At 42.7% G+C, this 72,089-nt stretch overlaps 1 long non-coding RNA gene across 1 annotated transcript; it reads left to right on the top strand.

Annotated features, from left to right (window-relative positions):
* Nucleotides 1–26,741: 26,741 nt before the first annotated feature.
* LOC138208485 (uncharacterized) lies at nucleotides 26,742–69,633 on the top strand. Its single transcript, XR_011179094.1, has 3 exons — nucleotides 26,742–26,831; nucleotides 40,134–40,166; nucleotides 69,497–69,633. It is a non-coding gene; the product is annotated as an uncharacterized lncRNA (long non-coding RNA).
* Nucleotides 69,634–72,089: the final 2,456 nt, after the last annotated feature.

Raw genomic sequence — 72,089 nt, 5'->3', positions numbered from 1 at the left:
GCGGGGCCTACAGAAAAGGAATCACCAATCAGAAAAAGCTATTCAAATAAAACGCAGCCTCATAAAGCATCTTTATGACTATTAGTGCAATATACTGGGGCACAATCAAAGAAATTGACCATTTATAATTGGGTCTACTCTAAGAGGGAGAACATGGACAGTAAGAGCGTGATGATGAGGTTGGAGGAATCAAAAAAGAGAGACTGAAATTGAGGAACATAAAGTGCGTGTAAATATATTGTAAACCAATGAATACAGCAAATGATTGCGTATTAAATAGCCTGCATTGTTAGAAAGTGTCCTGACGTGACAAGCTTAGCCCTGACTAAGCATTTTGCCATTGTTACTGTCCAGGTCAAAAGCTGACCTGGCAGTCAGCTGGCTGCTTGACCTGTGTTCCAGTACAACTGACTCCACTAAGCAGAGCAGAGTGAACCGAGGAAGTGGCACTTCTCCACTTCAGACAAAAATATACATCGACTGGCCGACATAAAAAAAAAAAAATAAAGAAGCTAGCCCTAGAGTCTGTCAGTGGTGTGATCAGTCTTGTGTGTATTTGTAGCCTGCGGGAGAAATATTTCATTGGCATCGCGGACTCGACAGAATCTGAAATCAAAAGCGGCGGACCCCTGCCTTCACTTGCTCTGCCGCTGGACCATTTTCTACCCCCCTCCTTATCTTGGCTGTCTCCAGCACTGGCGGGCAGACGTGACTGTAAATGGCAACCCGCCTCCTCCCTGAAAATGAGTGCAATATCTGGAGCTCGGCTGAGCAACTTTAGCCCCCCCACCCCCATCCCATAGCATCCAGAGAGGGGAAACCCCCCTCAGTGCCAGGTCCTGCTTTATTTTTTTAATTTTTTTATCAGTTTCTCAAAGTCTGGCAGTGAGCACCAGTAGGTCTCGGTGAGGGAAAGGAATTCTACATTCTGGCTGTCAGCCTACCAAAGTAGCAGCAGCTAAGACCAAAGACCCCAACTAAAGTGCACCATTGAATATAACTCAAACTTTGAAAGGTGTAATAGATTATTTTCTTAGGGGAAAAGAAAATAAATACATGGAGGATCTCTGTGTTCCAGTGACTCGCAATATTGACATTATAGCCATGTATTCTCTATGCTACACAGTGGATTAACATTCATTTTATACTGTACATGTCATCTGAAATATGGGCAATTTGAATGCTTGTGCAGTCACCCCCACTGCTTCTCGCTCCGAGCCCTGCTTTAATTGGCTGCAGATGACTGACAGAAGCCCAGTCTGCCAAGCCCTCTTCTCATTGGTCAGTCATGTTAAGTCCCAATTGAATAGAGCAGTGATGTGGCCATCTCTGACATTCTGGTATCCAAATGCAGGCCTTTTTTTATTATTATTATTATTATTATTATTATTATTATGAAATGCTAATCCATACATGTTGCCCACTGCGGCTGTAGCTTTATGATGCAGATTTGTTACAGGAGGGGAAATGTACACAGTTTCAGTATCCCACACGAGATGTGAATCTATAACCTCGGCTGCTTTCCTTTTGCCACACTACCTATTGAGTTAATCATGTCGCTCTTCCATTGTTTGGGTCCCCTGAGTGAAAATGAATCCCAAACTGAGATTAACTGGAAAGCATCCTAAACCCAAATCCATTTTAAATTGCTGCAGCTCAGGTGGACAGATGCAGTCAAATCCATCCAATAATGTTGTCGCTGATCTTTTCTTTTTTTTTTTTTTTTATAACAGACAGAAAAAAAAAGAAAAGAAAAATGCAGCCGCTGAGCTTTTATGCAACATGTCAAGTCTTTGTGAAGTTACAGTAGAGCTACTTTCAACTATTGCGCAATGCTTCAAATTATGTAATCCTCTCATTTTTCATTGACGTTTTTTATTCTTTCAAAACATATTAATAAAACATAGGCGTGCAGTTCTTGATCTTTAAAACATTAGAAAAATATGGAGCCTTTAAACAGCTGTGAAAGTTCAACAAGGAAATAATTGAGCTGCCAGTTTTAATGTGTACTTGAAAGTTATGCAAGTTGTTCTTCAGAAGTTTTCCAGTTGTCAATTTGTTTTCTTTCTTTTTTTCTTTTTTTTTTTTTAATCTCCACCTTCACATTGATTTGCAAATATTTGGCTCCTGAATTTGTCTGGGGAACCCGTAAAGAGAGGTGGGTTAAACACCATTCTGTTGAATGAGACGAGAAAATTCATGCTCATTTAATTCCCCACTGACATCTTCATTAGTATTTCTTGGAATAGAATCAGTGGCCTTCGTCTCACGAGGCTGTAACCAAACCATGTTCATTGGGGCAAGGATGGACAGTTAGATACATAATGAGTTGTGGTGGAAGCCCACTGATCACCAGTGATGGAAAAGTTGGAACTATTTATGGGACGAGCCTCAATATTTTGTACCAGCTGGAATTGAAATACAGGCAACATACAGAGAATTGTCCCTTATCAGGCAAAAGCTCAGCAGTCATTCTGTCTTATTCACAGTTTGACAAACATTTGGCTTAACCCCCAGTCAATATGCAATTACCCATGGCCAAGTGCTTACAATAGTCCAAAGCTACAGAGAATTGAATTTGATAGCGATTCATTATTCAGTCAGCCATGCAATATTTATATCCTGATAAGAATAAATAATTTAAGCCAAGATGATCAATTATGTATAGATTTGGCATAACTAAATGCAATGTTTCTATAGCCTTTATCCACATGGAGCCTGGAGGAAAATGCAATAATTAAGAGACAGAGAGGATTTTGTTTGTGTCAAGGTTTTAAACGTCAATCAGCGAGCATTCAGTCAATGGCAACTCATTTGACTCTATAGATCCGAGCTGCTTAATCTATACAAACTATCAGTCCCTGCGCTCGCTCCCTGCATAGATTTTGCAGCTGGATCCATTCTTGAAAGTCCCACGTCCCGCGTGCACTGCATGCCACTGCAATTTAGAACTTCATTACTGCTCTATCACTGAGATTAATTATGCAGAAAATTCCCATTTTCTTCACTCCAGCCGTCAGAAGACGAGAGGTGTGACGTGCCAAATGGGTGACTGAGAGACACGTGAGTTCAGGGTTTCGCAAGAGCACAAAATGTCAAAGTGCACGCGTATGCATCGAGTGTGTTGTGAGCTATATCGATGTACTCTACTGACAAAAATGGGTAATTAAAGATTATAATTTTGACTTAAATATGACATTTTTGAATGCCATCCTTCCCAGTACTTTCAAAATAGAGGTCAACGCAAAAAATTATCAATCTTAAAAAGTATCATTTAAGTTATTTTATTTTCCAAAATCAAGCTGCTTGCTGAAAACTTATAAATCCCTAAACTGACCAAAAAAAAAAAAATGGAATCTTTAAAATATATATTTATGTATAATAAATTAACGTGGACATGGAGGTGGACTCACCAACAGCTATTTGCACACATTTCAGCTTGGCTCTCTGCTTTAATAGACACTGACAACAAGAAAGGACTGCTTTTATATTACACTGAAAAGCTCCAGCCGGTTGTATTTATGAGAACACGCAGCATTTCTTTTACAGTAGCAGGGTATCAACATTGCATTTCTTGATTGTAGTTCGGATATAGTGGCTTTGTGTACTGTGTTCAGCCAGAACTCTTTGGTCATAGATTCTGATTTTCATGTCAAGCATGTATTCCTTGTTCTATCCAATGTGTGCTTCAGTGAAAGAGTCTGTATTTGTTGAGGTCACATGAAAACATTTTCTTCTTTTTGGTTGAATTTTAAAAGTAGACACCAATTGCAATTCAATTTGCACATTTCCCTCCCTATGTCATAGCAGTGACTGTGATCCATCTTTTCCAGGATCAATACAGTTCTATAGAATTAATCAGCTGTGAGAGACTCACTGTACATTTCATTAAAGTCTGTCTCTTGGCATTGACTAAACCCTTAAAATCCTCAGTTGTCAGAATTACATATTCAAAAAGGTTTTTCTCAGAAAAAAAAATATTCTAATGCCATTAAAGTGGCTTAGATGGAACTTTATGTAGGTAAATGCAAGGTATTAGTATATGCACTTTAAGATCACAATACAGTCAGATTGGCCAGACCACGTCAGGAGGCTGGCTTGCACAGCTCTCAGCCAGGTGTAAATGTATCCATTCAGCTTTCTTAAGAATAACATCCACCCAGCCAGTTGAAAAGCCATGTAAGCCCAGCAGAAGTCGTCGGACGAGCTCAAAAAGTCTCCCCCTACAAGAAATGAGAGGGAAGTGAATGTCGGGTCTGGATTTCTGTGAGTGCGGCTGAAGATACTGCAGAGGTTTCCTCCCCTGGTGTCCCTCAGGGTGACGCAGGTAAACAAGAGTGCAGTGTTGAATTAAGACTCTCTCCTGCACACACTCAAGCATTTTCAAGTGGAACAACTCGAAACATCCTGATCGGCAGAAATAAATGAAGCTCAATAAACTAAATTGCTTTTAAGTGCAATCCATCTCAAGTCATTTTTAAGCTAATTACATCAAAATATCAGATCATGCACCAAATTATGCGGGAGGTAAAACAGAGCAGGAAGGAGGGAGTGAAAGGGAAAATATGAGAGATGGGAGTGAGAGAGCCTGGGAGGGCAAGAAAAATATGAAACAGCAAACAGGATGGCTGCCTGTGAAAAAAGGGGGTGAGGTGAAGATATATTTGATTCTATTTTTACAGGATAACTCTTTAGCTGTGTGATGACAAATGACTTTCTCTGTGTCACAGAAAACAAAGTGCCCCAGTGGGAGCCCTGTGCTATTTCATGATTTCCCTGACCCTGGCAGTGACAAAGTGAAAGTAAAGAGAGAGACTTCCAAACTGGCCGCAGACAGTCTCACAGCGTTAGAAATAAAGTAGGTTTACAGGGCGTGACAGTGCATGTTTACAGGCCACTGGCAAGTTTGGCTTCGTGTTGGTGAGAGAACAACAGAAGAGGCCCCTGATAATTGATTAAAACAGCTTGAAAAGATGATACAAGTGTCTCTTCGTCGATAACCAAGTGCATAACTACGAGACAGAATGTGTAATCAATGCCATTTGCTCCAGGAAGGAAGGACAGGTATTAATCCCGTGAGTTGTGCCTCGCATTTGACACCGTTGACTCTCAATACTAACCTCAATTTTTCAAAGGCACCTGGAAATCAATTTGTTCTTGAGATGCTCTGACCTCTTCACCCACCTTTTGATTCTCTCAAAATTCCTATTGATTAGTCCAACTTACAAGTCTGCAGCCACATTTGCTGTAGCCTTTCCTTGGATTATTGGATTTGGATTGGCTCACTTTGTTTTTCCTTTACTGAAAGCTACATTGATCAGCATTTATCGATATTAACATTGAATTAAATGACTCATCTGTAATGTGAAATTTGTTTCTGGTAACATTGTATGAGTTTGGTCTTGGGCCAAATTGGCAGAAAGCCAAAGTAAAGAGGTGACTAATGAAGAGAGGCAAATATCTTGCATCACAAAGAGAGACAAATAATGTTTTAACCACAACCATCTTTTTAGATTACAAGCTGTATAAGACAGGGCATGTTTTCTCCAATCAAAATGAAACTGTCTTCCTGTTGCTACCTGATATGCTGTTTGGTGTCAATATCCGTCCATTATTAGCTAGAACTAGGATGCAATGAGCTTAGCTTTGCATGGAGACTAGAAGTAAAAAAAAATATTTAAAAAAAAAATAAATCAAAATGTGACCAAAGTGCCAAAACTCTGAGAGCAGACTGCTTGCATCGACATTACTTTGACTTCCCATTACCTCCTAATATACACAGTAATATTACATGTCAGGATTTAAATCTTACATATTGCACCTTTTAATTCATACAAAAGTAGTAAAAAAAAAAAAAAAAAAAAAGGTCTCAGCTCGTGGTGGTTATGGGTTGGCCTCTACTTTCTTTGCATTGACTTCCTGAGGTCTCCACTCATTGGCTGGCAACCTTACAGTAATGAAAAGACTCAAGGGCATAGGAATTTGAAAAGACATGGACATTTTCCAGACAGGGTGGATCTAATGAAGGAGCTATACTACGAACTAATAGTCATGGTATCTGAGCCTCTTTTACATGAGCTTTTATCAGTTTAATTTGTCTTTTGTGAGACCCAACTCTATGAAAGGGCAGTACTCAATCACCCAACCACTCATTTACATCCACATGATGACATAGCTTCATTTATACTTTATATCATGTTTAGGAATAGGCTCACGCAGACTTTAATGTGGATTTGCAAAAGGTCTGTGTTAACCAGACCTTACTCAACTTCGGGAGGTCAACCACAAAACCCCACAATCATTTTAAACCCTATCTTCTTTTTATTAATGTATGAATCTATGAGGTTTGATATTGCACTCATGCACAATAAACCCAGGCCTAATGACTTTGATTGGTCTCATATTACCTGCAGAGCCAGTCAGATAAATGCTGGTTTTCATCCAGCGAAGGAATAAATCTGACCACAGGCTCCTCAGCTGAGGGTTTCATGTGAAAATATTAGCAGTGTTAATGCTCAGCTACTCAAACAAATGGGACTTTTTTTTTTAGTGTGTATATGAAACATTATGCTCTCACAAATCAAGATGTGTCCGAGGCAGCAGACTTTGCACACATCTATAAATTAGCAATGCGGAGACTTTTCAGGAGCGTCCCTTATTTTTTGGAAGGGTGGAGAAGGAATGCAGACATAGTCAAACAGAAAGAAAGGATAAGGTAGGGTAAACAAATGTGATTGGAGTAAACAAGATGGAAGCAGAGAGGCAAGGTGGAAGGGGTCGGAGATTTTGGAGATAAAGGGCGTAACTGAACAGTTTCTCTCAAAATGCTAAATCTGCCATTTGGAAAATCAATACCTGAGAAGATGAATTTATTGCCAGCATGAGAGTGCAACACATTAGGGCTTGCTGTTAAAATTATGAGTTGCTGAGTCACTACTGAATAATTGTATTCTCGCTCACAAGATCGCCTGCCTTTTTAGATGCTTTCGATTTGCTTTAGATTTGAAGACTTTCACTGCTCTTAAAAGGCAAAGAAAAGATGGCAAGATACATTTGAAAAGTTGATTTAGTCACCACACAGGTGTACATGCTGAAAAACAATCCTGTAAATAATATAAAGATAACTCAAGATTTTCAAACAACTGGATGTATATATTCATCTGATCTTGCTAATTGGCTCTTGATTGCTTGAGTGCAAAACAGAATAAATGCATAATTGTCTAATTATACATGATTAACTCAGATTTAGATGTGAAATGATTTTAGCGTGTTTGGGGAGATGTTTAATTTACGACACTTGGTTTGGGTTAAATGAATTAATACGAGAATTACCTTCCCGTGATTAGGTCTTGGAAAAAAAAATAAAACGCCCTTCCCCTAGCCAACCGGCAGGAAACGGGGCTGCATCTGGTGGGAAATTAGCAAGGATGTACAGTGAAGGTGGCACCTCAAACTGGGACGAAATTACAAGAGCCCGTCGGAAGCATGAATGCTGGAGAGATGCAAACTGCTGCGAGATACCATGCATTGGCTGTGACATTGGTATTTTTTCTATGTATCTGGAAAATCAGCAAAGACAAAGCCAATACAAACGTATTGTAAATGTAAACACTTAATTTTGCTGTATTTTCTCCAGTTATATTTAGTTAAAGCAACCTAAACATGAGAAATCGTGCTGCATTTGAGGCTACGTATATCGTCAAGGTAACATTACATGATAAATTTACTTACTGTAAACTTGAATTGATTCTGCTATATACATACACATTGAAGTACTACTGCATTAGCTCCACAGTGGTTCTCTTAACTTAATTTTGGAGTCCAAAATGCAAAAAATAATGGCAGTGAAATTAAATCTATTCATCTCTTATACGAGGGCTTTCTCTTGGATCGTGGCCACTTTAACTTTATAACGCTACATAAATCACCTACTGTAAAAGAAACTGACATTACATGCATAGCAAAAGTGGTGAGATGATGTAAAGTGAGTTTCTCTATGGCGCACAGAAGTGCAGATTCCATCTTTCCATTTGCCGGAACACATCTTATGTTCTTTCACACTTCTTTCTCTGCCCTTTCCAAATAATCAGTGATGCACCAGGGATCATCTGGTGTTTCGGGTCTTTCAACACCCTCGGCCAGGTGACCGAGATGCAACTGATCTGGTCCCAGCTCGTGTCAAAGAAGCGTGTTAATCCCCAGCTATCTTGATGCCTTTTCTGTGCTTTTCATCCACGTTCATCCGTCCAGTCTTCCCTAGGGGAACGGTTAATCTGAGCAGCCAACTTGCCTTGCTGATTTGGACATCAAAATTATGTCCAGACAACCATTCTTATCCCAGGGCTTTAAATACTGTCGTTTCGTCAGAGGCCGCTGGCATCTGTCCAATATACGCATGGTGCCTTAGGTTTAGGTACCAAAACTACTTGGTTAGGTTTATGAAAAGATCATGATCATGTTACTTACAAGAGACTTTTACTTTCACACAGATTTGAACACCGGCCTCCTGGGTGAAAGTTCTGTTCGTTCCATCCAACCATTCCTGGCTACCCTCCTCTGCGGACTTTGTCACTCTTTGTACTCTGTCACGTGACCTCATTCTGCCACCCAGGTGGTCATGGTGCCGAGCCCAAAGCGCACCGCAAATGGCTTTTGCCACTATTTGATGCAAGCTGGCGTGGTGATGGTACTCCTGGACAGCAGTTTGTCTTGCAAGACAGCTCTTTCTGTTATTATAAGACAAGTGTTCCGATAGTCAACTCTTTTTTTTTTTTTTTTACTCCGCAAAGTCTCTCCCCATTTTTTTTCAAAGGACTTTAGGTGATATTTCCATCTCCTGCTTTGAGAAGCATGACTTCAAGACATTTTGTAACTGATCACATAAGAACAAACCATCACTTTCTTCATACAAGAGCTCCGGGTGTTACAGTCCTCGTGACATAAATCTGACTGAGGTAATACATGTCATCATGCAGTCGGTCAGCTGGAGCCTCACCTATCTTGGCTGCCGAACACAAGGAGGTGGGTGTTATGTGTGACACGTGGTCGTCTCAGCACCACACCGGCACTGGAACATGCTAAGGTGATACGTCAGTCACACTTCTCCTCTCAGTGCTACACGAAAAACTGGTGAGCGAGCTGATCACAGCAACACTGTCGGGTGAGGGATATATCTTTGTACATTACGTGCAGGTCTGGCAAGTCCTGAACTCACAAAGAGGACATCACTGAACACAGGTGGAGCAATATTCCCCTCCACATTTCCTTGTGGGGGTCAGAGATGTGACACCTTGAGATGAGCTCTTTCATCTGAGGCATTATAACCACTCTTATCATTCGTTTTGGCCTCATGCGGTGTCATTCAGAATTCATGATACAAGCCATAGCCTTGAGTGGACCAAAAGTGCACTCCATCCCGCTCTCTAAGCCAAAGCAAGCATCAGTAGTGACTTAATTGACAATGACGTAAGAGGTCAGCTTAATGGGCTTGAGAGGCTACTTTGGAGACAGCCTTAAACAATATAAATAGGAATATATTACATAGCAAGACCATCAAAGGACTGAGAACAACAACTACATGCTTCTGTCTTCCTCAATGTTAGACAATGTTTTAATAGATAATGGCTAAAAAATCAACTCTCCCCACAAATCTTGTGTGAAAATAATATGTTGAGTCTACAACAACATTATAAGCCTCATCAAGGTAGTATATATTGGACATTAAAGCCCCCGTGTGTAATTATTTTGCATCTTTCAAGTAATTAAAAGATGCTAGCCAGTTATTACCACAACCAAATTTGTTAGCCAAGCACAGGTGCAAGTCAATAATTTGAAGGCTCTTAATTAAAACTAGTAAGGAGACCTTGAGGCAACAGAGTTGAGCTGAATCAAACAGAAATCGAGCATTACAAGCCTCACAAAACTAGTCAGCAGATTTTTACTTCGATAGCATTCGATGCCGTGGTCAAAATGTAGTAGCCTATGTGATTCCTTCATCCTGTCATTATCAGTGTCATTGGGTTGGATCTGTGGGGTTGATGTCTTTTTGATATGGAGTTGCCAAGGTTCCCTGTGGCGTTCATGGACAACAGTGGTGCACTGTTTTTATGAGTGGGTCCCCATTTTGGTTTTCTCATCTGCATGCACGAAGATGCACTTGAATTTGTCTGCGGGCTGACACAATTTCCTTTTTCTCCAAGGCTGTCAAAAAAAAAAAAAAGAAAGAAAAATGCAGCACAACATCAGCAAAAGGCAGGCAAGAAGAAAAATAAGTATTTCAACCGTTAACACTGAACCAAATATCACCCAATAATTCTTGTGAATGTTCAGAGCAGAAGTGAATCTGGGTAATTTCCACCAATTTACTTTATATAGAAGTTAAGAAAAGTAATCGTAATGTAATTGATTTTCTTGACATTTCATGTAATTGACTTGTTAATGTCGTCCTAATGAAGAGGATACCAAGTAAGTGAGATCTAGCATGGCTTTGATGAGAGACAAAGGGATGTAATGTGGCTTATATATTCAGAAAAGTCACTCCTACTGCTTCTATAATCACTGCATATTTTATTGAGTGTTTACAACTCGTGGACAGACTGCCAAACGAAAGGGAACAGGTTGCATGTCTGTTTTGCAAATGAGCCTGTACTGTCCTGATGTCGCTTGACTTTGGAAGTATTTCCCCCAAAGTAAACATGGCCCCAAACACAATTGTCTCCCCAGGGATTTGCAGCAAGTGCAACAATATCGGAGGGGAGGGTGTTGGGGGATGCCATATGAGCACAGTTTGTGGCTACAGCCATTACACTTTCAAACGGGAGTTACCTTGTTTTATGTACCAGGCTTTTTACTCGCTTACACGCAGATTTCCCCCTGAAACCATTCATTGATCATGGAAATTAAGCCCAAGCATATTTATTTGCCAGCCTGACTCCACCACTCGAGTCGGCTCAACATTTGTTTTCCCGGTTGTCACCATGTCTCCGGGGAGCTGTGTGCCACCTGTTCTGTTTCCGGAAGGAAAATGATTGTGGGGGGAAATGGGATTGGAAGTTTTTTGTTTTTTTTGCCTCCGGATTTGCAGTGAGGGTTTGGTGGCACATTAGCCTGCAGCTTCGACTCCCACTGCACCGTGAACAAGACAGCAAAAATGATTGATGAGTATAGAAATCTCTCAGGGGTTTTTTCCTGGAAAAGTCTAAGCTTTTTTTTTTTTGCAATTAAGAAGAACTGAAACTTTTGCATTTTGTTTTACACAAATTATTATTTATTTGCATAGCACACATTTTGCCCGTTTTATTACAATGCAATGACATTACCGTAGTTTTTAAATATGAACCGTATAATGTAAATCAATAGAAAGACAGGAAGAGATTAATAGGTTTCATACATATTGTTTTTTCAATCAAAATTACATTCAAGCTTTCAGCTCAGTGCACAGTATCTCAGTAGTTAGTGCCGTTGCCTTCCACCACTAAAGTCTGGGCCATGTGTTGTTCTTTGTACTCTTTGCATTTTCTCACTTTCCTCCCACGGTCCACAGACACGCAGGTCAGGACTGCAGACTCGACACCAGCAATATGAGGGAGTGTTTGTGCCTGTCAGAGGCCAGAATTTGTGGCATGCACCCGGGGGTTAATTCGGGATTTGTGAGGAGGAGAAGCGCTTGTCCAGTGAGGTCAGGGCTGACAGACCAGGCCGCAGACGAGAGAAACAGGGAGTGTTTCCTCAGCAGAAAGTAGTTCCAGTGAAAACACATTGTCTTCTGTGGATTGTAGCTTTTAACAACGTTTAAATCTAACGTCACGTGGAGTGAGGTTTCATTCGAAAGAATCGGGGACAAAAGGTAACATAATAAGAGTGTGCAGCATAAATAAATGAATTTAAACTCCACTGAGGACACAGCTAAAGAACAGCTGCGTTTATGCTGCACCACATGATGTAGAAGTCTAGATGAAGGAAATAATGGGAGCAGCACTTGTGATGCACTTGCTGCCTGTGTGTCGACCTTTTGCCCTGCGAGGGCGCCTCTAACCTATTCAGTGTTCTGCCTCCTTTTCCCCTGACAATCTTTAGTGCACAGTGAATATTTTGCAAGCAGCTCTTATGTTTCCACCTGTCAAACCAGAAAAAAAACATTTTTGCATGTCTCGCGAGGACCTTATAAAATATTTTCTATATCAAGCAAATTGCAAAAGTAGCTATTTCCTTCCCCTTTTTCTGTACTCTTCGGGTAAGGTCATACTTGATTGCACTACTTTTCGAGAAATGAGGCCCCTCGTCGAGTCTTTCCCGCGGCTGTACGAGGCAAGGCAAGGGCACACAATAGATACAGAACTTTCTCGTAACACCCACAGAAGAACATGAAGATGAAAAAGAAGTGTTATTCTTTTTATTTCCTTTCTGCCAAACATTCTCGTCCTTTAGCTTTATGGGAGCAGGCCCAGGTCTGAGGGGGCAGCTTCACTTTCCAACCTGTGTTATGTTAACCTTCAAAGGAGTCGTGAGAAACAGAAAGGGATATCGAGAGAGATTCAAGTCAAATAAATGGGAATGGGGAGCAGGGAAACTCCAGGGAAACATGGTGATGAAAAGAGGAAATGACACACAGGGAGAAAGAGACGAAGAAAAGGAGAGTGGAGCAGAGAAAAGAGCATGGCCTTCTGTAATGAGCCCTGGTTAAGAAGCTGCACTATATTATCTGTCGGGTTTCATTTTGTATCGCTGCCTCCATGCATTTTCCCTTTCAGTCCCTCCGCTGTAATCATGTTGTCTTGTAGAATTTTGAGAAAGTAATGAAAAAAACATTAGAAATGTTTTCCGTCTCCTGCAGGCGACTCTTTTCACTTTCCATTTCAGACTTCAGGAGTCGAAATGCACAGTGTTTCCATTCACAGACTGGCTCTGCAGTCTCTCCTCCATCACATGCTTTGAGTGTACAAGACTCCACAACACTTTGCACATCCTTGATCGAGGTGCAAATAGGCTTGGCTCCACTGTAAGCACTTAGCAGGGTGCTCTTCTTGTTACTGGTCTCACTGTGGAATCACTTCAAAATGATGTCCCTGACAAGGCAGCAATAATTATAGATGATCATTTAAATAATGAATAATGCCATGGAGATTGTTCTCTCTCATTGAAATACATTCAGTTTTACAAAGTTCTTCTCAACCCCCCCCTCCCTCCACCTCCCCTCCTCAAACAAAAGTTTTGACAGCATGAGCTGGGATATTTCCCCCCAAACAGTCACAATGAAGTTATTCCCCAAAGAGTGCAGCAGACCAGAAACACCACAGATCTCTTAAGTTGCTGATGGCAAGACACTTTCTGACTGCTGTTCTAATTGAGTGGATGAAGGCTGATGTCTAAGAAGAACAGTGACTTTGGTATCTCTCCGGCTGCCCATTTGCGTTTGAGTTATTGAAGAAAAAAAAAAAATAGTCGTCTAATTGGCATGTTTCGCAGATACAGCCAGTCTTCAAAGACATCTAACAGAAAACGAAACATTGGTACATGTGTAACCCACATTAGTTTTACCAGCAACTAAAGGGTTAACTCAAACATGCAGTACCGACGTTCACCAGAGGGGCGCTGTGGTGCACGTCGGGAGATCAAAGCCTTCTCCCGGAAGAAGACCCTTTATGTCTCGAATGAAACAGCAGCGTCATGAGCTCCACCATGAAGAATCTCATTTGGTTAATATTTTTTTTCTCACTGCTTTTGAGGAGCTTTATTTATTTGACCGTTAACCAGACCGACTCCGAAGGAAGAAGTTTCTTTAAGTCTGAGAAGAATCTCCGGTGAGTGACGGATGCATCGCTAAGAGTTAGCCGTTGGTGTAGAGCTACAAAGGAGGACAGTTGTTTAGTTGGGCTAAAGATACCTATCAGGAGAGAAGAGAAAAAAAAACCAGTCGGAGATAAATATTAAATTGTTGTTGAATATTATTTTACGTGGTTGATATCTGTGATTGTGGAGCTACATGTGACCGACGGGGCTAGTTAAGCGCTAGCTAAGCGCTGAGGGTTAATGCGTTGGGACCTGTTGAACCGAGCGGGAACGATGACGTCATGTTCTTGTTTTCGCGCCAGAAGTTAAACGGTCAGATTGAGAACAGCTGTTGAGTGTGTTGCTTAGTAACGGTGGACGTTTAAATAATGTCTGTTAGGTATAAGTGATAGATGTCACTGAGACATGAGGACATGTGTGTGTGAAATATGTTGCTATGTTAATATTGACCATAGTGAATATTATATATATATATATTTATATATGTGTGTAATACTATTTTACTGATCATTTACTGTTACACCAACAATAGAGTTTATAAATTATAGTACTGACATTGTATTCAATTCTGCTGCATGCAGATTGTTTTTTTTTGTTTGTATGGATCTGTGATGGAGACAGCGATCCCCAGAAACCTCCACAGAGCGCTGGAGCTGAGTGACCCTGTGACCCCTGATCATCTTCTCCGTGGGTGAAGCTGCATTTGGGCTTCTTGGATTCTCCTGCCGGAGCACCGACGAGCAAGAAGATTCAGATAAGAGTTGGGCTGAGAGCCTCCAGACATACACGACCCGGGTAGTAGACTGAAAGACAAGAGACTGAAACTGACTGACTGTAGGAGAAATACCGGTATTGGGGTTATTATTTGAATTTGTTATTTTTCTTTTATGTTGTTCCCTTGATTTTCTGTGTGTTAATAACTATAATAAATTGCAGTTCAGTTCCTTGTTTTAAACTGCAAACATTTGCCGTGTTTCATTCACTCCCAGAGCAACCTAAAGACAGTCCTAAACTAAAACACAGGAAATCTACTGTGTTACTTATATAGATATTACATTTGGCGAGCCAGCCAGGAGTGTTTTAGACACGGCTCATGTCAATAGATTAATAATTCAGTGTTGATTAAGTTTTGATAAATTTCTATTTTTTGAAGTGGAATTACATCCTACGCTAGTATTTTAAGTTACATAAATTGCCCCAGAAAAAAAAAAATGGGTGTTGAACAAAAATATGGTATTCATGCCAGAAGGTCTGTCTGTGTGTCAGGTATCAACAGTGCTGATACAGATAATGACATCATTGCCTCTCTGGGCACATTTGGTGCTGTAGAAAGGGTGGTGAGGGTGCAGAGTATAGAAGAGCAGGGTGATCACACTGCCATTGTGGAGTTTGAGTTGGAAGCTGCCAGAGCTATACTTGAGACTGATTTCCCCTTTGAGATACAGAACGTGAGGGACCCAACTGTGAAATGGCAGGTGGACAGTATTAGAGTACTTAGCCAGCTTCCTAACTATGAACCAGACGCCGATGTTGAATTTTCAAATTCAAGTGATAATAGTGACTCTGACAACAGTATCCACTCTAACTAGGTAGGTAGGTAGGTAGGTATATACTTTATTAATCCCCGAGGGGAAGTTTTTTCGCCACAGCAGCATACATACAGAAGCAATAATAGAACAATAGAATAAAATAATAGAATAGAATATATAATAGAAAAGCAATAAAATAAAATAGCAGTAAATAGTAGTAAAAAATATAAATATAAAATATAAAATGCACAGCATATACAGTATATATACAGTACATTAAATATCTATATATATTATATACAACAAACCAATAAACACAGTCAACATATATATATATATATATGTATATATATATATACATATAGTACAGTATATATCTATATATATAATATACACATATTATACAAGCAACCAAGAAACACAGTCATCAGTGTTATTGTACTGTGATGGATTTTGCCAGAGGTGAGTTATTGTAAAGTCTTATGGCAGTGGGCAGGAATGATCTCCTGTATCTGTCCTTGTGACAGCGGAGCTGGAGGAATCTTTTAGAGAAAGTGCTCCGCTGTCCCTGCAGCAGGTGGTTGAGAGGGTGGACAGGATTATCCAAGATGGACAATAGTTTGTTCAGCGTCCTCCTCTCCACCACCTTTTCCAGACTATCTAGTTTGTAGCCGATGATGGAGCCGGCCTTCTTAACCAGTTTGTTAAGTCTGTTGGTGTCACCGGCTCCAATGCTGCTCCCCCAGCAGACCCCAGCGAAGTACAGTGCACTGGCCACAACAGACTGGTAAAACATCTCCAGCATCATGCTGCACACATTGAAGGATCGAAGTTTCCTCAAGAAAAAGAGTCGACTCATCACCTTCTTGTAGACAGCATTGATGTTGGTCTTCCATTTCAGTCTGTTGTCGATGGACACACCCAGGTACTTGTACTCCTCAACCATGTCCACCTCCTCTCCCAGAACTCTCAGCGGTTGTGGAGCCGTCGCCTTCCTCCTGAAGTCGACCACCATCTCTCTGGTCTTGGCCACGTTCAGGAGCAGGTGATTTCTACCCGCCCACTCCACAAAGTCCTCCACTACTGCCCTGTACTCCTCCTCCCGTCCATCCCTTATACATCCTACCACTGCAGAGTCATCAGAGAACTTCTGCAGATGGCAGGACTCTGAGTTGTACTGGAAGTCAGTTGTGTATAAGGTGAACAGAAAGGGGGACAGAACAGTTCCCTGAGGAGCTCCAGTACCACTGACCACCGTATCAGACAGCACACTGCCCAGACGGACAAACTGTGGTCTGCCTGTCAGGTAGTCATTGATCCAGGAGACGGTGGACGCGTCCACCCCCACCACCCGCAGCTTCTCACTCAGCAGCAGTGGTTGGATGGTGTTGAATGCACTGGAGAAATCAAAGAAGGTGATTCTCACAGATTCACCGGTTCCATCCAGGTGAGACTGAGCTCGTTGCAGCAGGTAGATGATGGCATCGTCTACTCCCACACGAGGCTGGTACGCAAATTACAGAGGGTCCAGAGAAGATTTCACCAGCGGCCTGAGGTGTGCCAAGACCAGCCTCTCCAGCACCTTCATCACATGAGATGTGAGGGCAACCGGTCGGTAGTCGTTGAGGCCAGATGGAGACTTCTTCTTGGGGACAGGAACCAGACAGGACGTCTTCCACAGCACCGGGACCTCCTCCTGCTTCAGGCTCAGGTTGAAGAGGTGTTGTAGGACCTCAGCCAGCTGGGCGGCGCAGGTCTTCAGGACCACGGGGCTGATGCCGTCAGGTCCTGCAGCCTTGCGCTGGTGGATTCTCTCCAGCTGTCTCCTAACCTGGCCAGTCGTCACAGAGAGGGGGGTGAGGGGTGTGGGGGGGTCGATGGAGGAAGAGCCCTTTGAGATTGAGGGCTCTATGCAGTTCACCAGGGGGCGCAGAGGGGGGAGGGAGGGAGGCAGCAGAGGTGTTTGGGAGGTGTGAGGTGTGGAGGAGACAGATGAGAGTGGTGAACTAAACCTGTTGAAGAAACAGTTTAGTTCATTTGACCTCTTCAGGGAGCCCCCTGGTTGTCTCTCTCGCCCCTTGAAGCCAGTAATCTCCTTCATACCGGTCCACACCTCCCTCACGTTGTTCTGCTGGAGTTTGGCCTCCAGCTTCCTCCTGTAGGAGTCATTGCACTCCCTGAGCTTCTCCTTCAGGTGGCGCTGCACTCTCCTGAGCTCCTCCCTGTCCCCAGACCTGAAGGCTGCTTTCTTCTTATTAAGAAGAACTTTCAGGTCACTGGTGATCCACGGTTTATTGTTGGGGAAGCATTTTACAGTCCGGGATGGTATGGTGGTGTGTTCACAGAATTTAATGTATTCTGTGATACAGTCCGTCACGCTGTTGATGTCCTCCCCATGTGGTCCAAACAGCACATTCCAGTCCGTGGACCCAAAGCAGTCCTGCAGGGCATCTTTGGCCTCCTGTGTCCACCTCCTCACAGTCCTGATGGTCACAGGCTGCCTCTGCACCAGGGGGACATACCTGGGAGTCAGCAGGACCAGGTTGTGGTCTGATCTACCAAGGGGGGGAAGGGCAGTAGCACTGTATGCATCCATGGCATTAGCATACAGTAAGTCCAGAGTTTTATTGTTCCGTGTGGGGCAGTTAATATACTGGTGCAAAGTTGGCAGTTCTTTATCCAGACTGGTTAAAGTCTCCAGTAACTGCCAAAAATGCACCGGGATGTTTAGTCTGTAGTTTAGCCACAGTGGAGTAGATGGTGTCCACTGCTGCCTCTGCGTCGGCTGATGGAGGAATGTAAACAACGATAACAATGGCGGACGTGAACTCCCTTGGTAAATAATAGGGGCGCATCCCCACAGCTAGCAGTTCAATGTCCGGGCTACAGAAACGTTCCTTCACACACACGTGGTCGGGATTGCACCACCTCTCGTTCACATAGACTGCAATCCCTCCACCTTTCTTCTTGCCGCTCTGCATAACGTCTCTGTCCGCCCGAACAGTCCTGAAGCCGGGTACGGCCGCGCTGTGGTCCGGGAGATGTGAGTGCAGCCACGTCTCGGTGAAACACATGATGCTGCACTCCCGGTACTCTCTCTGGGTCTTTACCAGCGCGCCGAGCTTGTCCATCTTGTTGGCCAACGACCTCACGTTCCCCATTAAGATCGCCGGTACCGATGGTTTGTATTTCCTCCGTTCCGCCTTTAGCTTAGCTCCAGCTCTGCAACCCCGCCGTTTTCTCCGAAGTTCAACGGGGATCTCAGGCCTCGCTCCGGGCAGCAGCAGTAGAGGGCTACTCAGCGCGATCAGCTGATCACGCGAGTAAACAATAACAGAGTCCTCAGCCAGAAACGTGGAAAAATTACGGTCCATTACGGTCCGTTAGCTTAACACGAGAGAAAGAAAAAAAACAACAACTCCAAAGAGAGGAGAAAGGCTTAAAAAATACTAATAATACTAATAACAAGGGGAGGGGAGCTGCTGCAACAGGCTGCCGCTAGCGCGGCGCCATCTTGCATCACTATAGCACTACACCCCTGATACGCAAACCCAGTAAGAAATGTGATCTGAAAGAGCCCCTTCCACTTGAGTTTGATGGAAAATCCAACAAGAACCGAAGACATGGTTCAGCTAAAATGCAACCAACTTCAGCTCAAGGTTTCACACTCAGTGAAGTGACAAATCCACCTGAAGTGCAACGCATTGTGGTGGAACATGTTATTAAAACTGAAACCTCCACACCTCAGAACCAGTCAAAATGGCTGCGCTCATTCTCAGGGCGAACACCTAAGCCGGCCGGTGAAGCAGATTTTGATACATGGTGCCTTCATGTGGATTTGATGTTTCAGGATGGCAGCTCAATCAATGTGCAACGAAGGCAAATACTGGAGAGTCTCCTCCCGCCAGCCTCAGATGTTGTGAAGCAGCTTGGTTTCTCAGCCCATCCCAGAGATTATGTTAAGTTGTTGGATTCTGCTTATGGCCTGGTGGAGGACCGTGAGGAAATATTTGCTAAGTTTCTGAACACCAATCAGAACCCAGGTGAGAAAGCATCTGAGTACCTGCAGAGGCTGCAGGTGTTACTAAGCACTGCTGTGAAGAGAAATGGAGTAAAGAGGTCTGACGCAAACCGTCACCTACTAAAACAGTTCAGACGTGGCTGTTGGGATCACACCCTTGTCCTACAACTAGAACTCAAAACTGACAAACCACCTGACTTTGCAGAGCTGTTACTGCAGCTCAGAACAGAAGAGGATAGAAGAGCCACCAAACTGGATAGAATGCACCGCCATTTTGGAACCTCCAAAGCCAAGGTTATGGCAAGTGTGCACTCTATGTCTGACATCTCTCCATATAGTGATCCCCATGCAAGTGTATTGCAGGCATACATTTCTGAGACTGAGAATCTGAGGAAACAGGTGTCTGAGCTACAGATGCAGCTCAACACGAAAAAGTCTGAAAAGAAAATGAAGCATCATAATAAGGCAGCTGAAACGAACAACGATTCACCCACAGCCAGAACCGAGGTTCAAGTCCATCAGGTGACACCTCAGTCCATCCCTAAATCACAACCAAAAGCTTGGTTTTGTTTCAGGTGTGGTGAAGACGGGCACATAGCAAAAACATGTGAAAACCCCATTAACAAAGCAGCTGTCGACCAAAAGTACAGAGAGCTTAAAGCCAAACAGGAAGAATGGAAGGCCAAGCAGGGTCTACCTTTAAACTGGACCGGGTTCCAGCAGTGGGACATGCTGGAACCACGATTTTAGATGATGGTCCCATGAGTAAGGAGAAACACAGAGGAGTCAAATGTCAACAGAGTGATTCCTCTAGAAATCAGCTTCCAGGTGGTTTAGTAGGCTCTAAATCTGTAGCTGATGTTACGATTGAAAATATTCAGTGCAGTTGCCTCATTGACACTGGTTCGCAGGTCACAACATTCTCAAAATCCTTTCATGATAGCCACTTATCTTCCCATCCGATTCTCCCTCTGGGTAACTTATTGGAAGTGGAGGGAGCTGCTGGCCAAATTGTTCCATACCTTGGCTATATTGAAGTTGACATACTCTTCCCCCAGAGTTTTACAGGACAGCCAGTAAAGGTTGGCACCTTAGCACTCATCGTTCCTGATCACAGAGCTAATGCAGAAGTTCCTGTTCTAATTGGTACAAATGCCCTTGACACCCTGTATGAAGGTTTTGAAGGTGAGCCACAAATCCCAGAGAATTGTGCTTATGCTTCCCTCATAAGACACTTGCATAGCATTTACAAAGACAAGACACGGGACAATGGTAAAGTTGGGAGAGTCAAACTACAATGCAAGAGGAGCAAAGTCATACCAGCTGGTCAGAGAATGGCAGTGACAGGATACACGAGAAATGTTCCAACTGCTCCTGGAGCTCCCCTCATGGTGGAACCTCCCACCTCCTCTAATCTACCAAATGGTTTGGCCTTTTGCAGCTACATTATGTCAAGCCCACGTCAGACTTCATTCAAAGTCCCCATACTGCTTAAAAATGAGACCACACATGACATCAAGTTGCCAGCCCATCTTGGCCTAGCAGAGCTCTCAGTCCCCTTTTCCATCTCCCCATCAGTCCCCCCAATGGGTGAGCCTCAAATGGAACGAAAGGCTTCACAACAGCCAAGCACCAAAGCTGAATGTTATGGTGTATCTCAAGTGAGTTCCGCAGGCCCCATTAATTTTGATTTCTCGGATTCCGCTTTATCAGAGCGATGGAAAGACAGAATCACCAGAAAGCTGAATTCCCTCCCCGAAGTCTTCGCTATGGGAGATCTTGATCACGGACATACAACTGCTGTCAAGCATAAGATACGCTTGTCCGATCCAACTCCCTTCAAGCAGAGGGCGAGGCCCATCCACCCTTCGGACTATGAAGCTGTGCGTCTGCACCTTAAAGAACTGTATGATGCAAGCATCATCAGAGAGTCAGAGAGTCCATTCGCTTCACCGATAGTCGTGGTAAAAAAAAAAAAAAGGTCAGATCCGCCTGTGTGTGGACTACAGGAAGTTAAATATACAGACTATCAAGGATGCTTATGCTTTGCCAAACATTGAGGAGACTTTTGCAGTTCTGACTGGATCCAAGTGGTTTTCAGTCATGGACTTGAAATCAGGTTACTATCAGGTCGAGGTACAAGAAGAGGATAAGCACAAGACAGCCTTTGTTACGCCCATGGGATTTTGGGAATTTAACAGAATGCCACAAGGAGTGACCAATGCACCAAGCACTTTTCAGAGGGTCATGGAGAAATGTATGGGCTCACTGAATCTAACAGAAGTCGTTGTTTTCCTCGATGACCTTATTGTGTTCTCTGACACCCTTGAGGAACATGAGGAGCGGCTCATGCGAGTTTTGAACAGGCTTAAAGAATTTGGTCTGAAGTTGTCACCTGAAAAGTGCCATTTTTTAAAAAAATCAGTAAGATACCTGGGACATATTGTCTCAGAGGATGGTGTAAAAACGGACCCTGAAAAGATAGCTGCATTGACCACTTGGCCTAGACCAACCAACATCAGCGAGCTGAAGTCATTTTTAGGGTTCACTGGGTACTACAGGAGGTTTGTGAAGGACTATTCTAAAATCTCCAAGCCTCTAAACGATCTGACTGCAGGTTACATACCTGCAAAGAAGTCCAAAAACCAAAAGTCTGTTTCCAGCACTGCCCTGAAACAGCCATTTGGCGGAAGGTGGACCCTATCATGTGAAGAGGCTTTCAAAATGCTCATTGAAAAGCTGACAACTGCACCTGTGTTAGGTTTCGCAAATCCCAAGAAACCATACATCTTACACACTGATGCCAGTTTACTTGGACTTGGTGCAGCTCTGTATCAAGAGCAAGATGGTCAAATTAAAGTAATCGCTTATGCCAGTAGAGGATTGTCAAACTGTGAACGAAGATATCCCACTCATAAGCTCGAGTTTCTCGCTCTCAAGTGGGCTGTCTCTGAGAAGTTCTTTGATTACCTCTATGGAGTTGAGTTCACCATCATGACAGACAATAACCCATTGACTTATGTGCTGACATCTGCCAAGCTTGATGCTGCAGGACACCGGTGGCTTGCTACACTATCAAATTTCAACTTCAGCATTCAGTACAGAGCCGGGAAAAGGAATCAAGATGCGGATGGGCTATCCAGACGCCCACACGAATCACCCGAGGTGGATCATAGTGCAGCTGCTGAGGATGAAAGAGTGAGGCAGTTCATTTCTAAGTTTGTGACAGAGGGTGACCCAGGAAAGGAAGGAGGGACAACTTTCCCTGAGGAAGCTGTCAAAGCCATATGTCAGAGACACCACTTTGACAAAACTCCTGAAACGGAAAGAGAAAACATCCTTGTGCCAGTTGCAGTTGAGAGTCTTGCCATGGATGTGGATGCGATCCCTGCAGAGTTCCTTCAAGCTGACCTGCCCCCTGGAGCAAGCACTCTTCCCAGGATGTCACTGCAGGAATGGGCTGTAGAACAGAGAAATGATTCAGCGATCAGCAGAGTCATAGACATTGTAAATGCCAGGAGACGTCTGTCTTACCGTGTTAGGCAGAACGAGGAGAGGGAAGTGCAGCTGATTCTCAGAGTCCAAGACCAGCTCGTTCTAAATGATGGAGTCCTGTATAGGAAGCGGGTTCACCAAAGTGAGGCTTCCTTCCAGCTCGTGCTTCCCAAGAAATACAGAGAAATTGCTCTTCAAAGTCTCCATGATTCTGTGGGTCACATGGGATTTGACAGAACTATGGATCTTGTTCGCACACGCTTCTATTGGCCGAGAATGTGCACTGATGTTGATGAGAAAGTCAGGAAATGTGAGAGATGTATTCCCCGCAAGGCCAAAGCAGAGAAAACTGCTCGTCTTGTGAACATACAGACCAGTCGACCGCTGGAGCTAGTCTGTATGGATTACTTGTCCTTGGAACCTGACGGCCGCGGGACAAAGAATATATGAGTGATAACAGACCACTTCACTAAGTACGCCGTGGCAGTGCCCACATCAGACCAAAAGGCAAAGACCGTAGCCAAGGCATTGTGGAACAGTTTCTTTGTTCACTACGGTATACCTGAACGCCTGCACAGCGACCAAGGTCGTGATTTTGAGTCTGCTGTTATTAAGGACCTATGTCATTTGCTGGGGATAAAGAAAACAAGAACTACTCCTTATCACCCACGTGGAAACCCGGTCGAGCGGTTCAACCGCACTCTCCTACAGATGCTTGGTATGCTCCCAGAAGACTACAAGACCAGGTGGCGTGATTTTGTGCAGCCGTTAGTCCATGCCTATAACTGTACCAAGAGTGACACAACTCGATTTTCCCCTTATCAGCTGATGTTTGGAGGACAGCCAAACCTTCCCATTGATGTAGCATTTGGACTTTCTCTGGCAGGGCAGAAGAAAATCACACACACTGAGTACGTGAAAAAACTCAGAGAAAGCCTACAGGAGAGTTACAAACTTGCAGTCGAACACAGCGAGAAAACTGCTCATCGCAACAAGCAGCGATATGATTTGAAAGTGAGAGAATCCGTTTTGGATGTAGGAGATCATGTTCTTGTCAAGAATGTTGGGATACGAGGAAAGCATAAGATAGCCGACAGATGGAGCCGAGCTGTGCACAAAGTGGTCAAGCACATTGGGGATTCTCCTGTGTATGTCGTGGCTCCACTCACTTCTGACGGCCCAGAGAGAACGGTACACCGCGATCTACTCTTACCATGTGGATTTTTAGCATCATCGCAACAAGACAAAGTAGATCTGGGACCCAAGAGACAATTAGCAGTCAGAGCACCGCAGGAAAGTCCTGTGCCTGAAATGGGAGAAGTGGAACACCAGTATGAAAGTCATGAAGAAAGGGAGTACTACTATCCCATCCCAGTTCAAGAGGACGTCACTTACCCAACCATCACCATTGTGCATGAAATTCCAAGAATCAAACAAAGTCCCGATGATTCCTGATATATCAACTCTAAACCCTGCCGCTGAAGTATTTCAGCCCAGGACAGATGGAGATGAAAAAAGTGCTGAGGATGAGATCCCAGGTCAGAGTGGGGAACGGAGAGCGCATGAAAACTCACCTGTGAATGAACAAAATGACCCTGTTGAACACTTACCTGTTGATGAAGATCCAGGAGTTGAAGACGGAGCAGTCAGAGAAGAACCTGAACAAAAACAAGCTGTGGAAAAAGAACTGGGTGAACTAAGAGAGGAGGAGAGAAAAGTAGAGGATGAATATGATGCAGATGAGTTTGAAGTGTCTGGAGATAACGCTGTTCAAGAGGGTGGCAAACCAGAGGTCCGGAGGTCGCAAAGAGAAAGGGCAGAGCCCGAAAGACTATCATACAAGTCACTTGGAAATCCTTTGACTCTAGTGATGCACTCTATTCTACACAGTCTTGACCAAGCGTTCACGCAGGTCCTTGACTTTACCAAAGAACTTGAGTTTACACCTTCCCCAGGCATTAACCAGTTAATTCATGTTTAAGTTGCACATGCAGAGACGCATGCAGATTTAGGGGGGGAGGATGTAACCCACATTAGTTTTACCAGCAACTAAAGGGTTAACTCAAACATGCAATACCGACGTTCACCAGAGGGGCGCTGTGGTGCACGTCGGGAGATCAAAGCCTTCTCCCGGAAGAAGACCTTTATGTCTCCAATGAAACAGCAGCGTCATCATCTCCACCATGAAGAATCTCATTTGGTTAATATTTTTTTTTTCTCACTGCTTTTGAGGAGCTTCATTTATTTGACCGTTAACCAGACCGACTCCGAAGGAAGAAGTTTCTTTAAGTCTGAGAAGAATCTCCGGTGAGTGACGGATGCATCGCTAAGAGTTAGCCGTTGCTGTAGAGCTACAAAGGAGGACAGTTGTTTAGTTGGGCTAAAGATACCGATCAGGAGAGAAGAGAAAAAAAAACCAGTTGGAGATAAATATTAAATTGTTGTTGAATATTATTTTACGTGGTTGATATCTGTGATTGTGGAGCTACATGTGACCGACGGGGCTAGTTAAGCGCTAGCTAAGCGCTGAGGGTTAATGCGGCGGGACCTGTTGAACCGAGCGGGAACGATGACGTCATGTTCTTGTTTTCGCGCCAGAAGTTAAACGGTCAGATTGAGAACAGCTGTTGAGTGTGTTGCTTAGTAACGGTGGACGTTTAAATAATGTCTGTTAGGTATAAGTGATAGATGTCACTGAGACATGAGTACATGTGTGTGTGAAATATGTTGCTATGTTAATATTGACCATAGTGAATATTATATATATATATATATATTTATATATGTGTGTAATACTATTTTACTGGTCATTTACTGTTACACCAACAATAGAGTTTATAAATTATAGTACTGACATCGTATTAAATTCTGCTGCATGCAGATTGTTTTTTTTGTATGGATCTGTGATGGAGACAGCGATCCCCAGAAACCTCCACAGAGCGCTGGAGCTGAGTGACCCTGTGACCCCTGATCATCTTCTCCGTGGGTGAAGCTGCATTTGGTCTTCTTGGATTCTCCTGCCGGAGCACCGACGAGCAAAAAGATTCAGATAAGAGTTGGGCTGAGAGCCTCCAGACATACACGACCCGGGTAGTAGACTGAAAGACAAGAGACTGAAACTGACTGACTGTAGGAGAAATACCGGTATTGGGGTTATTATTTGAATTTGTTAGTTTTCTTTTATGTTGTTCCCTTGATTTTCTGTGTGTTAATAACTATAATAAATTGCAGTTCAGTTCCTTGTTTTAAACTGCAAACATTTGCCGTGTTTCATTCACTCCCAGAGCGACCTGAAGACGGTCCTAAACTTAACACAGGAAATCTACTGTGTTACTTATATAGATATTACATATGGTTAGAGAATAAATTAAGAAAACCCAATCTAAGCTTTTCCAATTGCCTGAAAGTCACAGGAGCTATAATATTATACTCGACACAATATAATATGATACAATATGATATGATACGATACGATATGTTCCGGTGCTATGCGATAAAATGGAATCAGTTCAATAACATACAGAACGATTCAACACAATACGATGTGATATGATACGATAAGATACAATACGATTTTATGGTTATTGACGGTCATACAATCAAATTTTGTTTGCCGGACATTAAAACAACATGAGGAAAATTATAGTGCAAAACATATACAAAATACTGCCAGAGAAAACCTTGCCCTGTGGTGTAGTATTGGCATTTGGGGGACTAGGGTGGCTTTGGTGGCTTGGATACTTTCAGGCTTCCTTTTCAGTCTCTTACAATATATAGAGTCCAAGTTTAAGACTTCTGATCACCCTCTGTGCTCCTTTCACCACTGTGTGCAGGTCTCTCTTGTCCGGGGCTGTGCTGCTGGACTACCACACAGTTGTGCAGTTACAGAAAAGTGTCTCTGTGGTGCTGCTGTAGACGTTTATGAGAAGCTGCCATGTTGGACGGGCTTCTTTCAACTTCCTGAGGAAGACGAGTCTCCGTTGGGCTTTCTTTACCAGGTAAGAATTTTTTCAAGACTACTTCAGATCACTCATTATGTAGACTGTGATGCTTTACATATTAATATTACACAAACGGCATGACAAGTTTGGTTGCTCGCTGAGATAATTCCTCCAAAGAGAAGCCAGACAGTTCACATCGTTTTTTTTCTTCCAGGGTCAGACTGCTCGCATACCCCAATTTTATTTTGATTCGTGCAATTCTGCCTTTTATCACTGAGCTGTTTCTACTGACACAGACAAAATGGGCCTCCCCATGGACTAATTATTTTTTGCTTTCTCATTGGCAGCATGGCTTCACTATGAGTGGAGGCTTATGGATATATAGTCATTGCACTATATGATGTTCTCTGTTTGTGTGTGGACATGCCTTTGAGTGTGCGCGTCAGTGTGCTTCTATTATGAGTCTTCTTCAGAGTCCTCTCAATGAGAGCTCTGTCTCCAGAGGGTTCCTGTCCAGCCCCACCAGAGAAACCAAATAAATAAGATGAAGACCAAAAAAAAATAAAAAACAAAAAAGATTGAGAGGAGCTGTCAGGGAAACATGAGGAGAACACGCCCAGACCTAATGAAATTGGCAACACAAACAGAGAAAGCGCTTCATGGCGATCTCGTGCCGGTGTAATGATTCCGCATCCTGGACTGTACCAATTCCAGGCAATTTCAGACAGGTGTTTACTCCGACTGAGTGGCCAGTGCCTGCGGCTGTCGACACAACAACACATTATATTTAGATTGAGGGGAGGGCGGCTGACTAGCGGGGTATTACACTGAAGTCTGTTTCAAACATTCTAGACATGATGGTTTCCAAGGAAGCTTCATCCAGGAAGATGTTTTTTGGTTTTTATTGAAAATATCACAGCTTCAAAGTGGATATGTTCCACAAAGTTCCACAATCCATGTCTTTACACTCATTTAAAAAAAAAAAAAAAAAAAAAAATACATTCATATTAGAATTTCAGTGCAAATGAATTAAAAACTTCCAGAAAAGAAAAGCATAAAATAAATGTCACAAGTAGACATAAAGATAGATTTTCTCTTCATTTCTGTCATTATTATGGATTAATATAACATATTTGACTTCAATAGGTAATATGGCACAGGAAAGCTCTTTTCCCTTACCATTTCATCCTGGACCTGCTGTCCTGATGTTTGACATATAAGGTTGAGTTGCACGACTAATCACGAATAATGAACTTCATGAACAGTTATTTCCTCATAAGCTCTCAGTGATGCCGGAGAATAAAACTAGTTGCAGTAAAATGATGTATAACGTGCTGTCACTCACTGGAGTTTCATTTTGTAATGTGGATCTCTTTTCAAACTTTGTAATCTAGAGTATGTAAAGTTATAATAGTTGAACATAATGACATGGGGTAGACTAAATGCCTAAAGACGTGAGATAAATCCACAAAGAAGCCTTAATGTGGGCAGAATTAAACACATTTGAAAAAAAAGAAAGCCCGAACCAACCAAAATTTCGATCTTTTGATCGGAACTGTTTGCTCAGACCAAAATTAATTTCATGAGTTTTCATGAATTTTAACTTTGAAATTATTGGAGCTGCCTTTAACGAATTGGCATTGACCACTGTACAATGAATACAATCTTGGAATCTCTGCAATAAGTCTGTGAACATGAAATTAAATGAAACAGAACCAGGACCTGAAAATGCAAAATTTGCTTTGTTGCCAAGTAAACGGAACCACAGGTGGCCAAAACCTGATCCAATTAAGCCATGTGCACGGATAAATGTCATCGCTCCTTGTTACTGGGTGAACTAACCCTTTAAATCTAACAGCTGTAAGATAAGCACCAGCACGTTTCCTCTTATCGGATTCAAATTCCTGTCTCAGTGGCATGCGTCTCAAGTATCCTCACAAAACCTTACATATACTCGCTGAGAGGCTGACAATAACAAAACATACATTTCACACTTGCAAACCTTCCAGTGGCGCAGGGGGTGAGGTGGACGCATTGACAAGGCACCCACTCAGGGACGAGGGCCTGATGTAGAGCGCTGTTCACCCCTCCCAACGAGTAATAAAACACTCAAGGAACGGCCTCTCGCTGCCATGGTAACAAATGCCCATATAGGTTACCCCCACAGTGTGCGGTGGAGAGATGAGATGAGCTACTGGTGTGAGGAGGGAAAGTAAAAGATGCAACCTCAGAACGAAGGTCAATTATGTTGGAAGTTATCCACGGCTTAGAGCAGGGACATTGCTGCCGTCACACAAGATAATAGCTATTACTGACAAGTTGGTAAAAGTCATGGAGTACAGCGCTGAGCTATAATTTCTTGGAGGCTATATGCCAGCGGTGTCAGCTCGCATCTTTAAGGTATTCTTCTCTGCAACGAGGTAGAAGGCGCTCTTATAGGTCAGACACAACAGGCCTCTGGAAATTTTGATAAATAGTTCTTGGCAAGTCTTTTGTGCACTGCTTTTCTCTCCAATTTGTTTATTTGCTCGGGCCTGTTGTGATGCATTACAGATCTATAGTGTTCCTAATCTTCAGCAGCACTGGCTTTGACAGCTTTTTTTTAAAGGCAGACGGAGCAGCATGCCGAAAATCTCCTCCCTTTTGCATTGTTTGGAGTCCTAAAACTTAAAACTAAGTGTGCATGCTGTTTGTTTGTGAGCACAACTGCAATTATGTGGGAATCAATCCCAGTGTGTATATCTATTTCACAGTTAATAGTGCCATAAAGTTTACATTCTGGTTTCTGCTATTTAACAGAGTCTCAGTGCCACTGCAAGACCATAAAGATTACAGCTACAGTCAATTATTTGAAGCAACGTGATCTGTGTTTAAAGAAACTACAAATAACTTCCACGCTATCACAGACAGGAGAAGTCTCGCTCATATCTTTTCTTTATCTCCGTTTTTTTTCTCCCCATCTGTTTCTCACAGATCCTCTGCCTTACTCATTCCTTTTTAACAACATCTTTTTTTTTTTTTTTCTTCAGCTCAGCCTTTTGTCTCTATTTCTTAAAAAGAAAATCTCCCCTTCACTGCCCGCTCCGTCTCTTCCCTCCCTCTGATTTGTTCCTTCCCGTCTTTCTCTTCCCTCCCTCTGAAGATGGCCTTCACACAGAGTGAAGGGGAAAACGAGCTCGGTGAGAGGGCAGGCCGACGCGGTGCAGTCAGACAAAGAAACGAGCGGCAAACTGACAGTTCACGCACGCACACACACACGCGCACGCACACACACACACACACAAACGCGCACGCACACGCACACACGCATGCCTATGGCTACATTAATTGAGGGAAGCGCAGTAGGTGTCTTAGGTAGCGCTGTCTGCTGTTGGGATGTGCTGATGCTTCAAAAATGACCACCGCTGATACTAATGCCCCTGTCTGGCATCAATCAGTAGTGCAGGTGTCATTATAGGCACACAGAGAAGGGCAAAGACTGTGACTGGTGTGAATAGACTTATTGGCAAGGCGCGGCGCTGCCGGGGACGATAAATCTCTGCTGATTTATCATCTGCAACCATAACTTGCTGGTTTTAATGTACCTGACAGATGAGCTCACTTTTTCTCCATGAGTTTGTTAAATTACCAACACAATGTCAGCACGGTAACACTTTATAGTATTGTTCTTTTTTTTTTAATCGAAAGCTTTATTCTCCCATCTGCTGTCTTTATTTTGACTTGTAAAAGAGGGACAATTTAGGGATTTATTTGTCTATTTCAAATATATATTCTGGATTAAAAAAAAAGAGATTTTATACTCTCCAGGTGTCTAAACGTATTTCCAGTAGAAGTGCTGTACAGCTGCCTGGGGAAATGCTTGATGTTGGAGTTGGACAGTGATCTTTGGTTTCTGTTCGGTTTTCCTGAAAATTAACAATAGAAAATGCAAATGAATTGTGTGCTTGTATCCACTATTACAAACATTCGGAGCAGGGGCTATTGCGATAAACAGCTGGAGTGCTAATTCTCCAGTCTGCTTCCATTAAATCACTGCAGAAGAAGAGGGCATAGCAAGATGACATGATTAAGAAAGGCACCAGTCAAACGTTGCTGTAGAAAATTACGCAAATGTGACATTTGTGCAATTAGCATTTGCTTGTTTTTATAGCTGAAGCCATGTGTTTTAGATGCTTCACAAAAGCCATTTCCCCAAACCACTGTTTTTCACCAACCTTAATTGAACCAACTGAAATGAACATTCTATGTCATGAGGAATTGTGGACTCGTCTTCTTCTGCTTTTCTGGGGTGGCAAAAGTTTAAGAAAATTAGCCCAGACGCCTCTCTCCACAGCAACATTTTCCAGCTCCTCTTGAGGGAATCCTACGGCCTCCCCTGCCCACATGTGATATGTAATCTCTCCAGAGAGTTCTGGCTCTACCCAGGGGTCTCCTACCAGTTGGACATGCCTGGTAAACCTCCAATGGAAGGACTCCCAGGGCGTATATTAATCAGATTCCTGAGCCACCTCAGTTGGCTCCTTTTCACGTGGAGGGGCAACGGCTCTACTCTGGGATGCCAAAGCTTCTTACCCCTATCTAAGGCTGAGCCCAGGCACCTCGGAGGAAATTCACTTTAGTTGCTTGTGTCTGCAATCTCATTCTTTCGGTCCCTGCCCAAAGTTCATGACCATAGGTGAGGCCGTGCGTCCCCATTATGCAAATGTTCCACCAAAACAAGTTCCCCTCCACAGTATTTTGCAGGGGCACCATTGCAACATTGCTACAAGAAATGCAAACAAGCCAAAACATGTTTACCTTATAACAGAATGATATATTCAATTCAACTTTATTTACATAGCGCCAAATCACAAAATAGGTTATTTCATGGCACTTGACACATTAAAGTCCTTACAGCAAGACTTTACAATATTATACAGAGAAACCCAACAATTCAACAATTCCCACATAAAGCTAGGAGGGGGGAAAAAAACCTCCTCTTTAAGGGAGAAAAACCTCCAACAGAGGGAAGGAAAAACTCCCTCTTAAAAAGAAGAAACCTCCGACAGAACCAGGGTCAGAGGTGGGCGGCCATCTGCCTCGACCCATATATATACATATATGAGTGCAACCAGACCATTCGCCAGGATTGGCACGGTGCAGTGGACATTGGTTTGGATATGCAAGACCATTTGAAGCCCTGATATCTCTTGAACCAAAAAACAATTACTAATGAGACCACTGACATTCCTCCAGGCACTCTGGCTCCCTGGCTTTCTCCTCCAGTCCAAAGACTCACGTGCTCAGTTGACTGGTGATTCTAAATGTGTGTGAATGTTGTCTGTCTTACTTTGTTAGCCCTGTGGTGGACAGGCGACTTGTAGGGTGTACCGCCAACCAAAATCAGCTTCGATAGGCTGTCAGAAGGACATGTTTTAAGATGGAACTTGGATACAAGATCCTTTGCAAGAACGACAGCTGAAGCTTTGTCCACATTGGGTGTTGTCCTCGGGTCTTCCGTGACCCATTTTCAAAACCATTTTGGGTCACAAAAGACCCACGGACAACAGGAAGGTTAACATACAGCTCTGCACCTCAATGAAAGGCAGAGATAAAACAAATTCACGTTAATGAGTGGTAGGAGAAACACTATAGAACTAATTGGGAAATATGCAGGCTGCCAACAGCCTCAACTTGTCTTGTGTTCATAGTAATTGCACCAAGGTATAACAGTCAGTATGAAATATAGAATAGGTTTGATTGTGTTGTGAATAGTTGCTTCAGTGCAAAGTCGAATAACATACAAAACACCTCTGATGTTCTTTTATCACTACTTTTAAGTCATCCGTGTGATGCTAACTCATTGCCTTCCAATATAATACATGCTGTGTATAAAGTCATCTTTGATACCTAAATGAGTTACACTGAATGACACATCCCGCTTAGCTACAGAGAGTCATTTCATCTGCAAAGGGACCCCTAGTCAAATCACAAAGGAAAACCTTGGAATCTAATGTGGGAGCCAAGAGAGGTAAATTATACATTCAAGTGGCATGACTTTGGCCTCAATATTCTATTTCCCCCCAATGCAAATGGCACCCAGAAGAGAGATTTTGGTGTTAAATAGGGACGGCTTAGTGAAACAAAATTAGCACAGGTCACCCACTTATGAGAGCTGTTCAGAAGGGTGGAGGGGCTGCTCCTAATAATGTGAGATGCTGCAGTTTTAGAAAGGATGCAACCATATAAACACTTTTATGACTCTATTACAGAAAGTGTAGCGAGGATGAAATTCAGCAGCCGCCTCCATCTGACCACGCTCGGATGGAAACTCAGGGGTCGCGGGTGATTGGTTGGTACATTTTTGAATTCAAACAGTTGCCATCCAGTCATGAGGAACTGCACCTTGAACTGCATAAATAGTTCAAGAGGGATGTGTTTCAGTCATAGGAATGCAGCCCCCGTTTCGATTCAGGTTCATGTTTTCCCTTTGGATATATCTTTCAGTAGCAGTGTCTAGTTGATGAGTAACCCTTGATTTGGTCGAGTGATACAAGACTGAATCATCCCCACAGTGGGTGTTGTAAGAAATGTGAGTAATGTTCAACCAATTGGACTTTTCAGGCTTGGTTGGAGTGCTAATTTCCTCACTCTGCCAGATTTCAGATGGGACCCAGCAAAAAGGATTAAATTACTTCCTGAAAAGTCAAGACTGAGAACTTCAAATGTACAGGTTCCTCCCCGCGATGTAGCTGGGGTTATTATCGTCTCATTACGGAGACAAATGACTTTCATTTGCACGACTATACCTCGAAAAACATTCAAGCAACAGACGAAATGAAAAGCTTTTTCACAGCAGTTGGCCAACGATGAGTCACTCAAACACTTTGCTGACTGTGAAAGTTGCTGGATTTCACTCCAAACATAAACACTGAGAAAGTATCAAAGGCTGAAATGCCCATTTTACAGATGTTTGTTTGCTGATTTTTAGCTCCAGTTTTGTTTTATTTATAATTCTTCTGCTTATCGAATGAGATGTAGCGTAAGCAGTCGTTTCTGCCTGCATGAAAAATCCAATAGCCCGATGCAAGATCTTTTCTTTGGACGTACCTGAAAGTGAACTACCTCAAACCAAATCACCCAGAGAAAAGAAAATCCATAAAGTCGACACGTGTGTAGGCAAATCCAAACTTTCCTCCCGACGCCGCCCTGACAGAAATGAAAGGACTCCCCCCCCCCCCCTCCTCCTTTTCCTGTTGTTTACACTGCTGCTGATTGTCTCAGATACAACTGGGTGAGAAAATCATACATATCTGCCTGCATTCTGATGAGTTGTTATCGGCCAATTATTTTCCTCCGGCTGTCAACAGAAATGAAGCTGTATTTCTGCAAGCATGGCTAACAACCCACAGGGAGGCCTGTCTGTCGGGTGTACTAGCAGTGTGTGTGTGTTTTTGGGATGGGTTGCTACATAAGCCAAACAAATCGACTGCTTCCTATTGTACGGTTCTCTCTTTTCCACTCTTTATTTCCCCCATTTTTCTGCTCATATGCCAACACTCTTTTTTTTTCTTTTTTTTTACCTTCCTGCTCCTTTTATTCCCTGAGCTCCTTCCTCGTTTTCTCTTATTACACTTGCACAGCTCTTTACATGCAGCTCTGTCTCTGTTTTTTTTTTTGGGCTCAGACTCTTCTTCTGTCTCTTGTTTTTTTTTTTTTTTTTTTTTCTCCTCTGCCTTCCCCTCATTTACGCCGGCCTCGCGATGCAACCGCTGTCTTCTGATGCCTCTTGTGCTCGTTTGAAGTTCGCCGTCTTTATTTGGCCTTTTCTCCACAACTTTGGGGTCTCTTTCGAAATTTGTGCACGCACAAAACTGCATGCATGCACCGGCTACGCACACAGACACACACACACACACACAGGCAGAGTAAACAGGAGCCGGCAACTGGCACAGTCGCAGAGTCGGTGCAAGGGAGCACAGGCATAACAGGCCAAAAACAATTAAGCACAGAGAGGAGACGGGCCCGCTAGTGAGGGACATTTACATTATTGAAAAGGACTTTGAAGGGAACGGTGGAGGCTGATGCCCAGAAAACACACACACAGGCTGCCTGTTTCGCTGCTGGACATGCCAAATAATGATCTCTCTCCTCTGTCTCTCCCCTCGGTCTCTGTTTTCTCTGTCTTCCTCTCTGCCACGTCTGTCACGTTTGCTTCCTCCTCCCTCCCCCTTCCTCTCTCCCACCTCTCCTCCCCTCCATTGGATGTGCCCTCCAGTATCATCCAAAACACAATGTAATCTTTACAAATGGCATACCTACGGAGCTGCGTGACGTGTCACCCCGGATCAGAAACAAGGCCCAAACAGGCTTGACATTCCCCTCCCTCCTCTGTCATTTCACCATGTTAAATGTCAAAGTGTGTGTGTGTGTGTGTGTGTGTGTGTGTGTTTGTGTTTGTGTTTGTGTTTATGTAAGAGTGCATAGGAATGCTCTCCGAGGGATACGAGTGTGTGCGGGTGATGCACATTTTGCATACGTGAACTTTTTTCCGGTGTTTGCTGCACCAGGCTGATGCTTCCGTCACTGCAGCAGGAACCGTGTGGCATCAGATATTCCAGCCTGGTTTCACCCAAATGTTGCTCCCAGCATCAGTCTTCACTGTGATCGTAGTCTATAGACATTGTTCTATTAAGAAACTGAAGCAAAGACCCATGACATAAAGTCAGGGGGCACTTTTGAGGGGAATCTGTGTTTGTGAAAGAGAGAGAAGGCATATATGTCTCATTGTAATTGTCATTGGTACAAGGTGTCCGATGTGCACTTATTTATATATTTTTGTGTGTTTCCATGTTGGCATAGTATACAGATGTGCCCATGATTGTTTGGGTGTTTGTCTATGCGATAAAGGTGCATCTGTGCATCAAAACACGCGCCAATTGACACTTTGGGGCCCACGTATTATGTGCGTATACATGCTTTTGCATTGGATATGCGTGCGTATGTCAGAGGGAGATTATTTGTGAAATGCAGAATTGTCTGTGTGGTGGCATTAACCTTTTCCCTTGTTTAAGAGTGCATGTTTGGGCTGAAACGGGTGTGTCCTTGGGGATAGACGAGCGAGCCACTCTGACTGGGATCGGAGGAGACGTGGGGCTCATGGAAACGATCGGCTGAAGCCAGCTCACAGCCAACCTGCCCCCTGGAGGGGAAGAATTCGGAGCGCTGTTCTTAGCAAGAGCTTGTCAGCCAAAAGCAGCTAGGGGTCCAAAAATCACAAACGATTACATAATCTTTAAGGAACGCACACAAACACACACTGGGACACGTAGCGAGCTGGTCTGGTACTGGGAAGAGCTAAAATGAAGACAGAATTTCACCAACAGGTGGTTAAAAAGGTCGAAACTGCAACTGTTGTCGAGTTTGAAAATGTCTTCCAACACTATAGAGACAGTTTACCCCGTCGGTATTTTCAGTAGGTTCACATGTTGTAATTGGGTTTTTTTTCTTTCTTTTTTTCTGTAATATACCGTTATAGAGTGCATCCCCCTCCATGCTCCTGCAACTGCCCGATTTCCCTGCGGGGATCATAAACGTATCACCTCACTTTATTTTATCTCATTCGCTAGAAGTCACACAAATAATATCTTGCGTAGTTTTAATGACATTGAAATGCCTTACAGGGACAACGGTTAGGTTGCATGCCACAAGACCGTTAGCAGTAAGTCCGATTCGATTCCTGGCCAGCCGGACATTTACTTCACATCATTCCAGTGCTTTCTTTCCCCGCAGTTCCCGTCTGCATACACTGGCAGGCACCGAGTCAGTCGTAGTCAGGAGCTATTGTCTGTCCCACCCAATTAGCACGTTTAATAACTGAGGCAGCTTTCATTCACGCAGAGCAGGTTGCCTGCTAGTCAGAAGATTGGCAGTTCAATCCTTTTGTCCACAGGCAGAAAAGTTCTTGGGCAAGACACTGAACCCCAAGTTGCTCGCGATGGCAGAGAAGCACTTTGCATAGTAGCTCAATCGCAAGTGGTGTGTGTGTGTGTGTGTGTGTGTGTGTGTGTGTGTGTGTGTGTGTGTGTGTATGTGAATAAGCGAATCATAGGCCAAAATTGTTCGGTGTTTTGTTGGTAAAAAGGTGAAATATAAATCCACACCATTTGACATTTATCTCCACCACCTCCTCCTCTATTTGCAAAAGTTGTCCCTTTGTTCATATTGTTGTTTATTCATTCAAACTTTGTGAATCTCAGGCTCTGTCAGGGGTTTTGTGTGATCTTGGGGACTTTGTGTCACGCTTACTCGGATTGTTCTAGAGCGTCACTCGCGCAGCGTCACCGCCAAACACAAATGCATGTCGTTCTGATATAACAGTTCGTGTCTGGCCTGAAATCTATTTAATTTCAACACAGAAGAGGGAGCGATTCATTCACTTCCTGCCTTGTTTGACTGCAAAGTAGTGCGGCTCGTTGGGCCTGGGCTAATTTTAGACACGAGCAGGCAGTGACCTTTCATTCAGGAAATTCTTATAGTTGCTGTTTTGGTGTATGCTTGTTTGTTTAACTGCCTGCTGAGAGAGCACCAGAATAGCAGAGTGGTGCATGGCTGGGGTAGTGAGTGCACACAAGGGAACAAAGACATTGTCTGTTTGATGATAATATACGGTATCACTTTCAAGTTCTAAAATGCAAATGCTTAATAGTTTTGCAATAACGAAAGACTAGTTTTCCTTTGACTAAACTTTTGCGAGAGGGAGAGGAGCATACGTGACTTCTCAACTGCACTGAATTATGTAATTTATGGATTTTAATCTTTACCTCAGCCTCACATGATCAAAAAGAAATGTCCTTCTTTTTTTTTTTTAATGAATTAGTACTTGTCCAACCAAAATATTTATTTCCTATTAGACCGTTAAAAATAATCACACTAATTGAACATCTTATTTGTCAGTTAGCATAATATCAATATATTGTGTTATCATGCACGGGTGATTGATTTTTCATCTCTAATTCCAATTTCATTTCTTCATGCTGATGTTCTACAGAAGTGTTAGGCAACTTTAAAGCAAATTAATTATGTTGCTGGTAACTCAATCCAATTGTAGCAGAGGCATCAGTTCAATGTTTATGTCTGAGCAAATACAAAATGTTAACTGTCAAAAAATTAATCGTTGGAGTGCCCCTTTAATTGAACATATCTCGAAGGACTTCCAGCAAACTGGATGACGTGAAATGCTCTCGATTTCAGTCCTTGTTGTTGTTCCATTAACTCCCAGCAAACTCCCCCCCCCCCCCTACATCCTCATAGGCATTCAGCTGAGGAATAATAAAAGTCGGCCTTATAATAAATTGCCTCACTGTTACAGAAACGCCAGAGTAAGGCGAGAAAAAATGGTGGGAGGGCCGAGTGGTAAATATCAAAGGAGAGCTTCGGTTTTGTTTTTTTTTCTTCATTATACATATAACAGCCGCTTGGTACGAAGCACTTAGCGAGGCTCTAACCGCTCGTGTGAAGACGTAGTGTGTGTGTGGCATGGATAATTCAACCCCAAGTGATTTCCACTGCTGCGCGCAGGTAGTTCGTGAACCCCGTCACCCCAGCCTGATCTAGTTCCTCTCCGCTGGCTGGAGAAATATCTCCTCCACGTCTTCTTGCTCCTTTTAAGCGGACATGGCAACACATATCTTAAGTTGCTATTGTGAGCACAGATGCTGCTGTTGCACGTTTATTGATTTTTTTTTTTTTTTTTTTTTTTTTCTTCTCCTCTAAATGGGTTTGGTTGTGCAGGGAGAAAGCCTTACTGTCTGTAATAAGCTCACACACAAACACACACACACACACACACACACACACACACACACACACACACACGCACGCAAACACCCTGCCAATTGTCTGCAATAAGGACCCCAGCTTTCAGGCATGAGCGTCCAAACTCTCCGTACACGCTGAGATCAAACAATGTTCTGCAAATACGACACTCCAGTCCGATGCACATAACACACAAACACACTCGCACTCATACAAGTCGTTCCAATCAGAGACTCAGCTGTCTGCCTCCCCCACAGTGGTGTTCCTGGGGAGTGGCTTGCTGAAATATCGCATTGAGTCTTGCCATTTCCCAACCTCATTTACTTTATTACAGCAAGTGTCTGCCACGAGCAGAGGGTGGGAAACAAATGGGAGAAAACCAGGGATAAAAAAAAGAAAACAATCACACACGCACATTGTGGTGGCATCATCTATGCACACAGAGACCACCGTAATCGGTCTCTAGGGGGACTAACGTGGAGGAGCAAAAGCGGAAATTAATAGAATGAGAAGGGGAATGTTTGTATGAATTTATGATGGTGGGAGGGGTGCAGGTTGCTGGGGGTCTGTTTAACCAGTAGCACGATTCAGACGGAAATGACATCGTCAGGGTTGCCACGGCAGTAGAGGCGATGACCCCCCCCCCCCCCCCAGCCTCCCTCCTTCAGTCATCCCTCACTTCATCCATCACTCTCTTACTTTGGCAATCTTCCATATGTCTTTTTTTTTTTCCCCCTTCTCTTTATCTCTCTCTCATCTTGCTGCTCTCTTTATCCCTCCACTCCGCTGTCTGTCCTCTCCCTCCTTCATGTCTCTGCTGCTATCTGGTCGAGCTCTCTATAAACATGCCAGAGACATCGCCTCCTTTCTCCTCTCCCCAAAAATTGTCGTCCGCTGTCTGAAACGGCCATGATGATTGCATTCTCACACTCCATTGTAGAAACAAAAACAAAACAAAAACGCAGGACAGAAAAAGTAGGACGGTGAGTCGGTGTACGACGTGGCCCTTTTTTTTTTTAGTTTGCCGCTGCTGTTGGGAATCTGAATTGCCTGTCAAGCAAGAGGGATTTCCAGCTCGCAGACGAGACACAATGGAGCTGTTTTGACGGGGGGGGGGATGCAAAACAGAAGACCATTCTTCACAATGCCGCACAGTCATTATGATGTCCTGACTCATTGCTTTGGCGGTCTGCGTCATATTGCAACACACACACACACACACACACACACACACACACACACACACACACACACACGCGTGCAAGATGTGGCCCACGTAAATTATAGCTTGATGGTACAAATCAAATGCAAATTGCATACACAAACAGAAGGAAACTGAGTGGATGTTAATGATATGACAGTCAAATGTGTTTTGAAATGTCGTTTGGCAAATACCAATTAAAGGGCAAAATGGAGCAACAATATGGAGAGCTCTTTGTGTACAAATGATACTGACAACATATTCTACAGTGACATATATCTTCTTTGATTTTCGTTTTTGGGAGGGAGAGGGCATTTATAATGTAAAATCATCTGAATGAAATATCCCTTTGTGTTTTGCAGGAGAGGGTTCTACAAAGTCTGCAAGGCAGCTTGGTGAGTTTCAGCACACAACACACGATATATGCGTGTCGATGCCAGTTTAGTTATCCTAATACCACATCATACGATCACGCTGGTGGTAAACATACATTTGCACTGTATTAAAAAAAAAACACGGATCAGCCAATAACAATTCTGTACTTACATGTTATTACCTCGAAGAGATATGTTTATTGAAACTGGTGTAGTTTTCTGTGAGTCCTGAGTTTGAACCAAAATGGTAATGTTATGGTGGCCCATAAACTATTGCTTTCAGCTTCAGTTTTGCTGCGATTAAAGTCTGGAAATCCTGTTTGCCCAGCAACTCTGAAGGATATACCCATCAGCGACCACTGAGAGTGGCCACTGTTGACCAAAAACAACAACAAAACCTGGTTAACTTAGTCTCTGACCTAGCCCTTCGCTCGTGTTCCTCAAGCCTGGATTAACAAACACCCCCTAACAATCTGCCAATCACAGAGATGTAATCACATATCAGTGCCATAGGTAGCTGGAGTGATTGACAGGTTTCACAGCTTAGACATCACAGCAACTGCAGTTTTGAACCACTGTCTCTGACCTCAGTGACACCCATAACACAACACACACATTTTAAACACTAACATGTTACCCAGTACGTTAAAATATTGATGTCAGGTGTGTTTTATAATAATATTCAGCACTGTTTCATATTTATTTATACTTCAAAGTGGATGTTAATGGATGTTGCCATCTTAATACAGAAAGAGGTACCGTCAAGGGAGGGAGGGTCACACATACTCACCACTCCAGCTCCAAGCCAAGAGGCATCACTGACATTTTGGGGGAAAAGGTCTTGATGACACCTTGCTGTTTCACACACACACACACACACACACACACACACACACACACACACACACACACACACACACACACACACACACATAGGCTAGCCCTGCTAACAAATGCTGAAGTGAGAGCTGTGCCAAATTTCTGTCTAACCTAAATCCCGGCATGTAAACATTTGTTTCTTAAAACGGGAAGGGCTCGCCTCCCGAATCAATCAGACAGGCGTCTGCAAACCCTTGAACCTGCCCTTTTTTTTACTGTAACTCCACTCTCCTGTAAAGCAAGCTGAACCCCGTTTCGCTCCACATTATCGCTAGTAGTCTTGACTCATCTAGGCCAACTGGCAGAATTATAAGCAGAGAGGGATATTTGGTGGGACTTTAAGAGAGCTGAAACTACAGTGCTGTATTAGTGCCACTTTCACTCACTCAGATGAAGAAACACTGCCAGTGATTAAGCTTCTTGTGAATATGTGCGTTTGCTTGTGTGTGTGTGTGTGTGTGTGTGTGTGTGTGTGTGTGTGTGTGTGTGTGTGTGTGTGTGTGAGTGCCTTGGCTCCCTCGGAAGGCTGTAACAGAGCCTTAAATTATACATATGTTCTCATTCCATTACCAGTGGCAACTACTAAAGGCTTCCCAGCATTTCCATTACCAAAATGAAGGGATGCACGCACTCACTTACTCACAAGCTCACACATATACATATACATGTATATGTATAAGTGTATATATAAGTGTGCTTGTGTTTAAGCAGGATAGTAAACTCAAACTTACCACCAAATAGTGACAATAATGAGAAAACTATAAGATGTGGTTGTTTTTTTTATATATTTGAGTGGATCTGCGACCAAACAGTTGCCAGTTCACACCCTACACGGACTGGAAAATCAGGATGGAAGAGATGAATGATTAATGCCCTGTTCTCCCCTCACAACTGCCACGGAGATGCCATTGAGAAGGGCATTTAATCCTCTCCTCCAGCGAAGTGCTCAACGGCCCAGCGGCAGTGGGCTGCACTTGTACTGTGCATCTCCCAGTTGTGAGTAGCTCAGCATTTGAGAGCAAATATTCAGTTTGATAGCAAATATTCAGTTTGATACTCCTCTCAGCTACCATGACTGATAGATCTGCTGTGGGTATCTTGAAGATGCATTTTATTTTTTTCATTCCAATTTTTTCCTGATAGATTCAAAGTCAAGTGTAACATGAATAATTTACTTAAGGGATATTATTCCATTTTGCGATGCCACACGTGACACTAACATGCATCTGTAATGGGAGATAAAGTTGTAGTCCCAGAGGGTCTGCTCCCGCAATTGCATGTCAGCACGGCATGCATAAGCCACTAACATTATTTAACCGCATTAGCAAATTATAGATCACATGGAGCACAATTGGTGATATCACCACTTACATGCATGCTTTCCCAACAAATGTATTAAACTGGGCTAGTAAACAAGCTTCACACTGTATTACAACATTCAAGCTCTTTTCTGTTCTCAGAATAAAAATAGTTCCGAGTTGCTTTGAGCAGTGTGCAGTGATTTCACTAACTGATGAGAGGCTGTGCTGATTCAAACAAGAAAACCAATCGAAAACAAGGCTCAAAATTTTTGCTTAAACTGTTAAAAAACTATTTAGTACACAGAACGCATGGCGAAAAGATGCAAAGCAACAGAATAATTGTTATACTCTACATATAAGCTTTTTACCAAATACAATGCATTTTCATTCAGACTATTTGTAATCGCTGACCTTTTGAATGGCAAGTGTATCAGCAGCAAAGTTTAAAAACACGTGTGCCGTGCAGTCCTTTCTCTTTTTCGGTTTACCGGCAACATTTTCACCGATATTTCAGACACTAGGTTGAGATACATTAGAGATTGGCCTAACGGTTCAGCTACACTCGTCTCTTCACTCCTTCCCACTCCACCTGGCTGGAAGTCAGATCTAAAACCTTCTCTGGTAAACACCGGTACCTCACTGTGGCTGCTTCTCATCAGCTTTCCGATCAGATCGGAGTGGCGGGCTCTGAGGAGAGGCGTTATCAAGACAACTGAGCGAAGAGGTCCGGTCGGCCGGCGCTGCAGTCATTTGAGCCCGGCTACGAGCTGAGACAACATCAGACAAGGATTAAATCAACAAACCAGGCTGACCCCGGGTGACCAGGCGGTGCTACTTACAACTCGGTGGAGATGGGGAGTATTTAGCCCGTTGGGGAGGAGACGCAGACAGGAGCACAAGGAGGGAAAGTGGGGCAAATGAGCGAAGCAGACAGCTCTGGAAAATGGTTCAGGAAGCAGACAGTACATCTGTGATGATTCATGGAAGCAATATGGAATAATGAATGAGTAAGAAGCATATGCCACTATTTCTTTTTTTTTTTTTCACCCGTCCCTGTTCAGCTTGTCATTTGCAATTCCAGGAAGTCTCATCTTTCCATTTCCATAGGAGGAGCTGGCCTAGAATATTTAGTAGGAGTAAATATGGCAGAGTATTCAAACACCCAGTGCTACTTTTGACTTGGTGCTCCGAGGTAGGACTGAAAATCATAGATATTATAACTGTAATGCTGCAAAACTGACCCCGTTTGACAGCATAAATTCTGCAGCCACAGTGAGACTAACTCCCATGCTGCCTTATAATTAGTGTCCGATGTGGCGTAAGCTTTTTCAGGTCGTCTTTTCGGTCATCTCAGCTGTGTGTATGTAAGGAGAATCAAGCAATGTGGATGTGCTTGAAACCTCAGGAGGAGGTTTTAAAGACTTCTGGTTTCAGACAGGCCAGCAGGGGCTTGCACGGCTTCAAGCCAGTCGTCATGTGCTCGAACATGAATCTGTCTCTTTCTCTTTCAAAAAACTAAAATCATATTATGCAGAACTTTGTGCCTTGAGGCGGTAGTTTGTTCAGCAGTTTAAAAGTTGTCTTGATGAGCTGTTTGATGAACTCCCAACTAGTCGACCTTGTTCTTTTGTGCCTCTGTGGTTCGCGAGAAAGAAAATTTAAACAGTCTGAAAAATTCACATTCCTGATGTCAAAGTATTATGTAAATGTTTTGCTTTTTAGATCTCCCTTCTCTTTCTTAAGCAGCGTGTCCGTAAGACATCTTTTGCTGCCAGAAAAGCACCGAGGGGGACATGGGAGCAACAAAACAAAAAAAAACTCAAAACAAAACAAAACAACACTCAGAGGTGCTTTTAGGCACTGGGTAAAACACAGTAATGTTTGCTTGTCGGGTTGTAGCCAGCACTATGCTACCACTGGGAAATCCACACAGAAAGTGGGACAATTCGGTGACCGGCTAAAGAGCTCCTGTTTATTATATCAGTTTACTTACTTGTGACTAAAGTGTAGAAATGTACGACATTCTTAAGCTTTAATGTGCAATAATTAAATGCATGAAGATTAACATGAGATAAATAGCGATATATGTTGAAGGTTTATCATATTATGACTGATTTGTTTCAGGATCTTTCGTATTGAATTGAATTCAGTTTTATTTAAAGTGCAGAATATCTGTGCCGCGTCAGCCCAATGCACATTAAAACATACATGTTAAAACATCTTGCAGTGGTGGCATACAAATGCATGGAGAGCAAAAGAAAGAGTAGAGGGGGAGTTCAGTGCATCATGAGAGGTCCTCAAGAAGCTTATAGAAGCATAACTAAGGGATGGTTCAAGGTCACCTGAACCAGCTAGTTTGGTCAGGAAGGGATTTGTATGATTTACAGTCAGGACAAACAGCAAAGGGAGCAATCGCATGATTTTTTTTAAATCAGATGTTTTGGTTTTGGTTTGCAGATTGCTATGTAGTTGCAAAATAATTCATTTTAATCCCAGGATTATATATATCATGTGCAATACAACTTTAAAAGTGTTGTCTCCCTTCATTCAGAGTGTTGTTCAGTTACAGGTATCTATGCAACTTTATAACATGGATAGATTGATAAATATGCTGATATAAAAGCCGGTTTCCAGCTTTTAGAAGTTGGAACTGCTTCAATGACGTTTTATTCTGCATCAGGTAAAGCATTAAAACTATGATTCCAGCTTCCACATAATTATACATCTTATGAAACTTGAGCTGGAGTTGCAATTTGTGTATTCGTAGCTTCCTTGATGTCCCAATACCATGCAAGCGCTAAAAAACCTCACAGCAGAAGCTGTTTTCATATTCAGCACAAGTTTTCCTGCACAGGTTTTGCCTCTGGGGCCAAAATCACTTCAGTCAAGTAAAATAAGCAATTTTGCGGGCGGGTTTCGGAGATTAGACCGACTCGAACCTAAGTCTCATTCGCAGGCGCGGCGATAGGAAGCGAAAACGGGTTGTTGGTTGTTTTATTCAAACATTCATGATTCAGCTGAACTACTTTATCAGATCCCTCCATAATGGCAATGTGGTTCAGGGGTGTGGGTGGATTTGAAAATAGGTTTCTGTTACAGTTCGTAAACAATCTGATAATTTACTTGGCACCATAGTGGAAGAGAGAGGGGTGGGGAGGTGGGAAGTGGAGAGCAAGAGGGGAAGAGAGGGAGACAGAGTTAGCAAAACAGAGATGCTGAAAATGGCATGAGGACACCTGCCAATTCAATGATAATTATAGTCTCAGAAAAAAAAAAAAAAAATCTCAAATCAACAGAAAATAAAAACATATTGAGCTATGGATTCCTACCCACGGTGCGGTGCTGACAATATCTCTTCCTCCTATCTGAATCTGTCACAGAGCTTATTCCTCAATTTTAGTTCTCTGGAGTGCAAGAAGAAGAAGAAGAAGAAAAAAAAAATAAACCCTCCCCTCCGCTCAATCTCATCCACCGGCAAAGCCATCACTCACACGGTCATATTTGAATTAGATGTCTAGACATACAGTTTGCCAAAGGACTGCTCTGCTTTGTCGTCGAGGGTTTCCGCGCAGCCCTTATCCTCTACTAGGATGATAGAGTTCCAGAAAGAATCCAGGGCGAGAAATAAATGCGGTTGTAAATGGATAATATCTGGAGGGGTTTCCTGGGAATGGCTGGCTGAAGGTTGTGTAAAGCCTCTCTCTCAGGGAGGGAAAGCAGTATCCACAAGATGCAACACAATCAATACGTTGCGGTGTGACATAGTGAGATTTGACAGAGCAGCAAAAACAATAACCTCACCGGATGATGAGGGATAAACCAATCCAGCTCTACTCACACTACTTGTCACATTTGGAAGTCAGTATACATATTTATGATGGTTATTCCCAGCACTGGCATTAGGCATTAGTGATGCATATGGAACTTATTGCATATTTAAATAAGAGGTAGAATGCTCTTGTGAGACATTAAGAATAGGAATTGTCCCACCTGAGGTCTCACCATCACTTGAAATTACAATGCTGACCTTGGGCATGATACATAATTAGAACTTTAGTCCTCTTGGCTGCTGCTATAACGGAAATATTCTGCTTGAGCTGTTATTACTTAATTATGTTCTGCTGTGCTGCTGCCATGCAGAAGAAGATAAAATAATAGCTGTATATTCAGTAAACCCGTTGTCCATTGATGTCGATCAACTTATTTTCAAGTCAATATTGAATTACTCTTTTAAAAAGAAACGTGCACGATTTGAATTATAATAATATTATCATAGCCATTTATACACTGGACTGTGGAGGAATATTATGTTCACCATCTCAGTTTGTCATGTTCACATGTTATTAAGCATGAAACACAGAGTACAACTGAGCAAGCGTTTCATGTGCTAAGTCAAACATGTGACCTGATGATGGTGCCAAATGAAAAGTGCAAGAGTAGCCAAAGTTGTTGCAATTTAGTTTTGCGAAGGACATGAATGTCTGGACCAAATTTCAAGGTAACCCCTTCTATAATTGTTAATTATTGAAGCGTTGTGAGATCACCAAACACCTCGTGATGCATCCTCTGGGGACAGTTGATCTGTGTGCCGAACTTTGTGGCAATCTATAGAATAGTTTTTGATATTTTACGAAACAACATTAGGTCAAAACCTACAGTAGTATATGGCTGGACTGCTCGAAGGCTTTTCATTTAAAACAAATACAGGAATTTGTGGCATTTGGCTGACCACCGGGGTACATCCTTCTCTTTATATTTTGCTTATTTTGTCTTTTAAAAGCTCAAATCTTTTAAGTCTACACTTATCTGATATTTTTGAATTCTGCTTGATGTTGTGCAGCAGTTTAGTCAACTTTTATTGCATTTAAATGTGCTATGTATACTAAAACTGATTTATAACCATATATGATCATAACTTCCTTATTTGCCACTCAGTCAGTGACAGACATTCATCTTTGTCGGGCTGGCGCTGCTATTGTGGTTCAGCCAAAAACAAAAAAATGTAACTTCCTGGTGGCGTTTCAGAGGGTCACCAAACCATGTAGGATTTTTTTTTTTTTCTGCACCGTAAATATTTTTTACAAACTTTCACGGCGAACCACCTAATAGTTGTCTACATATTTTAGTCTGGAACAAAGTGGTTGACTGGCCGACTGACTGACTGACGACACCGGCATCCCTCAGATGCTAGGGCAGCTAAAAATGGCACTTGGAGATGCTCTCCAGACAGTTATCGGTATTGGCAGGTATAACGTTATTACTTTCATAAGTTCTATATTTGCCTTCATGTTGCTGGAGTCTGTGCCAGGAGACATCGGATGCTTAGTCACCGTCCAATTTCAGCCTGTGGGCAGGGATTCTCACGTTTGTCTCTTGTTTCTCTTTCCCAGATTTCACTAATCATATGACATATTAGTTACTATGTTGACAATTTTGTCAACATTTAGTCATTATTTGAGTTCATACAAGTAGCCTAATACAAAGAAATAGTGTATGTTTAGTTTTTACTCGTTACTTTTGGACATTAACTCAACATCAGAGCAAAAATATCATTGAATAGATGCCTTTTAATTTGGCGTTACAGTCCTGAATAGCGCAACCTGCTTTTGATTTGTGCTCAGTTTGAAATAGGACGTATAATTTGCCTCTAATTATTGATATAATTATTATATGAGCATGTGCGAGCACTCCGACACCACCTCCCCTGTGCTATTTCTAAAAATCTGGCCTCAGAATCTGATCAAACAGCGTGCAGGGGGCTGATTATCACCGGCCTTCACGAAGTGAGGTCGCTCACGCCACCTCAAGAAAAACAGTTAATCCTGGCATCCGTGATCCATCGCCCCTTATTCCCACCCTCCGCACTGATTGCTCACCTACGCTTGACTCTCACCATACCCTGACAGCTCGCCCACTCAGCCGCTTCCATTTTCACTCATCTCATCTTGGCCAAAATTGAACCTCTTCCCTGATTAGTATTATTTATGCGCTCGTCTCTGCCCTGCTCTTTCACCTTTCTCACTACGAAAATAGGCCACCTTCAATCTTTCATCCAGAAGAGTGTGAAGCTCCTATTTCGTCTCTGATTATTCATAAATGTTTACAGGTTTGTGAGCACGAATACCCCGCGTGTGTGTGTGTGTGTGTGTGTGTGTGTGTGTGTGTACGGGTGGCAGTAAATTAAACAAACAGACACTGTCCTTGGATCAGCTTTCTGGGTTTCTCAAGCACCTAGCTTCGAATCAGGGAACACTACAGTTCTGTGTGTTCAATTCCCAGCTGTATAACTGGCTCCATCATACATGCTGTGCACAGAAAGACGGGGAGAGGGGAGAGGGGGAGGAGGAGGGGTCAAAAATAAAAGATGGAGAGAGGGAGTTGGAGGTTGGAGAGGAAGAGACAACACGAGATAGAAACAGAGACCTCGAAAAGGGAGGAGAGAACGAGACGATAGAGAGGATAGAGTAATGAAATTCACCACACAACAGTGCCATCTAGTGGATGCCCTTTTCATCCCTCACTTTATATTTCCTTCCTTTTTTCTCTCCCCCCCCCCCCCCCCCCCCCCCCCCCCCCGCCACCCCCATTATGTCTCATTGTGCCTTCCTTCTGCCTGCCACGCTACCTTCCAAATCTTACAACTTTCCCTGACATAATCACACACACACACACACACACACACACACACACACACACACACACACACACACATATGCACACCCACAGCATTAATATGCATGCGGGGCCAGTGACTATGCACAGATTCCTGATTTGGCATGCTAAAGCGGCAATGACTCGTAATCTTCTCTGCGTACTGTGCCCGTGTACTGCAATGATTCAGAACAAGGAAACCCACACTCAGAGACACACACACACACACACACACACACACACACACACACACACACACACACACACGGTGAAAAAGTTGCAAGCCAGGATGGAAAAAAAAAAAAAAAACACAGTTGTTTGTCCCTGCCGCCCTCTTACCCTTGTTTACTTCTATTTTCCCACACGTGACTTTTTTTTTTCTTACCACTCCATTGTCCCCCGCCTATTTTAGCACATTCCCCACCTCTCTCTGTATTTCCCTCCCTTCATCTCCCTCTTCTCCAGAGCACCACCACCCAGACTGTAAACAGCGGTGACGGATTACTAATTGTCCCGCTCTAGATGCAGGGGGGTGGGGACAGCTGCGGGTGGGTGGACTGGGACGTGGCGCTAGTGTGTGTGTGTGTGTGTGTGTGTGTGTGTGTGTGTATTTGAATCCCACTATCAGACACACACACACACACACACACACACTACAATGTAAAGTGTGTCATGTGTCTACAGAAATGATGAGATGCTATGTGACATTTTGACCTTCACACCATCAAATGTCCTTGATTGAGCGTGTGCAGTTTGATACCTTGGCCATTAGTTTTGCTTTGATAGCCTTAATTAGGCCCTCGGGGGATCGACTGCAATCTTCAAGCAATAAACGCCGTCCTGCAACATAACAATAAAGCAAGGCTTTACTGCAAAGGTGTTTTTTTCTCAAGTGTTGTTTTTTCCTAAGATATGACGAGGACTTTAATAAAACCAAACACACAGATTTAGTGCTGCTTTCTTTTGACAGACGCAGGTGGTAGTGTTACGTCCCATAGTGGCAATTTCTTTACGTCATGCTCAGGGTGGACGGTCTGGAGGGCTGAGATTGTGTTTGAAAAAAAAAAAGGCAGACAAAAAGAGGAGACTGAATATAAAAAGGAAGCAAATAAAAGAAGTTTAGCTGGGTTACTAGTTGCAGAGATTCCCTGTGGAGCTCTCCGTGACAGTAGTTGTTTTTTTTTTTTGTTTTTTTTTTAAAGGAAACACACTCGTTTGTTAAAATGCCAAGAGTTATATGAGAGGTTTGATACCACGATTATATCTGTAAACTGAATAGGAGACTAAAGCCAGGAGTTGGATAGACAACATAAGGACTGGGAAAAGATCTGGCTCTCCCCGAATGCAAGAATCTTTTTAGGGAGAATTTTGTTTTGTTTTGTTCCCAGAATGTAGTCCAACCTTTAAGAAGAACATTCTAAGGAAGAAAATAAATAAATAAATACATCTCCCCGCCCAGACTGAAAATACTAGACTAGAAAACTAGAACCTTTCATATTATTCTTTGATTTTTTTTTTTTTTTTTTTTTTTGAACAGCTCTGTTACAAAGACGTTGCATCTTTGTTCAGTCTGGCTGCCTGGAAAGTCTCTCGGTCACGACGAGGATCCAGGAACTTATATTGCCAACCAAGCTAAGATTTTGTTCTAAAAATGTTCTGAGAATAGTATGCAGACTTCTTGTAATGTTTTCAGCGATAAGGTTTTCATTTGTTGTTCTTCTTCAATAAATACATTTTTTTGTTTGTTTTAATCATGGTCACACAAAACATAAGCACCTTGATTCGTGAGGAGACAGGATATTCCATGAGTGCGCTTTTAACTAGTTAGAGGCTATTTATCTAAACCTTTTTCTTATTAGGAACGAGTAAAGTGTCATGTCTAATCTGTGCTGCTCTCACATAATCTCATTTGCAGATGGGATAACATTCAAATCCATAATCCTAATCCACCCCACAATTGAGATCAAATTGTCAGGTTAAAATTGTGGCTAAAAGTTTCTCTTGTCTCTATGAATCGACGCAGGATGAATGTCCTTTAAAAACCCGTGTTTTACTGCACCAGTTGTGATGTTGGCTGTGCAGGTTGCTGTACAGTGCAGCTGTAAAATCCATAAACACTAAAATCTTAATGCCGCACTAAAAACGGAGTTTGAGTCAGCACACGTTCACTCGCACACATCTCCTTATCTTCCCATCCACCCCCCCCTCGTCCCCTCCTCCCCTCCTTCCCCTCCGCTTCCTGCTTCCTTCCTCTCTCGATGCCAGTGGTCACATCACCCATCAGTTAAACAGACATCAGCCAATGGAGATGCTATCTGTCTATCTTGGCTTGTGGTGCAGGGTAGAACGAGTTGATTGCCCTCATGAATTATATATGCATTATTGATAAGCTCCAGTTTTGCCCACCTTCTATAAATATATATTTATAGAACGTGTCACTTTGTCTAATCGTCACCGGCTGGCCTCGGTGTCCTCAAGCTTCTGGAAGAGAGGACAGCCCAGGAATGGTGCCAAGTGTGTTTATATGCAGGTGTGCAGCTTGGATTATTTGGAAGGGACCATGTTTGCACAAAGAATCTGGTCAACGTGAATGTGATTCCTAATAAAAGTTTCTTGGATAAATATTTTCAGCAGATGAGACAAAAGGACTCCCCTGCGTAACAAAAATGGCGTGGACACATGGATGATTGATTGATTGGATGATTGATTTTGCCTGCTCAGAGCAGCCTCCATCTTCTTCTTGGCAGTTATCGAGCAGCTCGGCAAATGTCATTCATAATTAAAACATACAAAAAAGATGAGTTCAGCTACAGGAGTGCAGGAGGCAAACCGAGCAGGCCAGATCTTCTCGACGCCTTTGCAGCTACAAGGATTGATTTGCTCAAGCATCAGCTCCGCCTTTGCAAAAAATATATCTCCTGTCGGCTCGGGCTGCTCGGTGAATAATTTAAATGTGAACTTTGGCAACTTCGATCCAGTCATCTTTAGGCCACCCAGAGCGAGATCAACGCTAGATTGTTGTGTCATTCAAAGCCGATCTCTTCATTTCTGCTTCAGGCCTTCAGAAGTCGCATCAGAACAGAGCTGCAGGTGTACAATGTACAGACCTCTGGCTGCCTCCGATGTACACACAGAAACAGGAACAGGTGTATGGCTTCATCCAGAGCGAGAGCCAACGCACACCGTCTGTCCTCGACAAATGAACTTGATTTGTAAGGTTTGTTCTCGTGATTGTCCTCCGAGTTCACGTCACGGGACAAACTGTGCAGTGTACTGACTCACAGTAAAATGGGACGCACAGGCACAAAGACGAACATCTTCAAATGCGCTTTGTTAAGCAGGTGAAATACCCCCTCCTGTCGTCAGTCCATGCAAGATAGATTGAATGTATTTGTATTAGTGCATGGATTTTAATGTTGCTCCCGAGAGTTTCCTGTCAAAACAAACTACGTCAAAACCAGCCTACAAATCATGTGGCTCCTTCTATTCCAATGACAGTCCGCCGCTGCAGAAAAAAGCTCTATTGTTTAGTGTTTACCAGCAGTCCAAACTGAGACAATACGACGTGTCACCAGTAATGTGGGTATGCGCTCTGATTGGAGCGTCACGGTGACAAGTCTGTCGCTGACTGCTCCAATCAACAGCCGAGCCATCCTTTTTTCTTTTCTTTTTTTTTTCTTTTTTCAGTGCTCTGATCTCAGTAATCAAGAAAAGGAGGAATCCCAGTGCTGTCAGTTGTGATGACATTTCTTTCTGTACATGTGACAGACCCCTGGAAGTTCTACTTCTCTTTAAGTAGCTCCAAAGTACAATAGGTTCACTTTGAGGAAGAAGGAATAGCTGTAATTGCCATCATTTCCACACCAAACCCTTTCATTTTCCCCCATGTGGTCTGAGAAATTCAACTTGACACATCAAGCCCCTTTTAGACCTTCAGTTTCCATCTGCTACCCTTTACTTTGTCTCTGTCTACCCCTCTGTTATAATGTGGCCTTGTGCACAAAAAGAAGAAGGAAAAAAAAAAAATGGCCTCAACACTTCGTCGGCAAGGTTCTGCAAAAAGCAGCAGCAATTACATTTCAAGCCTTGGGGAAAGGAGAGAGGGGAAAGGAGGGGTGCTGGAAAGAGGAAGAAGTTGGAGGGGTGAGGATATCTGGGTGCGATTGGTCATGCCTTACCCTCCCAGCTGAATCTCAGAGACAGAGAGGTGAGTGCACTGGGATTGCCCATTTTCTTCCTGGATAGAAGGATAGAGTCCTCCCCGGATCTGAAGCTTTGAACACCCCTCCTCCCCCTCCCTCCTCCCCCTTCCCTTCTCTCTCTCTCTCTCTCTCACGTCACAGATAGACAAACAGATGCACACTGACATGCACACACACGATCGGCCTCGGTCACTCCACCCTGTGGGCCAAATGATGACTCAGCGCTTTAATCGTATTTGCAGGGGACTGATGCCCGGAGAGGACTTTCCTCGCCGCAGACCGGGCGAGAGCAAAGAAAGAGATATGGTGAGAGTGATAGTGACAGAGGGAGAGGAGCAGACCAAAGAAGGTCTGCAACCGGAAAAATAAGAGGCAGCCATCAGAATCAAAGGTGCAGCTATTGAACCACAACGACTGTTTCAGTGCGAGCTCATTATTGTTCTCGGCGGTGAGAAGAGACAGCCTTATTATTCTCCGGTGCAGAACAGGAACTCATAACGGGAGATTGCTCGCAGCGTTTATGGAGTAGGGATAATGCTTAGGAGCTTCTCGTCCTCACCTTTGGCACACTCTTTTCTCATAATCCAATCATTTAAGTATTCTCCAGCTTATTTGACTTGTTAGTACTTCTTATTTTGCAGAAAAAAGTGGAGGTTGAGGTTGTTGGGAGGGATTTTAGAAATTTAACTTGTATTTGTGAATGTTCTTTTTCTTTCTTTCTTTCTGCAGTTTGGCAGGAATTAATAGCTACGCTGTCATCGGACAGAACTAAAGCCCTTAAGGATTCAGTGCGGTTTAATTTATCACATCATTTTTCAAATTGTAGCTGTTACACTTATAATACTTTTCCTCTAATAAATCTGCAAGTTTCTTACATAACGTAAGTTATTTAAGTTATGATACGTACGTTTAAGTATTTGGTGTTACATACGTGACATTACTTGCATAAAAGTATTTATTTTCACCAAACTTGGATTTTCCTCACCCTTAACCACATGTTTTTGGGTGTCCACACCGCAGACACATTACTTACTCACACCTACAGGAGGCAAGCATAACACTAACATGGTATCCTCTGGTGGACTGATGGGTGAATTACACGTTTTGCGATATCATCAAATCCGCAAGTCCATCGGTTAGTTAGTTCAGCCTTTACTGGAGCAGTAAACAACAACTACCATGAATACTCCGAAGACTAGAAGCATCCCTGAATGTGCTCACGTGTCGAATGTGAAATGTAATTTGATCAGGAGTCAGTTCAGTATTTTGTATGTAAAAGAACATAGCTGGCTTTTCTTTTACATTTTTTTTTTTTGAGGGGTTTTGTGCTTACAGCCTAAGGCAGTGTATCCTTGCTCATGTTTTGTCTGAGAATGATTAGTTGCAAAGTTTGAATAGCGAAACAAATTTTCAGTTCACTGCTTCAGCAATCTAAAACAACTCCGAAGGGTTGACTTCTGAAGAATGACTTTGGACTGTGTCTGTATCTGCATCTCCGTATGATAGGCTGCTAAACCCGAGGTCACTTTTAATCTCTTTTTTTTTTTTTTTTTCTTCTTTTTTTTTTTTTTTAGATAATGGGAACCCAAAGCACGCGCTGCTCCAGCACAAGCTATTGACTAAGTATTTGCCATGCAAGGAAAATGAATGTGGAGAGTTTATCTCTATTTTTCTGCTTCCACACACTTGTGCATCTGAATTGGTGCGGGCCACTGCCATTAATACTGCGAGCATCACTCGGAGTGTTCAGACAAGTTAGAAAGCAGTCTCTGGAAGGTTCCTGTATCAGTGCCATGGCTGCTATCATGAATGCTTTATGCCCGGTGGCTGCGTGCACATATGCAATGTGTTCTACAGGACCCCACATAAAATCCCCTGATTTTTAAGGAGTAGTTTTTGTTTTTGTTTTTTTCTTCGTTTTTTTTTTAATCATCTCTTTATTTATTGGTTTACTTTGCAGGAGTTTGCGCACCACAGTGGCAGCTCTGTTTATGGAACAAGGGAGAGCATTAAACCTTCTGAATTCACTTGGAAAAAAAAATAATCAAGCGAGCTGTGCAATAAAAACAACAAAGGCTAGCGTAATGAGCACAAGGCTTTCACAGCACCATTATCAGCCAATGCGGAGAGATGAGGGCCCTCGCACAATTACAAGTCCCACACTTATCTTGTCGAAGCAGATTCTGCAGGGGAAAGAGAAGCGTGTGTGTGTGTGTGTGTGTGTGTGTGCGTGCGTGCATGTGTGTGGGAGATGTAGTGCAAAGCCAGGCCTTTAAAAAAGAAAAAAAGAACTCAATAAACTAACAATCTCTGATGGTCCAATATTCTATAGAAATCCACAAACTAAGCAGGACACCACAACATTTCTTCTTCTTTTTTTTTTTTTTTCTGATCTTATGTGATATGGGCCAGCCATTATCTCAGACCGAGGAGCGATGTATAGCAGGCCTTGTTAACCACTGCAAAGTGTTGAAATGTCATGTAACTATGATGGATTGGGTCATATGGCATTTATTATAGTTGCAGCATCTGTGTTAAAGGGTAAACCCTCACTGAATCACACAGAAAACTGCTGCTGGCTGTAATTGTGGGACATATGTCTGCGGGATATGACGTGCCATTATGTCTTGTTTTTTTTTTCCCCCACAAACTGCTGCTTATTAAAGCAACCTCGAGGTATTATTAAATGCACCTCGTGATTTTTTTTTTTTAACAAACATATTTACATTTCTCAGCAACAACCATGCTGTGTATCTTTGATAATCCTCTTAAAAAAAATATGGAGACTCAATTTTTGGAAGACAAAATCACATTACAATGTTGCTACATAGCACTAAAACAAATCAAAACTTCAAAACATCCGCATAAGTATTTTGTTCAAGCAACTCACTGAGGCACAGTTACGTGTTAAAGTTAAGCGACCTCTTGTGGTCGTAAAAAAGGTTTTGTACAATTTGCAGTCTCTGATGCCTCGTCCTCAAATGACCTTTCACCTTACATGAAATGACCATGGCTTCTTAACACTGTATTACCTGATAGTGACACGTAATGTGTTCAAATTACATACCAGGTAACTATGGAAACAAAGTTGATGGAAAGTCAATTAGGATATTTTGCCGTGGTGGCAACACGAATGTAAGATGGGGAAGTGACACAGTTTGAATGATGTCTCTAGAATTAAATTTTTTTCCTTGTTAGGAGGAGGAGGGCTTGGTGGATAGTTCGGTACAACTTAATAATTAATTTTTTTTTGTTTTTAGTTGGAATTCAGATTGAAGAAATTATGCTGGAAAGTTCCGCTGTCGTAATGAAACAGATTCAGCTGGATGTGATTTATACTTTCAATCATCTTTCAGTCATTCGGAAAGAAAGCTGTTTTTTTTGTGTACAGTGCAGTTCCACGTTGCTTTCTAAAGTCAGTACGTGTCCATAACCATGAAATATTCTGAGGGTATTCCTTTCAAACAAACTGTACAGTCAATGCCGACTTGACTGGTAGACACTTTAAACCAGAAAGGAGAGAATCACCTAGTGGAATGAGTTTGTTCGGGGGGGGGGGGCCTGCGGTGGGCAGAAGAGCAGTGATTCATGATGAACAATGGTCAGGTTCATTTGTTGGACTTGTGATGTTAGAAGTTCATCTGACTCAGTTACTTTGTATCTCTGCTTGCCCTTATCTTTTCATCTCGCTTGTTACTCTCTGCTGAGCAGTACAGTAGCAAATTAGGCAGAAATACTGGAGTCCTCGCTTAAATTTGAATGGAAATATGAGAAGTAAATAAAAACTATTAATCAGCGGGAAATGGTCTTCTTAACCAACCTATTGTTTAACCGCTCATACGCCTTGTTAAATATGAAAAATGGTCCAGTATAAGATGTGAACCTGTTGTGTCCATGCGCCAGCCTGAGGGATCTGCACTTCCAATCGGTCGACCGATTAAGCATTCCCCAACAATCCTAGTAAGGAAGACGGATACAGTGAAGTGTGTGGCGGGTTACTTCTGCATTACAAGGTCACTGCCCACTTTACATGTCTGTGCGGGGTGAAATGCATTGTGTGTGTTTGTGGGGGTAGTTGTTGCTCAGTGTTATGTGAAGTTCACTTGGGTATATATGTGTGACTCCTCTTCAGCCTTCTCGTAGCTTCGGGCAAAGTCTGCTCCAGTGCCGAAATGCTGCAGTGTCATTTGCTCAACAGCAAGGGACTAAACAATGTTTGGTTTGGGAGGGCTAGATTGCTGGTGTTGCTCGAAGCCTTCCTCCCACACTGCGTCTGTAAATCTTCTATACAGGTGGGAATTAGCAACAGTGAAGTAGTGGGCCACTTGTGCATCTTTGGTAAGGCAGTGGAATCAGAAGCCAAGTAATACCCACACAAGGCTGTAGAGCAACAAATGAAAGATGTACCTGTCTGTTATGTGGTGACTTGTTCGCTCTTCTTAGTTTCATGTGTAAACTATGTTCCTCATTTTTCGAGGCAACATGTCGACTTTATCACCCACAAGTTCATCATCAAGCCTAAAGGTTGGTACCGTCAGCTGTAGACTATCGTCCTCCAGAAAACGAGTCCAAAAACATTTTGTGCAAGAAGCTTGGCATGAACCAGTTATGTTTTAAAATCAAGGGACCCTGTCTTGTCTTCCACTAAAGTTACTAGTTAATGCAAGTTTTTCTTCATTGTATAAAGATTGGACGCCGTTCGGCGCAGAAGACCGCTGTTCGCTTCAGTTTCCAACCACGAGTTGGGGCAGTTTTTTTTACATTTGCCATTGTGCCAAAGATTACATAACTTTTGGGAAGTAGTCAAAATGTTGTCTTTCCTTAACCCTAGCTGAGTGTTTTTTGTGCCTAAACTTAAGCAGGGGCACTCATTTAGAAGCTTCCCCGGTGGGTCCTATTTACGGCTAAAAACAACCAGCTTACATTGGACGTATGGGTTGGAGGACTTGTGTTTGAGGTGTTGCTTCCGGTCGCCAACTTTCCACTCTGCGAAAGTGAAAGATTATTGTCTACATATCACACTTTACCTCGTTACAAATCCCCCGCAGGCTGCGTCATTGGCTTATCACTTTAGTGTCAAGTGTTCAGCTACTCTAGGCACAAGAGCACCGGCCATATAGTGACACTGCTTCACGAACAGAAAAATCTGACCAGTGGCAAAGAATGAGAGGAAAGAGAATGATGCAGGACTAAGCGGGAAAAGCCAGCACTTAAAGAGACAGATGACTGACCCTCCAAAGCCAACCAATCCCTTCTCAGCAGTGACCTCTTACAACAGCTGATTTAGTAATTGACATCCCCCCCCCCCTCTCTCATGTTGATCCTGGCTTCTGGCTAGTGGTTCACTCAGCAGTATTCACACCATCCAATTCCTAAAAGATGTAGTTAATCAGAGGCTCTCTGTGAGAGGCTTCAGCTCTCAAATGGGGCTGCTCATCAAATCTCTAGCATTACAATTTGTTGATATAGCTTCTTTTTTTTTGTTCAGTCTCTTGCCATATGTTTGTCTTGAATCTCTCTATGTTCTTAGAGATGTGTAGTGTCCTCAATGGCCAGTTGCCTGGTCTTATTCTTTTGTAATAATAATAGAAAAAAACATGATTTATGATGAAGTTTTGCTTTATGCCAAAAGAAAGAAAAAAACAGTTTCAGAGATCCACACTTTTCTTGGCTGTAAACTTTTGAGAGTTTCTCACATGCACACAGTCAACTAATTGGAATGGATTGACAGATTCTTCTCTGCAACACCACAATCAAAAGATCCTTTAAATGAGAAGCAGTTCAAAAGAAGACAATATTGCGGCGCAGTCGATCACTGATCATCACGGAATAACTGCAGGCTGCCATTAGAAGGCACAGTGCAGCCTTATGATTTATAGTCATACTTTTCTGTTTGTCCCTTCAAGCAATCTCCATATATCAACATATATTGAACCCTCCCATAAGAGAAAGATAAATGAATATGATAAAAATATATATTTTTTTTGTTTTTACGTCTTCATTGATAAAGCCTGAGACTTGATGCCACACATGGTGTTTTTACTGTCACAGAAATGTTGGGGAGGACATCGGCGCTCCTCGACTGGCGCTTGCACATTGACACTTTTAATGCCACTGCCAGAGAGGAAATATGGTTGATGACCTAACACATGGGCTTACTGCTGATGGTCACAATGAGAAGGCTCAGTGTCAAAGCCATTATACAAGGCTCTGAAAAAAAAAAAAACCCGCACACAAATCAACCTCTGCCAGCATGCTAAGGTTCTCCACAGAGAGCCATCGGGGAAATTTCCCTTTTCATCAGCTTTTCTCTTCTTCCAACAAGAACCAGTTAAAAGATCAGGATTTGATATGCTGTCACTCATCTCCTGCCTGATTTGGTTGACAGGCGGGGTTCATGAGCTGCTGCGGAGTTGATGCGAACCAAGCAGGGGAGGAAATTTCAAAGCTTCATGAGATTCCCCCACTGAGCAGAAAGGCAATCATTAGGAATTAGAAAAGGGAGGAGGACGAGGGAAAATAGTTTAGGGGAAAAGGGAATAAATTTAATGGCAAGTCAATAGGTATTGATTTTGAGGATGTAAATTTCTAAACGGCAGAGGAGTGCCTGTTCGGTCACGGGCTATCAGGATCCAAAATGGGGCTAAAACAGATGAGGGGATATTATCTACTACTCACTGTGTCTAGTACTCTTCACCATTCTGCCCCGCTACCTCTCCGGTCACCGACAGTTCTCGTTCACTTCTCCGTCTCATTCTCTTTCTCTGTCATTCTCTCCCTCCTCTCTCCATCCCCTTTGTATTACTGCCAAGCAGTCAAATGGATGTTGGCATATTTTAGAGCGCTGTTGTCCAACCCTCTCTCATGCACAGGCCAAGTCCGTGGCTCAGCAGAGTGCAACTTGGCAGCCGACGAGACAAGCACACTAAAGCAATTAGCGCAGCCACCAACAGTCGCTTGGAGAACTGAACGTTCGTTCTGTTCACGAGTCAAACAGAGAGTATTATTTATATCCAAAGGTCAGCACCCTCTCTGTCAGAGGATTTCAGATTTGTTAATGTGGGACGTTTACACTGCGGGCTCGAGGAAAAAAAAAGCAAAACAAAAGAAGTCGAAACAGAGTGATGCTAAAAGAGCAGGGCTGTGACAAAACCACCTCCACCGCACATGCACACGAGTATAGCAGAGGGTGAAGCTGGGCGGAGCAAAGAGATCAGGATTTTAACAACCTCCATCACACACACACACGCACACGCACGCGCACGCGCGCACACACTTGCAGACATGCAGCACACGGCAACCCGAGCAAAGAGGTCAGTCAGAGTGGCGCACTGTAAAAGGCGGCGGAGTATGACAACCTCAGAGGGGCTGACCGCCCTTGCTGTCAGAAAAGATGACCCTCATCTCACAGTCTTTGTTCGGAACAAGAGAGGAAGCAAAGCGGACAAAAATGACAGCGGAGCAAAAGAATAGTAGGCGCTTCCGGGATACCTGAGAGTTTCTGGGCTGACGTGACGTGCTCGGCATGAATGTGCCGGTTCTGTGTGGATTCCTGCGCAGGTTCGCAGTGCAGCTGTTGATGAGTAGTTGGGTTGTCAGTGTGAGGTGGTGGGAGTGGTGTGAAAATTAGCAGCTCAAGTGTCAAACTTGGGTGATTTAATCTTCATGATAATGACGAGGTTTCCCATAGTGATGCAAATTTGCAACTGTTTCATGACATTTTATGTGTTTCATAGTTTCATCAGTAAAGAAACGTACACAATCGACTTGATTAAGAGCATGATATGGGAAGGGAACACCAATTACGTTTAGTCTAAACCAGAGGTTTCACAACTTTTCATACGAAAGTACCACTATCAAATTTCCCAAAGTACCACTTCCAAGTGCAGATGGCAACAATTTTTCCTGTTTTTAATAGAATAAAAATTCCCTGATTTGACCCTGAAAAAGCCTTAAAATACAACAGCATAAGGCAGCTGTTTCAAAATTACTGAATACATTTACATGTACTATCGCCGAGGCTCCTCTTCAGCTTTGAAGTGTTCGTCTGACTTGTCAGGATCAGCGTTGGCACTTTCCCCTTGACTGTTTTTTGGACCTTGTAGCCGTTTTAAAATTGCATCCCTTCACTTAGATAAAATCAATACCTGAAGAGGTTGAATCAGATGTCAGAGTTATGCCTTGTTGGACATGATATTCCGTCACCCTACGTGGCTTATCACCAGCAAGTTTGAATGATTCATCACTGTTTCTTTTACTTTATTGCAACGTCATGTGCACATTTAATCGCTGTTGTCTGTAATAAAAAGAACATTTTATTCAATTTTATGGACTTAAACCAGTTTGAGTGTAATTGTTAGGCCTTTCAGCACAGCTCCCCTGTACCACCAGTGGTGCACCTACCACTAGCTATTGCATATAAAAGCTCCAGTTGGTCGATCATCTCTTTTTGATGATCAATTTGGTTTATTTCTAGTCTCATTGATTATTGCTTCATTAGGTCGACCACCTGCAGGAGTCCAGCAGTGAATTTAATTTTGGACATTTTAAAGCTTCCTTGACCCAAGACGTTTATTTACTAAACCATTTCAGAGGTTTAACGGCGGTGTTCAAATAATGTTATGAGATTTTAAGTCTCCACCTGGAGCATCAGTTGCTAATACAAGTTGTGATTTATGATGACCACTCTCTTTTAGCGAGCCGAGGGCCCGGGGCCTGAGATGTCAGTCAATACCTGCAATATTGCCTCATTTGCAGCACCTGTCAAAGTGACTTACGCCCCATGCACCCGCAAACCCGCAAACACACACGTACGCATACACAAACACACCTCCCCCACTGTCAAAGTAAATTGGGTGCATGTTCTCTAAACCCTATTTATGAGTCTCCCATTGTTTTTCTTGATGTAGTGTCTGACTCGGGGAAGAAAGGGCAAAACTCATCCAACCATCAGCCGGGAAGCTGAAAAAAATAAAAAGTATATGTATTTGAAAGGGAGAGAGAGGCAGAGATGGACAGACAGGACAAAGAAGACAGAAAGGTTGAAACAGCCTGGCAGACATAAGAAAGAGATAGATGGATGGAGAGACCGAAAGAGGAGGAGGTGAGACAAACACAAAGACAGTTGGAGGGATAGACTGTATGCCATGAACTCAGCTGACAACCCCCCCCCCCCCCCCCCCCTCCATCCTCAGCTTCCTGTCACTCACAGCTGATGACAGCCCCCATCCTGTCTCTGCCTCCGTCACCTCAATCACACAAGGGCCTGATACTGTCATCACATTTTGAGCACCATATCAAACTAGTACATTGCCGTGTGTGTGTATTTGTGTGTACCTGATTGGGTATGTGACCCCTCGCTGGGGAAAGAATGTGAGTGTGTGCAAATGCCTTGATTGTGTGTCTACAGTTTGATGAGCGAGCCTTCTTGAGAAAAGTCTGTCTGACTGTCGGCCTATCTGACAAGCTTCCATTCGGAGGAAAGCCTATGGATTAGGCCGAGCCAACAAATACACCCGTCGTAAATCTCAGTTGCTTACACCCGGACAGCAAATGCTTCGATCTCAGGGCCGCATTGAATACAAATCAAAGTCTGTGATGTTGGTATTTGGACCCTTTGCTAACACTCTCAGCACTCCGGTTGATGTAAAACCCAGGAAACATGGATTATATGATTGGTACTAAAAGATTTGAGTTTGTTTCTAAAGTTTAAAAGTCAAACATCAGCCAGTATTATCCACGTACTTAATATCCCATGTTTGGAATGGTTGTAGACATTTTCTAATCTGATTTCAGCTCTATAAAACTGCACTCGCATTCCTTGAAATGTTACATTAACCAGTGAAACCAGACCAACTGCGTGCTACCGGCACTTTAAATGCTACTGACACAAGTGACTGGTACACTGAAAAAGAAGCCAAAGCATTGCAGTCGCCCCCTGGTGGCTGGTTGCAGTATAGGTTGTAAACAAAGCCCGCTCTATGTTAGCAGATGGGAAATCGGGCAAATACAAAAATCTAAATAGACCTAAAATAATGTTGCTATAAAAAGGAGGTGTGACTTTGTGATTGACAGCTGCTCTGAGAGATGTAGTTGCGGAGGCATGGTTGTATAGACAAGACCTCGAGACTTCACCCTTAACCACTGCCGAGCAGAAATCGCTACCGAAAACGCGTCATTGTGGTTACACGGTGAAAAAGCAGCCTCTATGAAATTATATGAGTAAATTTATGGCCACAGCTGATATATACTTTGTGGAAATGTTTTTTTAGTTCACTACATCCCTGCAGCCATCTGAGGGAGGCAGGACACATATACTTTTACATCGGTAGCTTATGAATGCATAACGGTAGAAATAGCTTGGAATGATGCAGTCATATTAATGCCTTCATCAAACATTTTTAATTTTTAATTTATGTCATCATTGTGCAAGTAAAAAAAAAAAAAAAAAAACCTGACCATCAGCCTCTGGCTGCAGACTTGAGGTGCTGCTTCTCCAGGAATTACAAATTCTGTTGGGCTGTTGTTATCATGCATCATGTGATTGACACAACTATTTCAGAAAAATTAGAGCTGTGATGTGGCTGGCTACAAGGGAATTCATGAACTACCACCCCCTCCAATTCACATTCCATTCCTGTCAGCTTTTTTAACGCTTATTGCTGCTGCATGTACATGAACGGAAATAGCAGGTGTGCTCGGAGACACCTACACATTCACCCGAGACCTGCCGCTTTCCACTTACAGCATCCCTGGGCTTGCACAGTTAAAATAGCACGTAGTGTCATCTTTTACATATCTTCTGGCTTAGAGGTCAAACTCAATGACTGCATCCCTGCTGCGTGACACTGACATGATGGTGCTTCAGTCATTTCATCATATGTCAACCTTCTGACAAGCATATGGTACAGGCAACATGATGCCGAAAGCCCGATTGACTGCAGAAGATGATATTCTGTCACACACCCCAATTGTTCCTTCAACAGAGTCTTCGGCCAAACCAACACTGTCACTCAAAAGCAGCAGCCCAGAATAAGAACACGATTGCTCAGCAGGTGAGGCACAAGTAAACACCAAGTCTTGACTTCTTGATCTGCGAAAGGTTTTGCTGTTCAGTGCACTAAAGGCTCGTCGGCTGGAACTGCACCACTTTCCCAGACGAAGTGACCGTGCATGTGGTGGTCCTTGTCAGTTTTGTCGAGTTAAGGAGTTCGAGTTTGGACACAAACAGCCAATGCAGAACCATAGCGGGTTGGCGAGATGCAAAAGCTTTTACCACATTAGATTCAAGTGGACAAGGACGAGCTTTACCTCTGGCTACTTCCAAATGTATGTGTTTGGACTCCGGTTAGATACCAATCCATCAAAAAAAAAAGACCCCTTTTCTTCCGTTACAACCAAAATAGTTGGGTAGCTGTTTTTAACATCATTCTGCCTGCTCTTGTTCTCCCCAGCTGTTATCACTGCTGTTCTCTTGGCCTCTGCTTCGCTTGCTCCCTCTGAACCTTCACGAAGCAAATGCTCTTGCCCTGTTCAAATCTATGCACATATTCAGAGAAATGTCCTTTCCTGCCTGTGCAGGTGTTCCATTTTTAAAAATATAAGTTATGGATTTATTCATTAACTTTCATTATGTCCACTCAGAGGACACGAGAGGAGACAAGCAAGTGTGTGTGTGTGTCTATGTGCCTGCATATGGACAATGATGTGGAGGATTATGGCTAACCTTTAGTTTTGGCCATTTTAAGATGATTAATTTGCCACTGTGTTTTTTTTAGCTGCAGGGCAGATGCAAGCAGAGAAAACTTATAATTGCCTCAGAACAGCATACCCTTCTCAATGTCAAGCCCATGATAGAGGACCCCGATTCAATGATGCCTAATCTAGCAGGGATTTAATCAGAAAACTGATACAGTTGAAAAAGCAGTGGGAGGTCATTATATTTCAGAATAAGTGCTGCTTGTTTTTTTTTTTTGTTTTTTTTTGCTCCACATAAAAAAGTTATACTGTCAGCCATGCTGAAGCTGGACGTATCACATTATTTTGTGACATCACAAATTTACAGAAGTCCAAAGGACACAGTTGCTGAAGATGGGTTGTGTGTATTTCTCCACGTACTGAGCACTATTACACTCTCATATTATTTATGTAGCCTGTAGACCTGCTTTATAATAATATAAAAATGAAAATCTCAATATATACAACATGGGACCTTTACCATGTTTGGCTTCAAATGGAAACGCTGATAATTTGGATTTACAGACACCGCCCTGGATTTGTTTGTGGCCTAGATTATGTTTAACAGAGTTGTGTACTATTTCAAACTCTCTTAGTAAAACATTTTTTTACTTACTTCCAGTAAGAAGTTCCTGTTGTTAACTTCTTTCCGTACCCGCTGCTTCATTTCACAGAATGTTTTTTTATTCTGTCTATAAAGGTTATTCCAAGTGAGTTCGTATTGTGCTTGTATAAAGTTTGAGGAGTTTGGAGAAACTTATTAAAAGAAAAGAATTTCCACAATTGATACATCAGATGTATTTATATTCTGATCCAAAAATCCTTTCAATTCCCAACATGTAACTCGCTCAGGTTCTTTATTAGAATCCTGTACTCAGAAAATGATCTTTGAAACCAGTTTGTTAATGGTTAAAAAAAAAAAATGGGTAGTCTCCCAAGGTAACCTTGACATCACTGACATCATCACAGGTTATTTTCTCACACTTGGCAAAGCTCCAGGAGAGCTACTACTCCACAGGCCGAGTAGTACTTCCCCTAAGAAGTAAACCAACTTTGAAATGTAAAACTGCACTGAAAAGTCCCCAGTGGTAAAATATGTTTCCACATATTTTCAGACTGTTTCACAGGTTTCAGTATTTTATGGTCAAAGGGGACAGCATTTATAGAAGTGCATTAGCGTTGTGTTAGGTTGGCTGCCTTTGTGCAGTCAGAAGCAGTAAGAGCACCAGTCTACTGTGTGTCCTCCTGTTACTTGTGGACTGCTTGGTTTAACCACATTAATTGTCAGTGCATTCTTGTTAAGAGGAAAACATTTTAATGCCCGATATCTTAAGTCCTATTAATATAATACATGTTTCGATCTGCTTCAGCTGGTGTGACATCTCCACAACAGTAGCAATTAAAAACAGCAGCAAATATAAATAATAGCAGCACAGCACACATTGCATCCATCCTCGCCCATGCTATTTTATCCTCGTCTTGTTGCACTCCTCTTGTGCAATCCTTGTCCTCATTTGCATTTTAATTCCTGTGCTTGTGCGGCACGGCATGGCTAATCCTGCGCTAACCTAAATGAGGCCTGTGTTCTCAGCTAAAGAGTGTGTGTTCCTGTCTCGGCCTCGCCGCCTCACTCTGAAAACCCTTCTCTTTTTTTTTTTTTTTTTTTTTTTTTTTTTCACGTTCCCGTCAGAGACTCACACAAATTTGTCTGCATCCGTGAATACCCACGCTCGTGCAGTCACACAAGGCTCACGCGCACACACACACACACACACGCACGCACTGACAGCCACAGTAAGCACAGAAACAGATACACATTTATCTAGCAGGCTGGAAATCTTTAGTTCTCTCTTAAACACACCACATAACCTCATTCCCCCTCACTCCCTCCCCTCCCACAGCATCATATCTTGGTGAGGAAAACAAGATAGCCAATTAAATCAATCCTCGCACCTTGTGTATATGCTATGCAAATGCTCCTCCAGCTGAGGGAAGGAAAGGGGTGACAAATTCTGGCTCTCGGCTCTCTCTCTCTCCTTCCTCTACCTACAGTAAAAAAAAAAAAAAAAAAAAAGGTGCTTAGATGGAAAGAGGATTACAGCTTTCCTACCCACCTGAGACGCCTGTTGGGGGCTTTATTGTGTTTGTGCGTGAAAAGCCCTTTTACTAAAGTGCTGACGAGCTGTGGCGAAATGCCTAGACAGAGTGAGAGAGAGAGAGATGCAAATTGTGCTGTTGGTGAGTGCATCCTGATTGTATTTAGATAATGCTTAACACAGCAGCTGTTCATTTAGGCGTGCGTGCGCGCGCGCGTGCGTCGATGCACGGAGGCAGGAGTTCGGCGTATGTGTGCACCGATGTGTAAATGCATCTTTGGTTTGTATTTGTTCATATACGGGCGGTGCGTTTGTCAACCAACTCCTGCTGCCTTAAACGCTCTATGCTACCATTTTCTGTCCCCGGGCCCCGAATTGTGCATTTTTAGCAACGCCTCCATTCATATTTATTCATCTTTTAAGAGCATCTTACATGTGTCTCACTGACTAATGACGATTTTACTTATTTGTTTGAGTTATAAATTTGGACTCTGCGGGCCTGGCTCCCTTTGCACTATTTTGGATCCCGCACGAGATACATGAGAGCCATGGATGTCACATGAACTGGGTGTATCTGGGTGTGAAAAGTGAAATCAATGCAGGCATTCAGGGGTGCAGGCAGGGTGCCGGTATAGGTGGGCGGGGCAGAGTGTCCTGGTCATCTCAGTTTTCCCCAGCTTTTCCAAATACGGTCTGCCTTTAAAAAAAACAAAAAAAAAACAAGGCGGCGACAACCAAAATTACTCCAAACTTTAAAACGGCAGTTCAAAAACTACTGGGTGACGTCCTTCATGCTGGAGAGGTTGATGTTTCAAGTTCAACACGTAATCACTAACTTGGAGACAACATCTATTTTGTTGTGTGGTTGTTCAACTCTGTAACTAAAAGTTTACTTGACACAAATGGGTTTGGAAATTTGGACTGTTTCAAGGTTTTTTTTTTGCCATTCTTGCCAAACAAGCCATGGGGGTCTGGTATTTCTGATGGAATCCCGATGAGCTGGCTGACTCACCGGGCATAAAATCAGGTGTTTTCAAAGCTTTTTTTTTTCTCTTTCTTTTCTGTTTGCTGTTTGGTCAAGGTTGTCACCTGCTGTGCTGGCTGCTGGGCCAATCATTTGCCTTCAAACACCTGCACCGGTGTGTGTGTCCAAGTGATGGAAAGAGGATGAGAGTTATTTTCAAAAACACATTGTGCATTTGGCTGCTGTTTGCCTCTGCACAGACATTTCCATGATGCTTAATTTATTATTTTGAGAGATTTTACTTGGCCCGTGCTTTTTTTTAATGTATTTTATTAATCACAGATTTGGGTCTGTCCAATACATAAATAAATCAGGATTATTTTTTCTGGTAACCACTCACCCTAAAGTTGTACTGACTATGGCTTGCTGACTTTAACATAAAGGGATACTAAACGGATTTGCAGTCTCAAGACGTAGCACACATTCTGAGAAAGAAAAAAAAAAAAAACATGTAAAATGTCTTCTGTGACCCTAGAGGAGCTTTGACATGTCTAAGAGAGTCCATGCAGGGTGCAACATTTTCACAGAAATCTTGTGTTACACGCTGCGGCACAGAGTTTGACAGATGTAGGCTTTTAGCAGACAAGAAGACTCTATCAAAGATGCTATTGAGTTCCATTATGGGGAGTGTAGGGTAGAGAGTTTTTGAAGCTTGAGCCATATCAGAAAAAAGTCAGGATATCTCAACCTCTATTGCATCAATTTTGACTGTTCTTTTTTTATTATCTTTATCTTCTAAGTCCCCCTATTTTATGAAAGTGCACTAAAGAAGATGAACAGAAGTAAGCCTAGTGTTGAAATGTTTGGTTTAAGGAAATTAACTGTGCAGGATACAAAATAGCTTACAAAAAAATCAATCTCGAGAGTCTTCAAACTTTTGGTACTAAAGCTGTGGCGTACTCGTTTACAGTGCAGGTGTCTCGACTATAATTACATCTTCAGTTTAATTACAGAGGCCCCATGGAGTCTCCTTGAACAAACAAAAGTTTTCACTTGCATTCACTGTTACTAAGCGCCTTGTGTGTGTCCTCGAGGCCTCACTAACATATGCACTTATTAACTTTCATGTTTGCAAGCTTGTGCAGCATTTTTAAAAGAGCACAAAGGAACTGCATTGTAATCAAAGCATGTAGATTGACCTACCCTAGGGTTGGACACCAAAACAAATGGAACACTGGAAGATTTGCAATAACTTTGCTTGATGTGAAAGGTGGAAAGTAAGTGGGTTTGTATGCAGGGAAGTTAAAAAAAAAGTTTGCTTGCTGAGAGGAAATCCGAGCTACGCCAATGGATATACAGAGATGTTTGCGTGTCAGATGATATACGCCGCTACAGAAAAAGAAATCTACCTGTACAAACAAAGTTCTGCCCATGAAAGAGCCGTGGAAATGTTCCAGGCAAGGCAAAAAGAATCCCTACCAAATCAAATGTGACAGAGCGGCATATCTTCTCTTATTTGTAGATTTAAATTGGCCGCCTGTTGAGGAGTTTGATCTCTTGCCTTTTGTGACCACCTGGATTGAAGCTGGGTATCGCCATGGGAACTTGGACAGAAACCAGCCCAGTCAAGTGAACCAAAGCCTCTCTGGTCCAGCCTTTCTAAAGGTAAGTCAGAGTCTATTAGTCTATTAGTCTATTAGCTGTAATTGTAGGTTCTTAGTTTTTGTGGCAGCTGGCTATAATGGCAAACACATTATAATGCAAGCTTCAAAAATAATAATAAGAAAACTTTAAAGGGTGCCACGAGTTTATTTCATAAGTTCCAATGCAACATATGTGCCTAGTTGTGTAAACAAAGAATGCAGCAAACAATAATTGAAATTTATGCAACGCTTAACTATATGGTAATTGATTAATATATTCGATCTCCATGCTGCTTCACTGCATATTTAAATAGTCTAAAAAAAATTAAACGAGTTAACCTACAAAATAGAAGTCCTTAATGTATCTCAGCTGTATTGCAAAACAAAAAAATGATTCGATTAAAATGCAACAGTGCTAATTCTTGACTGTGATTTACTGGCCGCGACAACCGACCGCCCGACTGTCGCAGGGTATTTTGTATCTTTTAGCCCCTCTACTAGTTGTCATATTGTGTGCATTGGGGATTCACGCTGTCACTAATCACATAAACATACGGGTGTTTAGGGAACCAATTCTGAAACAATAACTCATTTTTGGCCCTTTTAATTTGATGGTTTAATGCAGATCAGATAAGGAGCCGAGGTTGAAAGTAAATTTACTTAATTTTTGTCCCGCATGGAAAAATAAATTAAAAGAAAGGGAGGAGAAAAAAAAAAAAAAAAGGCACACTCTTTGCTCTGCAAATTAAATTTCACGGCGTGATGTTTAATATCAAACACCTGTTGATTGCCTTGTGGTGTATTGGGCAGACGATGGGCTCGTATTTTGACTGCATTCACAACCTATTGCCAGTCATAAAGGGAAATATTGTCTGTCAACACTATTTTTCATCCAAATCTTTCTGGTTTGCGGCATCAATTGAATCAATTTGTTTTTTTTCCACTGTTGGTCTTTTTAGCTCAGTGCTGACAGGAAAGACTAGTGCCTCATTTGCACGAACCCTTTGTAGCCCTATTTAGCTCTCCACCCACACGTGCTGCCATCAACTTACTCTCATTATCTCACTCTCTCCTTTCACATCCCGTATTTCACTTTCACACGGGCCTGGCACGGGCTCGGGTTGAGCATCGAGATGGCGGCAGCGGCGGCGAGCGACTGCGCCGCGGCCCATTTAGCATTCTGCTCAGCCGCGACTCACAGGACAGCGAGCTCTGCAGGGACATCACAGTGTTAGAGGCTTTTAACATTCTATAGACAACTCAGCACAGAGAGGGAAAGAGAGGGGAAGAAATACAGAGGTGGAGAACAATAGTTAAAGCAGATAGAAGGGGAAGAGAGGAATGGCGGCTGATACTAAGGCGAGACAAAGAGACAGAGAGATGGCGGGCACTTTTTTGTTTTGTTTGCGTTAAACACTGGAAAGCCAGGCATTGTGTCTTTGTGTCGATACTCCAGTCATCTCCCCCGTGCAATTACAGCTCGTAGTAGATTTTAGAGTGTGAGAAAATAGTAGTGGAGTGCATCGTGAATGCATGGCTGAGCATGAAGAATGTGTTTTTCATCATCATCCTGCCGGTGACATTTCTTGTTTTGAAGCTGGTTAAGTGTCTGCAAAGTCAAAAGTGCATAGCAGGGGTGTTCAGATCGGCAAGACCGTATTCAAATACTTTTTTTTTTTTTTTTCAACTAAGTCTGATCCTCTAATCTCTATTCTGTGCACTCCGCCTCCCATACAGAGGCATGGGGGTTAGTGGGAGAACTGCTGCAGATCTGTGTTTGTAGTTGGAGATCTAAACTTTGCAATTTTGAATCATTATGAAGCTACATATTATCAATCAATAGCTTTTAGTCCTAATATGCTTTAAGAGGCGATTGGGGAATGGCGAGCTGGCTGTACTCGGGAAGTAATGTCCTTGAGTGGCTATAGATCCTTGTGTTAAGCTGAAAGTGGTATATGATGGTGACCTACACAGCTAAAAAGCAAAAGTGTACCTTCTGTTAGATCTGAAGAGCACTGGAAGCTACATTCAAAGAGAAGTCCTAAAGGAGGAAGGCTTTTGTTAAATGAATTGAAAGAGGGGTTTTGTGCCGAGTTGACGATGCAGAATCCATTGAAACTCTTAAATCCATGTAGTACAAGTAGCAATAAACTGTGCACATGTGTCATGAACTTTATGGGGAACCTCATGTTGTAAAATTGACTCCTGCTGTACTGGATTAGACTTGAGGTGATAGAACAAAGACAAATCATGAGGGTAGAATTTCATTCTCGACCTTGATTAGTATGTGTGACAAAATCATCTCACTTCAGGCTCCACTTATGAGCTTTATTAGACCTTTTAACCGTATCTCAATGTCCTTATCTGCGAATGAAAATCCATTTATTTAAGCTGCTGCAATCTACTTTTTTTTTTTTTTGTATCGGCAACGGATCAAAAACTGAGTCATGTTTGAGTTCAGTCCTACCACTC

Source organism: Embiotoca jacksoni, unplaced genomic scaffold (genome assembly GCF_022577435.1).
Source record: "Embiotoca jacksoni isolate LCO1_2020_lvr unplaced genomic scaffold, fEmbJac1.0.p SCAF_38, whole genome shotgun sequence".
NCBI lineage: Eukaryota > Metazoa > Chordata > Actinopteri > Embiotocidae > Embiotoca > Embiotoca jacksoni.
The sequence above is the reverse complement of the archived record's forward strand: the minus strand, read 5'-3'. Positions and strand labels throughout refer to the sequence as shown.